At 37.9% G+C, this 71,345-nt stretch overlaps 2 protein-coding genes across 2 annotated transcripts; one reads left to right on the top strand and one right to left on the bottom strand.

The window, feature by feature from the left end:
* The first annotated feature begins 26,221 nt into the window (after nt 1-26,221).
* On the top strand, nt 26,222-44,762 carry LOC108668327 (serine-rich adhesin for platelets). Its single transcript, XM_018155517.2, has 4 exons — nt 26,222-26,262; nt 39,488-41,821; nt 42,178-42,354; nt 42,666-44,762. Exons 1-4 carry the CDS (start codon nt 26,251-26,253, stop codon nt 44,367-44,369), a joined length of 4,227 nt encoding a protein of 1,408 aa, XP_018011006.1. The 5' UTR covers nt 26,222-26,250; the 3' UTR covers nt 44,370-44,762.
* On the bottom strand, nt 44,696-62,681 carry LOC108668326 (platelet binding protein GspB). Its single transcript, XM_018155516.2, has 4 exons — nt 62,619-62,681; nt 49,516-50,787; nt 49,006-49,179; nt 44,696-48,832 (listed from the first exon to the last, which is right to left on the bottom strand). The coding sequence occupies exons 1-4, from the start codon at nt 62,628-62,630 to the stop codon at nt 45,617-45,619; spliced, it is 4,674 nt and encodes a 1,557-aa protein (XP_018011005.1). The 5' UTR covers nt 62,631-62,681; the 3' UTR covers nt 44,696-45,616.
* Nucleotides 62,682-71,345: the final 8,664 nt, after the last annotated feature.

The raw sequence follows: 71,345 nt of genomic DNA, 5'->3' as shown, positions 1-71,345 counted from the left end.
TAATTATAATTGGAGCTTTTCATGTCAAAACAATAGGTATCGTCGGTTAGAGGTGAGCGCGAATAACGAATGACAACCGAACCTGGCTTTGACTCCTTCACTCATGCATTCTTAATAATAGTAATCGCGGCTTCAGCGTTTATTAGGTCTGTAGCCGATTCATAACATTGCAGAATATTCACAGCTTGTTGCGGTCTTAAACACGAAACTCACAGCTACAATTCTGCTGTGCTTAACCGCCCGGCCTCCTCGCCGATTCTGACCAGAAACTGGCGCACAGAGCTGGGATCGAACCCGCGCCTCTCTGCGCCAATCTGAACTGTAACCACGTACTGTTCTCGTTCGAGAAGATAAAGAGGGAAAGTGAATTCTGGAGCAGAAAGTTGATCGGTTTTGAGCTTACTTGCTTGAAAGTTCAAGGTCAACAAAAAGTTTCGTGTCCCTATTTTTGGATTATCTCTCGTTTCTTTAAAACTAATTTGTGGTTTAATTAATAATTTAATTAAACTTTCTTCTTTAAACTTTAAACAAATTAAGTTTAATTTCTTTAAAACTTAATTTGTGGTTTGGATATTTAGTTTGAAGAATAAATGTGTGTTTCAAATAGCTGTTGATTTTGTGATTGTGAAGTGATATACACAGCTTTAGAGTATGAGTAACTTTTTTTTCTAAACCGTATTATTTCATCAAATTTCCTGGGAGAGTTCAGCTGCTCTAATCAATTGTTTGCTGGTAAAGTGAGACGCAATTAATCATTGCCCAGTAACGCTATGCTCAATTTATAATTGCCGGTAACATAATACTTATTATTTAGGTTACTAGAGAGACGTACGACGGCACTAAGTAGGTTCATGCTTAGCCTGCTGCCTATTGTAGAATTAACAACATTTAAGAACAAGCTGTGTCTTGAAACCGCTACTTACTGCACAGATCTTGCTGTTCTTAGCCACTAGGCCATCACAACCACTATAAATCATCAATGATCAGTTCCACTGTTACAGCTCATGTATCTCAAAAATTACTGTCGACGCATTGATAATAAAAAAAACTATTTTCTGTTTCAAGATATTATATTCATTTTACAATTTCTGTTCAATAACAGTAATCCACGAAAGTGGTTTGAAAAATGTAAAATTAGAAAATGTCTTTAAATTAAGATTAACATACGACATTTTCTTGGTAAACATTTACAACTTTTTTAATAATATTGATGCATTTATATAAGTAATAAACAGTTTTAAAAGTTTTTATAAGTTTAAGTAATATGCATTTAAAAATTTCTTTTTAAAAACAACACATCAAAAGCGACGCGAGTTTCTCTTATAATACACTTGTACCCTGCATTTCTTATTTTATTTGTAAATAATTGAAATAATTATTTTTAATTTTTTTAATATTACAATTTTTTTTCGTATTTTAAATTATTAATTCTGTCAATTGATTCATGCATTGTCTCCGACTTTACGCAAGTGTACAAAATTCAGATCAATTGGACAGCTAGAAGTGTGGTAAGTATCGATTATTAGATTTGTAGCAGACGACAAACAACAAGAAGTGTTGTAAAAATGGGACAACTACACAAATGAAAGAAGTGTGTGCGAACAACGACTCGAAATACGGCGAAATTGGCAAATGAATTTGAAACAAATTTTGTTGTCACTAGTTCGGTAAATTCTAAAAGATATTTCCGTCGAATGATGAATTGCATGCTTTGAAAAATTAAACTTAATTTAACCAGTAATATTTTGAATTAATATGGAAGGAATAAAAAATTGAAGAGTTTCCAGAAAATATGCAACGAACGTTTTTACGTTTTCACAATTCAGCCCAGCCAGTCGAATTCCTCACTAAATTAGGACGAGCAGTTGCCGCTCCTTTATTCATTCAATCACAAATAAAAACAAACATGTTCCATTTGAAGTTGAATATTCAATTCTTGCCCGTGAACCGACGTTCAATTCTTGCCCGTGAACCGTCGTTCAATTCTTGCCCGTGAACCGACGTTCAATTCTTGCCCGTGAACCGTCGTTCAATTCTTGCCCGTGAACCGACGTTTAATTTTTGCCCGTGAACCGACGTTCAATTCTTGCCCGTGAACCGACGTTTAATTCTTGCCCGTGAACCGACGTTTAATTCTTGCCCGTGAACCGACGTTCAAGTCTTGCCCGTGAACCGACGTGCCCGCAACATTCTTACCTGTTTTTCTAGGCGCACGATATCGCATCGCCTCGAAATGAAAATCTTGGCATGAAAAATTGTCAAATCCTTACGGATTCGCAGACAAGAATCCAATGTGTCTTTGACATAGTTTTGATTCAGCGAAGATAATATTTTTTCGCCAAGTTCAGCGAAGGAAAATGTTTGCATAAAATTGTAGTTGGAAATGAAACTCGAGTTTTACTCCCAGACGAGCTATAACGTAGGCGAAGACTCGAACGTTTGTCTTAGATTCTGCAGCCAAAATAGAACACTCGTCTACTTAGCAAAGGTAATTCGGATGAACAGTGAATTTTCTTTACACCTACATATTTGTGCTTGTAATTTAGAGCTGAAACTTCTTACATAATTGAAGAGATTTTTGCAAGATTTTAGATATGTTGGAAAAACTTTTCTTGTGTTGGACTTTTCATTTACTTCTTACATAATTGAAGGGATTTTTGCAAGATTTTAGATATGTTGGAAAAACTTTTCTTGTGTTGGACTTTTCATTTATAAAAATGAAAAAATGCGGAAATTTTTCATTGCAATAGCATTTACCTTGAATTTATTTGCGCTTAAATAATGTTGAAATTTCACGAAGGTTTTACCCACCTGTCGACGACATTTTATAAACTTGCTAGATCGACTACAGAAAAATCTATTTCCTGCAGTAACTGCTGAATTTTAACAGACGAGTCAATGAGGAGGCTAGTGTGATAAATAAAAAAAAAACAGGAACAAGGACAATAGTTTGTCCCATGCATGTCTTCTCGAAATTCTGCTATGTTTAGTGAAAATGCCAAATTACCGTAAGCCGTTAATTGCAAGTCTTCCTGTAGGATAAGATGTTGACATCTGGCTGCTTAACCGCTCCAGGGCCTATACTTTCATAAAAAGTTAAGAGATCGTAAGTTCATCCGCCAATCATTGACGGCCTTTTAAGCCAAATCCACCAATCATAGGCAAGAAAAATAGAGCGTAACTTTTCGTTCACTTAGCGAGTTTTGAAAGTATGCATGGCCCCAAGAATCCGCCAAAGATTTCATCTGATCAGAAAATTTTCTATTGATGAACGAAATATGTCATAGAAACTCTTTCATGAAATATTTTGGGATCTGAAAACTGCAGATTAAAAGCTGGCATTGATAATCAAACGTAAATGTTCGGGGAAATATATTGAATTCATATTTACGTTCAAATATTTTAATCTCTGCTCCAGTGAAATATGAATTTTAGATTTGATTAATTTTAGTGCTGCTTCGGCAAATTATATTATCGATGATCTCTAATAAAAATCTTTGTCTTCTCAATGCACATTTATTTAGTCGCCGAGTATTAAACATTATATATGTATTTCTCAAATCGCAATTCTTAGTTTTTCATAAGCTGAAGGATTTATTATATCTATTTTCTCAAACCTAGAAATGAATTTGATGAGAAAATGGTCGAAAAGTAATAATATTGAATTTTTGAGCTAATAAAATCAGAAAAGTACTGCACTAATAAACGTGGAGATGGCCACAGGCTGGCCAAAACTATTGGCAAATTTTCATCATCATCTTCAATAATAATAACGTTTCTTGCATTTAGCGGCCATGATGACATATATAAGAACATGAATAGTTAGCTGCCAACCATAATTGTGGATAAACTCTACTGACATTAGCGAACATAGGCCGTAATATGTAGCATGATAGAAAGCCTAATAGAATACGTTTTTCTACTCGAATATCAAAAAAATTAGATCAGTATGCAGTGAGTGACAGAGAGTGCATTTTCTCGTGCGTGAAGTCACGGACGGACGGACGGACATATGACGAGCAAAATAGCGCCTTTTTCCATAAATAAGAAAATGCGCTAAAAAGAAAAAATATATATTTCGAAATTCAATTAAAATAATTTTTTACCTAAAATTTTAACTGCGAAAGAAAAAAATAAAATTTAACTTAGAAAATGTATCTATTTTGTATTTTTCAACAAGATTACAAATACCTTAAAAGTAGCGGAGCGGAAACACGACGAAACTGGACCACTATAAACACTCATTAACTGAGAATAAACGGATCAAATTGTTCCAATAATTCACGTTTTTTTCCCACTGAATGAGCGGGAAGCTGACGTAGTACTGATAGTAACTTATGCCGAGCCAAACTAGGTCAGGATGACAAAAAGAAATGCATTACTTTTTAAAAAATTCACTCAATTCTCTTACTCAATTTTCAACCTGGCGAAGGAAGATACTCTGGCGCATGGAAATATTTTTGGCAGCTGGAGATGATTGCTGAGATTGCATGCTTGGCTCTGTGGGTAAACAACGATTGAGACTGAGTAGCCTTACTGGTCCTGAGCCGTAGAGTCTTTGAGCTTTATATTCCATAAGCCGTATATCAGTGAGCCGTGAAGTCCACGAGCCGTTTGATGCAGGAGCCGTATAGCCCATGATCGAACCTTATGGCCCATGAGCCGTATAGCATATGAGCCGTATAGCCCATGAGCCGTATATCCCATGAGCCGTAAACCACATGAGCCATATATCCCATGAGCCGTATAGCCCATGAGCCGTATAGCCCATGAGCCGTAAACCCCATGAGCCATATATCCCATGAGCCGTATAGCCCATGAGCCGTATAGCCTATGAGCCGTATAGCCCATGAGCCGTATAGCCTATGAGCCGTATAGCCCATGAGCCGTATAGCCTATGAGCCGCATAGCCCATGAGCCGTATATCCCATGAGCCGTAAACCCCATGAGCCGTATAGCCCATGAGCCGTATAGCCCATGAGCCGTATAGCCCATGAGCCGTATAGCCCATGAACCGTAAAAGAAACAAAGGGACAAATAAGATTACAAAGATACAAAAACATCATAGATGGAGGGTGAAAATGGAATGAATGAATTATTGAGAGATCTCCCGTGACGATGACTTCTATGTATGAATAATAGAGTATAATATGATTAATATCTGATCAATTAATAAATGTTGACTGCTTCATCCATGTGTTAGTATGAAAACACACTCACGACCTTTTCATACATAGAAAAGAGATAACATAAACATAACATTTCATACACGAGATAACATAAATCTTTAAAAACGTAGCGTTAGCATTAATCCAGTAAAGTCATCTGCATTAATCTACTAAAGTCCTTAACATTACTCCAGTAAACTCCTCAAAATTAATCCACCGAAGTTTTCGGTGTTAATTAAGTAAAAAGCCCGTCCTCTCCGATTCAAACTCTTAACATTAATCGTATGAGAAGCGATCAAACGGCTTTGTATGATTCAATTCTTTTTTTCGTAGAGTGAAAAAGTGGTCATGTCTATTTAATTGCAAAATTTATAACTCATCTCTTTAATTCAAGCTCTCAGCATTAATCGAGAGAAAAAGCGGCCCTGTCTCAGAATAAAATACGGGTAATCATCTCTCCAATTCAAGCCCTCGGAACTAATCGAGTGAAAATGCATTAATTTTCATATATAAAAAATCTCTAAATCATTTCGTTAATTCTAGTTCTCAGCATCAATCAAGAAAAAAGGTCACCTAGGGCCCTGACTGAAAGCTCAAGGAATTTAAAATGAATGAGTGACCCTGATGACTGGACGCGCGTGTTCAGGGGAACCCCACACATGAACGTTGATTGTCCTCCCACTGCCCCACCGTTCAAAACGCATGCATTTCCGGTTGACCTGCGAATGAATAGAATTGTTAAGGAGGCAGTCGATTCAAACGGTAGATTCATTCTATCATTTCTTAGAAATTGTTAATTAGGAATAGTGTAGTAGTCGTAAGCTTTTTGGACATTCGAATTCATCGAATGGATGGACCAAGGTTGTTTCCTGAATGTTTATCTCCGCAACGTATCCAGCGTTCCACAGTTTGACGGCAGTAGAGATTCGATCCTCGATAATATATTCCTGGGAGCTTTCATACTATATTTCATTGAAATTAATAACAATAAGGTTACAGTTAAATATTCACTGGAATCAAACGTCAACCATTGAATAAATATATTTTAGAGGAATTTTAATTTTTATCGGACTTCACTTACTTGATAGTTCCAATTGAATATCGTTGCAAGCAGTTTTTTCGTATATTATTAAGAACTAAAAAAATAACTAAACTCTAAGTTCATCTTGGTCATCTAAAAAAACTCAATAGTACGAAAATTATTTTTAATAAATTTTTACTGCTACCGAGTTTTTCTGAAAATTTCACCGCGACAAATCCCTACGGGGCGCTAATGCAACACTCAATATTTTTAATTAACACATACGTGCCTCAACCTCGACACTTTTTTAGTTTGAAGACGAGGTTTGTACCTTGGTACCTAAAAATAAAAACATGGAAAACTGAACGCGTACCGTATTGGATTGATTGTTCGTTTCAAAAGTGTGGTCTTGTCTTGGACTGATTGCTCGTTCAGAGAGTGTGGTCCCGTCTTGGACTGATTGCTTTTTTAGAAAGCGTGGTGCTGTCTTGGACTGATTGCTTTTTTAGAAAGTGTGGTGCTGTCTTGGACTGATTGCTTTTTTAGAAAGTGTGGTGCTGTCTTGAACAGATTGCTCTTTTAGAAAGTGTGGTGCTGTCTTATACAGATTGCTGTTTTAGAAAGTGAGGCCCTGTTTTGGAATGATTGCTCATTTCGAAAGTGTGGTGCTGTCTTAGACTGATCGCTCTTTTAGAAAATGTGGTGCTGTCTTGGACTGATTGCTCGTTTCGATAGTGTGGTCCTGCCTTGGATTGTCAGCATGTTTCGAAAGTGTGGTCCTGATAATTTACCACATTACGCGACACCTTGGAGGTCAGTTCGCATCCATGCAGTTCTGTGGTCAGGACAAGAGCTACACTGGATCTCTTTCACCTTGACCTAATCTCGTCTTGCTACTGATCAATAGTTTCGATTTTTACCACGTACACCAGTGTACGGCAGAGACCTGACTGCTCTACACGTGTAAACGCTAGCCTTGCTGTCATTAATGTGCAATTACTTGAACTGGCTGCACTAGATTTAAGTAGTTGCCATGGTCAGACTTACACAAAATTTCTGCTATGGTCGTAAATCAAGGGTTCTACGGCAAGGGTGGGCAATGTATGGCCCGCGGGCAATACATTTTTTGTAGAGGATTTTTTTGAACGGCCAGTATAAAGGTACTCGTTGCAGTTTTATTTTGATTGGATTTAATATATAAATGTTCTCTATTAAGAGTTTTGAACTGGCTCCATTGCTCTTTAGAACATTATTAAATATTGTGAACAGTTACAGTTTGCACGGAAATTAAGTTTATTGTTTAAATGTACCTAATTTTTTCAGAATTATCATGACAAGTGACAATGATCGGTTGAAGAAATTTGTAGACTGGTATATGTCGCACAATAAAATACAAATCAGCATGGAGCATTTAACTTTTTGAACTAATTTGAAGGCATGCAACACCTAACAATTAATATTGAAGAGACCAATGTAGGCAAGTTCGTCGCGTCTGAGTCGCACCAACAAAACATGTTTTCAGCCGAGCGCTGCGCCTCAGACAACTTTACTTCATTTAATTAATAGCATTATATCGTTTATGCATTGAGCCAAAGAATATTAAAAATACCCTGTTTTGAATTACATTCTTCTTTAAATACATTCTTTGATTTACTAACAAGAATTTAATCTTGTTAGTAAATCAAAGAATGCATTTAATTTTTGTAATCTTTAATTGAATTGTCTTGTTTCAATAACTAAGTTATTGAAACAAAACATTTATGCCAAGCGTGAAAAATGTTGAGCAAACATTTGTATGGTTTTGGCCAAGATTCGATTAAAAGGTAATAAGTTATTAAATGGTTGAGACCTATCATATGAATATTATCTATTGTTGTAAAAACTCGTCATTGTAGTTCAAGGCATCCCAGGAAGGATCAGGCATTTGATGCATATGCTTTCAATTTAATTTCTTTTCTGGTTTTGCTAGCTACAAATCGTTCATCAAATCATAAGGAACTGTTCTCCGGCCATGTATTTTACGCTATAATTAACATATACTCAACTTCTTTTTTTTCTTCTTTAATTTTACTTTACCACAAATAAAAAATCAACTATACAAATAATTATTTATAACATATAAACCCAAACAAAACGCGGACACGGATGACCTAACACTGCTCTGTGTAGCTCGTCGTGCAAGGCCACTCGCTCGTTANATAATAATAATAATAATAATAATAATAATAATAATAATAATAATAATAATAATAATAATAATAATGATAATAATAATAATAATAAAAATAGAAATAATAAAATTATTAATCATAATAATACAATTATTAATATAATAAATTATAATTACACTCATAGAGTTGCGCCGTCGTACACCAAGATCATTCAGACTGGAAATTTGTAAATCATAACATCACAAATTAGCGACGAGCCTCGGAAGTAGCCGTGTCGAGGATGTAAATCAAATCAATCCATTCCAACCAATAATGTTCGCTTTGTTAATTAATGTTAAATTTTCTTGAAATAAATAAAAAGATCTTTGAACTGTAGTCTAAGTTATAGATAATTCAGAATGCATAAATTGGGAGGTGTTATGTATAATAGATTTACTAAATTATTTGCTATCCTGCCGCGCATTGTGTGCATTATTGTTGCGGTGTTGCAAAGACCTGCTATTTGTTAATTCAAGACATTTCTTTGCTTGACAATTCTGAATTTTAGTTAATTGTTTATTGTTTTGCAACACGAAATATGTCCGTGCCGCAAATTTTTCAAGTTTGTTTTTCTCTCACTCGAATATTTGTGCGAGGTAAAAAATAAATAAGAACAATCATAAACCGTACGAATATCACATAACATAACGATAAAACATTCCAGTTATTTTAATTCACCATCGGCCTCCCGCCAAAGTCTATTGACGTTTTATTAAATTCCTGTCGTTTCTTGTGGGCGTTCTAACCCCGCCAGTCAATAGCCCTGCGGTCGCAATATTCTGGCCAAATTAATCCATTACATTTGCGGTGGCCGTGAAATTGTTCAAATTACACGCCATTAATTGAAGCTATTATGGGCAGTCATGGTCATTGTGCCCGACTCACGTGTAATCAACGTGTAGGTTCATTTTTTGTACACTTCAATGACACTGCTGATCATGAGGAGAGGAGTAAAATAACGTATGTGTATATAAGGTAATTGTTAGTGTGATGCTCAAGTTTTATTATTGCTTTTCAATTTCGATAATTGATTCTTGATTATAATAATACATTCGATTATGAATATGAAAAAAAATATATTTCTTAATTGATAGGAATTTTTTAAATCGAGATGGTGAAAACGTTATACATAAATTACTTGAAATTATAATGTTATACATTTTAGAAGCTCATTATGCTTTAGAGTAATTGTAATAGTGTATAAAATCCATGACGCCAAATATGTATCTTAAAATATTTAATGCATTGTTTACCCATTTTTGTTATACCCACGCCTTCGTATATACGCGTAAGGACATACGTAAACACATGAAAAACACACATGATACTTTTCACGTAAGTTAAACTTCCCTCACTGTAGAATAAAGCTTTTTCAACACAACTTATAACAAAAATAATAATAATTATGTACGCTTTACTTGCAACTAACCTTAGATTGACATTTATGGCTTCATTTGTATACAAAGGCAGAAAGCATCATCCCCCCGCAATATCAGACTCACTCAGAGAAATCAGAACCATCTCATTAAGTCAGAACCATCTTATTAAGTATGTTCAAGAGAAGCCAAACTCATTGATGAATAGAAATAGAAACTCAACTAATTATAATGCTAAGCTTTTGAATAGTTGGATCAACAGGAGCTAGGTATGCTGTGATATTGTTTCAAGATATTTTATTTTCAAAAGAAATAATAACTAATTGGCTCTGCGGCCTGCACACACATTGTTAGTGATAATATTTTTTAATTATAGTTCCATATTTATAGGTGCTTTCAAGTTCGCATGAGGCTATTTTCTTAGAAAAATCGATTAAGAACAAGGTTTACGTTATTTGATTTCTCATGAGCGATAAACTCGTTTTTAATTTAAAAATAAACGTGCAAACGGCGTCGATCGGATTGTGTTCGAAAGACCATATTTATCAAGATATATTTGATATATATTTGGCTCCTAAGTAGAATTTCATCTTCATAGAACTTCAGATAAAGAACAAATTTAGGAGATCCTAGAAATGTAGCATTATATTTTTTCTGTTATGCATTTCAGTGTTATATGGGCACTCTCTACTTTAGATAACTTAAAGAAAAATATCTGGCTATTACCGTATTTATTATTGCAAGCTAGCTTGGCGTGGCGTCTTGCTCTATCGTTACTGCAACAATAGAAAATGTATTAAATGTCTTTTTATTTATTCTCAGAGTCTGATGGCCAGTAATAAAAAAATTAATCGACTCCACAAAAATAACAATACACTCCACAATTTGCCTGAGATCTTGAACCTTCTTATAAAAGTTTCCCTTACACTCACCGATACCCTGTTCTTAATATTATACACGTCGAATGTTAAACAGTTTCAAAGGTCAACTCGCAGCAGCGCCACCTACCCTGGCTGTTAGTGTCGCAATATGTGCATGCAAATCGCTTCATTGCGGGCAATCTCCGTGTTCCCGACTCTGCATGCGGAGCAATCTGTAGGGGCAATACCCTATTTTTTTACTGCATCTTTTTATTTAGTTCAGAGTTAAGGTGGCTCGTGGCCAAGCTTTCTGATGAATCTTTGAAGGATTTTATGGATCTATCAAGATTATGCGCATGCTTGGTTTAAATGATAGACGATAGCTAAAACTAAACTCCTCGGGTCCGAGATGGCTTTTTAAACGCGGAAATTCTCAAAAATGTAATGAGGATTGCTTTTAACTCACCAATTACAATTCATCTTTAATTAGATAGAAACAAAAATATCGCTCCAGAATCGCTCCAGATATTTTTAATCGCTCCTAATCGCTCCAGATTCAGACCAAATCGTTTATTCATCTGTTTCCACTTTATCCTTTGAAATCCGTCGTAATTTTTGTGTGCAACACTTTTTATAATTGAAATAAGTATTTTTTACAAACTTTCCGTTAAAAAAAAAAAACAAAGTACACACGCACTTCACAACAGGAGACTCAATTCTGCACACATAATGCGCATTTTGGTCGCTTTTCAGGCAATTTAATAACCTCGAGGGTAACATTTATCAGGTGCATTAATGTTTCTTGCTAGCTATTAAAAATGATCAGCGCCAAGGGTAATTGATTAGAAGGGAATAACTTAAAATACGTAATGGGTTATTGTTTTAACATATGATTGATTTGAAGTCTTATTCGTAATCCAGCAGGATCTGCTACAAGTGTTTGCATTCGTTGAAGTTTCGTATTCAGTATCCCGAGCATGAAAACAATGAAGCCAAACAAATGTTCTAATGAACTGTGGATGTAAATCTACTCTCAAATCAATAATCATAAATATTCATAGGATATTGGATGCCCATTCTCGGGTATCATATTTGTATTTGTATGTTTGTTCGGTCTTCTTAGATTGAAAAAAGCGGCAGATATCCAATCTTCGTCAGGTAAAATTCCAGTCTAAGCGCACGCCGAATAAAAACTGGGAGCTCACATGCATGGATGAGTGATGCAGTGAATTAAATAGTCTAGACGTTCAGCATTTAAGATGGAAAATTTCCACGATCAAGAACACGTTTGCTGTAGATAAGAAAGGCTACACAGGCGTTCATATTAATTGGAGTCTCACTCAGCTGCGTACGTTGCGGCATTTTTGTACAGGATTCACTTGAATTCTTTTAACCCGTTGATTGTTACCGGTTTACGCGGCGCTGAAAATGTCTTAAAGGCAATCTAGAATGCATTAACATCACATAAGTTGTTGAGGAATTTATGAACCCTACAGCGAAAGATTGCCAGTCGCGTCGTCCAGATCAGGGTCAGTAAGCTCATAAGTTCTTGGCTTTATTATAGCGCTTCTCAGAACTCGGTCTGACTAAGAAGGAAGGACTTGGAACGGCCGCTGTTCCTTCAGTAATCTTAGACTAAGCAGACTATTTTTACAGGATGTTGCAATCTCATCTCAGTCATTATGCGGATGCAAGTTTAATTGCAAAATTCATCAACAGGCCAATAAAATTAAAAAATTTTAATTCAATTATATTATTGATAGGCACAAATTTTGAGATGAAGGGACTGAGATCAGTGGTAATTTGATAATTTCGATCTTTCAAATCAAGCATGAAATGAGGCAAATGATTAATCTTGAAATAAAAAGGGAAGAAAGCAATGAGTATTTATGCAGTTTTTGGAAATCCAAAATTTGTAATTCATAACAAAAATTGTATTCATCGGTGGTTTTTGATGTCTGGATAATGTTCGAAACTTTTCAGCTAAAATTGAAACGTGAAAAGCTCTTAGCCAAACTTAGGAACATAGGTAGAATAAAACAATTGACAAAATTAACATTTATTTTATGTCGTGAAATAAAACTTTCGTATGTCCCTCATAAATAGAAGGTCACCAAGGCCGAGAAAATCTTCTTAGAATCAGAGTCTCCATCTTGTATTTGATAATATGAAGCAAATCTGGAGGCATTGCACATTATCATTGGAGCGGATACACTCTACACATATACACCCTTATTATCAACCTCATTCAGGACACTGTGAAGTGTAATGAGCTCTGCAATAGTTTAATGAGAAATATGAAGGAGTTCGGAAATTCAAACTGGAATAGTGAATTTGAAGGCAGAGGCTTTAAATGCAATAGTGAAAAACAGACTAATGTCACATGCTATAGAAGTTAACAAAGGACGTGATATAATATGATGTAATGAAAGGTGTTAACAAAGGATAGGTTTTAAAAAGGGTAGGTATTAACAAAGGCCGTGATATAATATGATATAATTAAAGGTGTTAAACAAAGGATAGATGTTAACAAAGGGCGTGATATAATATGATGTAAATAAACTCGGAATTTATGATGGCAGTCGAATTGCAAAATATGAAAGCGAGGTTCCAATATTTATGACAAAATTGTCATTGTCGAAAATTTTGTGGAATGCGGTGATAACATGGATTGATATGATAACGTGAAAGGATATGATAAAATGGATTTGAAATATCAGGCTTAAGAAGAGGAGCTCCATAATATGATAGAGAGGATGAAACTATGAAAATTTGAATGATTCTTCAATAGAACATTGTAATGGCATATCGAATTCTGTAATGTAAACAGAGAAAATGTTCACATATATTGGATTTATGATTATATCAGAGATAATCGTACGGGGATGACGGGATGTATCATTTTATCAGTGATGATGTTACCGAAATGACGGGATTTATGATGCAATCAGGATCCTGCTACGGGAAAGACGAGATCAATGATGACGTTTGGTTATGTAACGGTAATATAATGAAGATTATTTAGAATAATTATAGAAATGATAAAAATGAAACGATTATTCAAGGGATGCTCGAGATTGAATGAGGTGTTGAATATATATTTCAGTGATGACAGAAACAGGTGATTAGATTAATGGACTTTCGAAAATTACCTTGACGAAGTACTGCATCCGCGCTGCATTCGGCAGAAAAATTCCTTTTGCTTGTGCAAAGCCGGTCTTAATTTCCTTAAGACTAAAATTTTGTGTTAATCCTGATTATTTATTCTGTTCCCTGAGTGGAAAAATGAGTGTGTCATATTGTCCAAATGGTGACCCACTTTCTTTCACACAGATCGAGAGCAGAAAGCATATGCAGCTCTGATACCCTCCCCTTTTGCCCGGTAAAACTGAGTCAGGATGACCCATGCAAGGGTAAATGGTGCATCACTGTTCAATTTTACCCTCATTTTTCTGAGCTTTACTCATTGCCACACGAAACTCACTACAAGCTTAATTCTTCCGCAGTAATTCATCAGTCATTATGGGAATTTCTCTTCATCACAATTCTCGCCTGTGTGGAAATTTGTTTCCATCACGACTCTCGCCTGTGTGGAAATATGTCTGCCACCCAATTTTCGCCTGTGTAAATTCAACTCACATCAATTCTCGCCTGTATGTAAATTTCTCATCATCACAATTCTCGTCTGATTTTTCTCCATCCCAATTTTCGCCTGTGGTTAATTATACCTCAATTCACATCAGTTCTCGCCTGCGTTTCAAAGTGAACATTTCCTCGCCATGAATTGGACGCGATTTCCTCTCATTAGCGAGGCCGTCTGAACTTTTGGCTGCCATCGATGCTTGGGATATGAACTTGCCACTTTGACCTTCACGAATGTAAGTTTGACCTTCACAAGTGCTTGTTGTCAGCTAAACACTTAATATGTTTGCCGTGTAGTTGTTTCCGTAATTAGGGCAAACGCTTCATAAACATCAAACGGGGCGGTAACTTTTCGGGCAAATTACTTTTTAAAGTTCTTATTGGCTGCCTTGCTGTCTGCTGTTGAAGTAAATCAGGGCGGATACTGAGAGAAGCATTTTCATGGTCAACAGATAAAAAATGTATTTACCAATACTCCTACTAAGCAAGGCAAGAGCTGCGTAAATTGTCATAATTTGCAATAATTTTATCATAATTGAAGTCTTAACATTTCTTGCCGCCTCCGTGTATTGCATTCACTTTCACTCTTCCTAGCTTTTTGTCTCGACGTACTCGTACAATTTTTCTGATCTTCATCAATCTATTGGAAGGTTAAATGTCCCTTTTAATCAGTTAGAATAAAAAGCTAGCATATCCCGTCAAATCGTGTGCATTTTCATTATTGTATTTAATTTGCAATATAAAGGCAACGTAGGCTGCATTCCCAAGAGTGAAAAAAATTTCGTAATCTGTAAAAACAACCTTACCAAAAACAGTCCTTTTTCTGGCAGATGGGCAGATGAAACGCTCCACTAATCCACTGCTGCTGCGTCCTCTTCAGATCTAATAAAAAAGGGACATTTTTATTAGGCTTTGTTTATCCTCACTTTATTTTCCCGGCATCGTTGATCTGAAAGATGACAGCGCCAAAAATAGACGCCAGACATCGCACCAAACACAGCGTAGAACCGCGTCGCGGTTGCTCAAGCGATAGTGTATGAATTTACCGATGTAAACACCTCTCATGGTGAGAAGTGTATCACTATACCGATGTAATTACCTCTCATGGCGAGGTGAGTTTCTCTTTAATGACACTTTTTGTGAAAAAGGCATCGTTGAATTTACCCATATACTTCCCTTCCGAGGTTAGGTTAGTATCTTCACAGCAAAGTTTTGTGTGAGTAAAGCGGGGTTGGAGTAACCTTCAGGACCACACCAAAGTACCACCTCAGGACCACACCAAAGTACCACCTCAGGACCACACCAAAGTACCACATAAGAGTATCTTGGTTGCATTAGGTTGCATGAGCACCAGCAGGTTACTGAGGTACGCGCGTCGGGTGTGTCTCTTTCAGCCCCAAGTTCGACGCCACTTTCACTTTCGCTTCTCGTCTTCTGTCCCAAAAGTCAACGTGATTATACGATTATTGAACTTATTTGAAAGTTATTTAAAATTACAGAATTAAGAAAGAATATCGCAACATAAAATCAACTCTCCGTCATATTTTTTTTCCGTCTTTCTTGCAAAACATGAATGCATGAACACAATTTCAAAACAAGAATGTGTTCAAACACATTCATAACAATAAATCCCTAGCATGTTGATTTCGAAATTTGTCCAGTCAAATTTTTACACAAATCATTGTAAGCAACAGTCGCTTATGAATGTTTTGAACATTTACAGCAATCAAAGAACGCTGCTTGCAGACGTCAGTCTGTCTTAAATAAGTTGTCGAGGTCATGTCTGCGTGTCTTCTGACGAAAAAACAACCCCTTGAATGAAATTTGAATTGAGGAATACACGCAATGGATTATAAACGTTTCAGAACTAGAAAATTATAGCAAATCTATAACGATCGCATAATTTCTGAGACATTTACATAAAATGGTTATTCGGTCGAGCAAAGCTAGAGCAAGCAATAGCTGTTACAGTTACCTAAAAAAATAGTTACTCACATTAGGAAAATCTTCGACTTCGTATTACTGGTCTTCAACAACTTCAAACAATGTTGAAGATTAATATAATATTTTCACAAGAGAGGTACTGAATTCAACGCATTTTGTTTCCGTCCACCGCATATGACGTAATTTTTTACTCTCAAAAAATAAGCGAACTTTTATCGTTGCATGCATCGATCAATAACAATAATTCTCGAATCTCTTCCCGTTCTCAATTTCCATAAAATAATTGACAATTAAGGGCTTGAATTGTTAATAAATGTATGATGCCACCATCGATAGTGTAAAGAAGTGACGGCAAATAATATTTTAGTAACATGTAATACCGTGGCAGCGAACTATCAAAATCAGAGGTGTATGGTTTAATTTTAAGTGAAGGTCTCGGTGAGAGTAATTCTAGACAGTTATTCAGATTAAGATTCCTCCAAAAGATCTTTCAAAATGCTGGGAATTTTCGAAGTTCGTCTTATAAAAGATATTTTTAAAGTATTGTTCTGCTCCGTCACATTTTTCCCGGTTAGAATTTTTAGATTATTTGTCGTTGTGACGTTAACGAAAAAAAATAAACATTTCTTTATCGCTATCAAAAATTTCTGATGAACGAATTTATTAATTTAATTGACGGCCTTGCTATTGTAAATGTTTTTTCAACTAATAACTGTTGCTTGTAAAATCAAACTGAACGTATAAGATAACATCAGGATAGTCAAATTTCAGTCGAATATCTTATTGGATAAAATGATCCATAATGCACTTAAGTATTCCAATGAGTAAAAAATTGTTGAATGCTGACGTTTTTGTGTGGCTCTGCATGGTATGGTATACTCGATGTTTTACATTAATTTCAAAATTGATCGTACGATGAACTAAAATCTGCATAAAATAGGCCCGTCGTATGCAGTGTTTGCTTGCCATTCTATTATTGGAATCTATACTCGAAACATACAACATACAGCGTGTGTCGTCACGTGTAGTGCAAGCCTAACCGCATACAACGATCTAATTGTAAAAATTGTCAACTATGCAAGCAAAGAATACTCCTTTAAGTGGATCATTGACCAAACATCAGAGTATATTTAAAAGTAACTAATCATATTGACATACTTAATTGCTGCATCGTATGCATATTAATCTCTCAAATGTCATTCAGGTATATGTAATTAATTTCAAAAGAAAAATTTAGACATATGATAAGATTAAAACATTTAGTTTTGGATAGCGAAAAAGTGTAACCAATTGAAAAGTCAACAATATCCAGCTCCACTATGTTCAAGTCAAACATGCGTGCAACAAAAAGGGAAGATACTTGGTAAATCGATTTGGTCCAAAAATTATCGAAATATTAAATGTTCGGGAGCTACAGCAGAGATTTTAAACAAAGATTGAGTGCTGGAGTTACTTTGCTATTATATTAATTGAGCTGGTGGCCTCAGTTTAATATTTTATGATCTGTTTGATAATGGCTCGTTCAAAGAGAGGATCATGCTCAAAATTGACATCGAGGCCAACTGAAATTTTTTCGGCTCGGAGCTACGATATTAAGAATATTCAACTAAATCTTTCATTTGTAATTATTCATTTAAGAGAAAATTTATAATTTTCACTGCATTCAGTTCTTTTATTTATTAAAATTATGAGAAAAAGTGATACATATGATATCCAGAACGCTCCTCATAATTAGCCTCAATTCTTTCGACACAAACAATTCTTTCTTTAAGCAGAGAAATCTTAATTTAAATTCTTAGAATTTAAAACAGAAATTTAACTAATCAGATTATACACTCAGCCAATTTCTGATGCTGTTTTAAAGCGAATATTTTAAACATGTCCCATAAATTATCCGCTAGAATGCGTTGCTGATAACACGATAAAAAATTTGAAATTCAAAATCCATCTCAGCGTTTCGGACCCTTGGGTCTCGTTCAACATAACGACCTTATTTCTCTGGCACTTGAAAACTTACTTGGTGTGCAGCACTATAACTTTTATTTAGCTGTGATTTAAATTTTATTTAGATTGATTTGTGTGACTTTATTTAGATGAGATTTGTGGTTCAGATGCTTGAAGAAAGGAAAATTTCAAAAGCACGGAATTCGACGTAAAGGAACGAACTTGCCAGGGCATGTTTGAGCGCTGAGAAACCTCCATCTAATTGCTTGCCTTAAAGTGCACGCCTGAATTAATTAACAATTATTACAGACGCCTGTTGTGTAGCTGTTTTCGGAGCAAGAATAATTACAAAATTTATAATTGCAGAGTTAATAATGTTGGATTTTTTTTCTTGAATTAATTCAAAGGAAATTGAAACTGAACAGAGGGCAACAGAATGTTGTTTGAAAAATTAGGATTAATAGAAGAGAAGGCCTATTTTGTCTTGCCACAATTTACGACATGGCGTCGTATATAACAATTAAACGCTATATCCTTTTAAATAACAACAATATTACATGACGTTTCTAATAAAAATTAAGCAACGTGGTGTTGTAAATTACAATTTATATAACTTTGTGCTTTTAATAACCATTATTGGACTTGGTATTGTAAATAACAATTACATAACATGACGTTTTTAAAAAAAATATGGGAAATGCCCTTAAAATAACAATTGCACGACATAGCATTGTCAATAATCTCTAATGGGCAGCGTTCGACTGCGAACATATTTGAGGTTTCGAAGGCACAATTTCCGACACATGTGTAACTGCAGTGAACTTCATGAATGGAAGCTTCGTTATCTTGTAAATTAGACGTGCTCCTGAATTGCCTCTCTTTGAGGCTGAACGCGATAGTACATATTCACTTTTTCATCTCGGAAAGCAACAAAAATAACAAAGTAAAGATTGTTATGAGCGAACTAACCTAAGACTGTTCGAGTTTTTTCTTGAAGTAACTTTGAAATATCTTCAGAGGCAGAATTGAGGTCTAATATCATTCCCATGGCGGTGGATAGCCTGTTCAACACTAACGTTATTCCCATGGCGAATAAAGCAGAGAGGTCAACTGGTACAAGACGACCTCCTGCATGGTCACCCAAGTCAGGCCGAGATGCTCGGTCGCCGTCATGTGCGACTTTCCATGTGGGTCATTATCATGTGGGTCATTATCATGTGGGTCATTGTCATGTGGGTCATTGTCATGTGGGTCATTGTCATGTGGGTCATTGTCATGTGGGTCATTGTCATGTGGGTCACTGTCATGAGCAAGACATGGCCTGATATGTTAAATGAACGTCACAGTTGACGCTGTAACATATCCTAGTCGTCACTACCGACGTCACATTACGGCGTATACTTCATTGTAGATTTTGAAACATGAGGATAAACGTTAGGTAAATATGTTCTATACTGTCGCAGCTTGAGAAAATTTCCCTTTTTACAATTTTCTTCATTGATAAAAATAATGGCGTCATTAATAAACTTTAAATTATAGAACTTAGTATAATAATGAAAATAATTGTCTTATAACACCAAAGAAAGCTTTAATAATATGAATGCAATCAATAAATAAAAAATGAACATCCTCAAAATAATTAAACTGTGAATACAATTTATCTGCCTTAAAGTATGCAACAGAATATTAATTTATTTACAGACTATATAATTCATATAATTTGAGTCGTCATGAAAATCGGCTACGTTTGGAGTTTTCGACTGCCTCAAAATGCTCCCGTATTCTTCCTTACGAGTTAAATGAAGTATTAAAACTGTTGAGGTATTCGCGAGGAGCAGAAAAATTTCAAAATATGGGTACTTTAGCACATATTATTTGATTAGATTCAAATTAATTAAACTTAATTTTCTGACTCACGACATTCAAAGCATTATTGAAGGTTTCCCTTACCTAGTTACCTTTACCACTCTAATATTGAATTATATGCAGCGCCACAAGTCATTATGTTGAAAGAACGGGAAGATCAGTTAAAATTCTTATTTTCCATTTCGGGTGTTTAAAAATTTTTCTGTCAATTTCCTGACGTAAAAAGCACAGAGAAATTTGATAAGAAAGTTCGGAGGGCTGACTGAATTAAAAATTATTACAAAATGGTTCTCATCAAACAGTGAGTTGAATGGGAATATCATAAATAATATACGTTTAAAAATTACTTTTTAAAGACAACACTTCCAAAGAATCCAGTAGGCAGTATCTCCAATCTTACAGATGTACAATGATATTCTCATTTAATTTTCGAATATTAAAAAAATTAATTTTTAAATTTTTTTAGTATCTAAATTTTTTTAATATATAATTTTTTTTTCCAAATTATTTATTCTATCAATTGATTCATGCATTGCCTCTGATTTCACACAAGTGTGCAAAATTTCAGATCAATCAGACACGTAAAAGTGTGTCAAATATCAGTTATAAGATTTGTAGCTGACAAATTTATTTTTTCATTTTTTTAATATTGAAAAAAAAAATTTTTACTTTTTAAAATAATTTATTTTGACATTTGATTCATGCATTGTCTCCAACTTTACACAAGTGTGCAAAATTTCAGATCGATAGGATAAGTAGAAGTGTATTAAATTTCGATTACAAGATTTGTAGCAGACAGACAGACAGACAAACAGACAAGAAGTGAAGTTTAAGAGAAGTGTTGTAATAATAAAGAGAGATGAAAATTTCGCCTTATGCTGAAAGAAGCCTCATAGCATGCAAGTATTATACAGTTGTAATCGCTTCGCTAGGTTCCATGGGTTAAATTACGGATCGTGGATGTTAATTTGGTGATGGCATGCACGTGGTACGTTTAAGTGATGTTGTTACTTGCTCGAGTGACATGCTAAATCAAGCAGCATGCTATGCTAGCCCAGCAGCATGCCAGCTCAAACAACATGCTAACTCAGGCAAAATGCTAGTTCATGGAACATGCTAGTTCAAGCAACATGCTAGTTCATGCTACGTGTTAGTTCAAGAAACATGCTAGTTAAAGCAACATGCTAGTTCATGGAACATGCTAGTTCAGCAACATGCCAATTAACTCAAGAAACATGTCAGTTCAAGCATAATGCTGGCTTTGGCAACATGTTAAATCTAGCAACATGCTCTGCTTAAGCAACATGTACTTCACCAATATACATCTTCTTACAGTGAAAACTCTCATAGAACGGGAATTAATAATGTTCAGGAGCAGCGTGAATACTAAAAGTCAATTTGCAGAGGTCGACCCTGAACGGCCATGATAATCTTAGCACTGTCGTTCATTCTTAACTGCTCTGAAATACTCGAAATTACTCCGCTCTTTAACGCTAAGATTAAGGCCGAGGTCGAATTGACTGCTTAAACTCGAAAAATTCGGATGAATCCTAACCGAGTGACCATAGATAGAGAAATATATAAAGATTTTTTTGCCAAGGTAACATGTGTTTCAGGCCTTTAGATCATGAGCAACCTTTTTTGCATGAGCAATGTCTTTACAAGGATTGAGTATTTTTGCTTAAAAATTTTAGTGATGCTCGGGAACAATTCATTGGTACGGTCTCTTGATTCAGGGTAACATTAGTTTGTTTAAATAATTTTTTTTATTATGAATGTGTATCTCGTTCTCTGAATAACGTGGCGCATACATTTGGTGACTTGATAGACCTATCGAGGATAAAAAGACTTACGGAAATTGTTTAACTTGGTTCGTAGCAATACTTATTTTTATATATATTTGAAACCATTTCCCTGGCGGAAATGAATTTCCCTGACGGCGGAAAATATTACAGAACTAATGTTTATTGTTTGAATCGCCTCCAGACGACTCATATATTATTTCGCATTATTTTGCATTAAACAATAATTGTTATGGCCCGCGTCTGAGTAGCTCCACGTACGAGATAAGCTAACGCGTCGTCGGAAGGTCGCCCTGTCGGAATCAGATGTCGGAAGTTACTAAGTCGTCTTTAATGAGGTAACGTCGTCTCTAATGAGGTGATTCCTCCTCCTAATGAGATGACTTCTCTGTTGTGAGGAAGAAGACAACGCGGACACGTTCGTATGAGACGTGAACGTATGTTCGCTTACATTGTTTTGTGAGGAAGCAGATAACAAGGGCACTTACTTGTGAGGCGTGAACGTATTAGACTCAACTTTATAAATTATTTAGATGAAGCATATAATAAGGTTTAAGGGGAACAGATAACCAGGGTCTATAGGAAGCAGATAACGAAGACGCATGAACACTACCACTGAGATAAGAACGTGCATTGCGGGCGTGTAAACATAAATGGACACCACTTTGCTTGAAGCCTCTTTAAGCTAAATTCGATTGGGATATTATGATATTTTTTTAGCAGTAGCTACTTTTCTTGATTCGTGCACAATGAGGTCATGCAATGTTAACGCTACAAAATGCTTGATTTCCGTCCACGCCGACTAAAAAAATAAACTCATAATTATCTTTCAGTTATCACAAGAGAATTAGGTAACTAATGAAGTTTAAGGAATTATTTTTGCTGCCATCACATGCGACAAAATAATCTCTTGAATTCCAAGTTTTTGAGTCACGAAAAACTGTAAATTACTGTTAATAAATTGCTTTTAGAATAAAAAATTGAATTTTTGAAAGAGGTGTGTAATTTTACCATCAAGTATAGCAAGGTGACAGTTCAATCTCCGCTCCCAGCAGTACTTGAAAGCATTTCAGATAAGTACGCACTAACGAGCGATGTTTGTTTCATTGACTCAAAAACTATACCTGTAAAAATTAAATGGACAGTGAGTAATTTCCCCTGTAAATACTTGATTTTGTAACACTTTTCTGTCGATTTATTTACTATAATTAATATCATTCGTCAATTTATTTTCAGCCTTCAGCACCATGAATTCACCAATAAGTCCAGTTGAAGCGGGAGAAATTTACACTACATTTCAAAGCACAAAGTTTGCAGTATTCTAAGCAAATATTTAGAGTTATGACAGACTCAATTTATTTTAGGAGAGTTTTTAAAGTCATTGTCCGGTTAGATTTGATTTGATGTGACCTCGGCTAGTTGGCACTAATGTTAATCATTGTACTAACTTCTAAATGACCCGGCTAGTAGCACTAATGTTAATCATTGCACTAACTTCTAAATGACTCGGCTAGTAGGCAATCATGTTAATCATTCTACTAACTTCCAAATAACCCGGCTAGTAGGCACTCTTGTTAATCGTTGTACTAACTTCTAAATAACCCGGCTAGTAAGCAATCACGATAATCATTGTACTAACTCCTGAATGACCCGGCTTATAGTAGCACTAATTTTAATCATTGTACTACTTCTAAATGACCCGGCTAGTAGCACTAATGTTAATCATTGTACTAACTTCTAAATGAATGCACTCGAGGAGATCTCAACAATGTTAAGAATGACTCGCGGTCTAAAGATGGACAAAGACCAGCTGCTGTTGTAATGCCTCCAATTATTTATTGCGAAGGTTGCCGAAGTCTGCATTTCTGCAGACCGTTGAGGCAATCGCGTTTCCTTTTCTGCTAACCAATGTTGGCCTCACCAGCTGCTACCTATACAGACCATCATAGTCAATTCTCACCAATGAATTCATTGGAATTCATTGGTGTTTACAGACCCTCATGGTGAGCCCTCGCCAACTACCACGTTTACAGACCATCACGGTGCTAGCCTCACCTACCACGTTTACAGACCATCACGGTGCTAGCTTCACCTACCACGTTTACAGACCATCACGGTGCTAGCCTCAACTACCACGTTTACAGACATCATTCTTCATCCCTCTACGCCATCTATGTCAGCTGCCTTGCAAAATTCAAGGTAAGCTTTCTCAACATGATGAATGTGCTTCCTAATATAACTTAAATAAGTAGAACTGCAATTCCTGCATTGTTATGGCAATTATGTGTATATGAGACAGAAGCATAATTTATTTCAAGGAAATTGGAATCAGGCTTGTGTATCTATGCCTACTGTACGCTATTATATTGATTAATGTCCACCTCTTGGTCAATGGTATTGAAAGGCTGACGTTTATGTTGATAATTTGACACGTTTAAGACTAAATTATTCGTGAAGATTACTTTGGTCGTATCAAAGGTTGCGTGGATCTTTAATGAAGATCAATATTCATAAGAGATCAAAGTGCGCCAAAACTAATGGAGTCTGACTCTGACTAATGTAGTCTTCATATTATGTTTGTATACTAAAATTCTATTTATATTGAGTGATGAATGTCTAAATGGTTTCACTATGTTTAATATTTCATATGGTGTAAAATAGTTTTAAAAATACCATAACGAAAACTGCGCTGAAAAGCATGTCATTGTTATTTCATGCCAATTTTCTTTTCCAATTAAATTTTAAAATCATAATATTATCAAATCTATAATTTATAGTATGTTTATATCTTGTTCCAGTAATTTCTACACTTTATAAGAAAATCGACGTCTAGCACGGTGCGCTCAAATAATTTTAAAAATATAATATTATGACATGACATTGTGTATGCATAAACTTTTACTGCCGTACTTATCCCATAAAAATGTTAAAAACTCTTTAATGTTGTAGCCTTTCAAAGCAAGAAAACTGTTTACTCTCACTGTAAAACAAATTGACGGTAGTTTGATATTCCGGTCACTTCGATAGCTTGCAGGCTCATGTGAACCTTTAAGATTCTCCTTTGACGTAACTTTTTCGTCTTTAGTTTATGTTTCATCAAAGGCAGCTGGATAGAACGAGAGCGTGAGTGGCCAAGAATAAAATGTCTGCATTCAAATTTAGATGTGACAGAATATATCATGTGTAAGGTTTGAGCAAATATTGATGAGGATGAGATATAAATGAAAATGAGTAGCAGAACTTTATGTGAGACGGTGGTCAGAAGTGTTTTTACAATATCATATATATTCACATATTGTAATATGCCAATGTTCGATGGGTTGCAAATTTCGAGACGGTGTCTTCTGTCGCCGAGCGAATCACTGCGGCCACTGATAGTCTATGCAATGACATGGAATATTGTCAGAAATAATGGCTTCCCGATTGCTGCAGAAAGACTTTTCGCCAGGCCATGAGCAAATATAACCTGATAACGGATAAATGCATCATAATTTTAATTCACTTTGATATTATTGAACTCTGTTCCTCCATCACTTCGCTCATGGCATGCTCGTACTTTCACTGCATCGCATCCGCATGCTTTCTCTGTAGCCCTGCCACGAGGGGGCGTGCGATCACGTGTGTCGTGCGCACACATAAAATCTTATGGTAATGGTAAGTGCGAGGTGAACTAAAATAAAGTTAGTAGGTAGTTTAGTACTAAATACAACGCTGGCACCAGTGTTGAAAAGCGAATAATAATTGTTTTATTGACATGCATTTACGATCTTGTATAAGGTGTTTAAACGAGGGCCTCGCACCAGGTTAGGGGTGATTTTTAAAGGCATTTGACGGGGCATGGGTTACGGACGGTAGGCTTGAAGGATGATGCGCGTATAAAACATGAATCATATGAGTATAAAACATATGTAAAACATGAACATATGAGTATGAACATAGGAAACATATATTGTCCATTTCATAGATGAAACATCATCATCAGAAAACAGTTGTATTGAATTTATTATCTCAAATGTCACTACTTATCATCACAGATCATTGACATTGTATAAAACCTAAATCGTGAATAACAAGAGCATCAACGCTCCTTTGCATCTATTTAAGACTAAATTTTCTCTCTCTTGTTTCCAGTCGCGATGAGAATTCCTAAAACAACCCACGATTAATATTACAAATAATTTCAAAACAAATTTACACGATTTCCTTTAATGGCTAACATAGTTGAAGGATTTATTGAGCAGCATTCCCAGCGTACCGTACTCGAGGCTTCCGTCCGGCCGGGCGCGTCAGGATGATGCAGCTGAGGTCGACAAGTGAGTCAAGAAGCAGGGCCGCGGCGGGTACCCGCGAATGTCATGCTATATAAGCGTGCCATGCTAGGTCAGGGCTCCAGTTCACTCCAGAGCTGCGTTGGACTATGAAGCTACAGGTACGGTGCCGGCAGCTCATTGCCCAAACGTGCTTCTGTAGATTTAATTTGTTCTAAGCGATGTGCTTGTGAAGTCGTTCGAGCTTTAATGAATCAATTGGGGTCAGGGTCATCTTAAATGATATGAGTGGCGACGAGAAAAGATTTAGTTTTTAATTCAATTACAGTCATAATTTACGTATTTAATTTAATCAAATTCGTAATGTTCCTCCTTGACTTGATGAAATTATAGCCGAAACAAAGGCACATTTTGACAAATTTTCCGCGTAAATTATTGGATCAACATTAAATCAAGATATGAGTAGCAGAAAGATTCAGTTTATTAAAGCTGTTTGCTTTTGATGTTGTGATGAACAAACATGAATCAAATTGGTTAATTCTTTCCAATTGTGAGCGGTGAGCTCGGGCATGCGCAGTGCAGGCAGAGTTCCTCCACGAAGTGAGGTGACGTTCAGAAAACGTAGACTTGACTACAACGCTCGACGTCTTGTGTGAATTTTGTGAGGTTTCAATGTGACGATTAAGTTTGTGACGTCTTAATTTGACGACTAAGTTTGTGACGTCTCAATGTGACGACTAAGTTTTTGACGTCTTAAATGTGACGACTAAGTTTGTGACGTCTCAATGTGACGACTAATTCTTAATGTGACGACTAAGTTTGTGACGTCTTAATGTGACGACTAAGTTTGTGACGTCTCAATGTGACGACTAAGTTGTGACGTCTCAATGTGACGACTAAGTTTGTGACGTCTCAATGTGACATCTGAATATGACGATAAAGTTTGTGACGTCTCAATGTGACGACTAAGTATATGACGTCTCAATGTGACGTCTTAAATGTGACGACTAAGTTTGTGACGTCTTAAATGTGGCGACTAAGTTTGCGACGTCTTAATGACGATCAGCAAAATGACTGCTTTAATATTCAAATCGTTTAAAGTAATCTCATTTTATTTGAAGCCTTGCAAATGATAGAATATTTATAATATGCTAGACACAGAAGTAATATTGTTTAAGCACCAAGTTAAATTAAAAGGGAGCGCTAATTGCGCAGTTTTTTAGCGGACCTCTTGATTCTTCCGACGACTTTTATTTTAGACCTGAATGGCTTTCGATGTTTGTGAATTTTGCTGAACAAATTGATTATTTCGGTTTTTCGATCAGAGGTCAAATATTGTATGTGCCTCGCTATATATGTTCGGCAGTTAAGTACTGTATAAGTCGCTTGATAATTATGTATGAGCGATCACACGACATTCCGGCTCTGTTTAATGGATGTAATCCTAATTCATGCAGTAATGTGTAAGAATATTAATGGGTTTGTTCATCTATGATTTCTCGCTGGCATCGATGAAGAAGAAGTAATCCAAACTCTTCAGGAAAACCTAATTCAATGCTGCTTAACTTCAATCTTAATTAACGCTTAGTGGCTGCTCTTAACACTAGGAAAAATGAATGTTTTATTGCCCAAATAATAACACACTTCTGTCACGTAGCGCTGACACATACTCTTGCCTGGTCAAACTAGGTCAGGATGACCTACTCAGGGGGTAAAATGGATCGCTATTTTAGTTTGGACAAAATCTCACTTGTTTCTCTGAGAGGTGCGTGGAGCAACACCAAGGAGATTTGAAAAGCTCTTGTCTACGCTTTCCACAAATACGGACGGATCTCATGTGGCACATCAGACAACAATTTCAAGTCTGGCTTATGTAAAATATAAATAATTACCGTAGCTAAAACATAGCTCGTTGCAAAAATTGGCTTTTACGCTTCGCGAAAGAAAGCGGGCGCTTGTCGTGGTGCCCTTAAATTCTGGCAATTCATTCTTACCCCAAAGGCACCTGATTCTTGCCCTAAAGATGTCCGATTCTTGCCACAAAGGTTTCTGATTTATATTCCAAATTTTCATGATTGTTACGCAAAGGCTGATCATTCTAACCTCATAGGCTCCTGATTCTTGCCCCGAAGGTTTTTCATTCTTACCACAAAGGTTTTAGATTATTACCCCAAATGCTTCTCATTCTAACATCAAAGGTTCCTGATTCTTTCCGCAAAGGTCTCTCATTTTTACCCCGAAGCTTTTTTATTCTTACCCTAAAGGTTTTTCATTCTGACCTCAAAGGTTTCCGATTGTCAAAGAAATGAGGCTTCTTTTCATTAAAAACTGGACTCGATGTTTTAAAGTTCACCGGCTTAGCGTAAAATGACCGCGCAGAAAATCGCAACAAGACACGAATATAAAAGTCTCTGAAAGCCGTCAAATCCTTTACGACCGACAAACAACTCTTAATGAGCGTTGGTATAAAAAAATTGAGAACATTTTCGCTCGTTTTACAAGTTTCCTTGGCTTAATTCGAAGAAAATGCGAGGTTTACCTCATATTGATTTCAATGTGTTATTTCAAAATATTTTGATCTAAATATTGTTGAACATTTATTTTTATTTCATTGCTGAGCAACAGAGAGTGTCTAAGAAAGGAAGTCTAAGCTTTAAGCTTTAGATTCAAGAAGCTTTATATTTTTTATTATCATAATTTTTTTTAACAAATTGTCCAATTTTGATTGCGAGAAGAAAAACTGCCTTCCGTTTCATTCTCGAAAAAATGGATAAAAATCAACGAAGCGAGTCAAGTTAATTGTTCAACATATTCTGCTTTGTTTTCTTTGAAGAGTATTCTCGATAAATCGTAATTTTAATTCTTATGCTTATTGAAGGCTTAATTCAATTCTTACAGTCAGGTATTGAACTAGTTTGACGTGAGAGTTATTTTCTTAACGATTGATCTCTAATTTTGTTCAATTTGAATTAAAATCTTGAAGATATTTTTTAGTGGGATGTCGAATTTTTGTTTTATCGCGATGAATTGATCGACTTGAAAATCACAGACTTCCAAGCAATTTGATATTAAAAAGACCCTCCAACTATCTTAAAAATATTTGGATGCATTCTTTATAACATCGATAATGCATATGATGCCGCTTCGTGCTCACTTGCAATATTGGTTTATATTTATTTCACCAGAAATAGTTTTGCATTTTAAATGAGGAGCAGCCGCATCCGTTTAAATCGATTAGAATTGGTCAACTGGACTGGCCGGTCGAGAGGGAAAGTGTACAGACAACCTTCAGACGTTGCGATGCTTCTGTAGCCCAGCATATGTTTTGGGTGCCGCGGATGTAGGAGTGGAATATCACTCAAACATAAATCGGGGTAAAGGTCATTCCCATTGAGCGTCATTTAGAAATGGAGCATAAAAATCAAGTTTTAGTGTGAACACCGCGGCGTCCAGAGCTGTGTTGGAGTGGCAGTAGAAGGTGATAAAAGATACAACGTTCGAGTTGAACACCTTCAGTGTAAAGGCCACAGCGATAATTCTGTGAACATTTGAAAGCGAAAGTTGGTACTGGTTAGCGATGAGCTTGATGTTATATACGTACGACATCTAACTCATGTGAGAAAGATGTGTCATGCACAGAGTTGGAGCAAGTGGCTTAAAAGAAGAATTCAAAAGCAAATAATCTGTCAATTAAATTCAATGAATTTCATTATTCAATGAAATTCTAACAAATTTACTTGGCATGTTCTAAAATTATAAGCTTAATCGCGACTTAAACAAATCGAATAATAATAATAATTTCTGGTCAAAAGCACAATTTTAACTGACTTTTAATAATTTTCGTCGTTTTAATAATTTTATTATCAAAAGAATTTTAAAATCATTCATAAAATTTCATAAGCGTAACATTAAGTTGATTCATAGGCAAGGTAAATAACATTCAAGTGTAAGTAGTGAGAGAATTTCTTTTTTTTGGGGGGGTCCTTTTTACATAAATAATGTGCGAGCGAGCTCGATTGCTCGATTATTAATGACAATTTGACGCATTACTCATCAAACATCAATTGAGCAGTTGTAATTTTTTCAACAAATTTGCTGTGCATGAAAATTCTCCTAAATTATTAGATGTGCTAACATTTTAACTCCTGATGCATGTGGACCCTAGTGTCAATTTAACTCCATTCTCGACGATCCCTACAAGCAAAATATTGCTTAATTTCTACTTAAATGTTATCCACATGAGCACACCAACTTGTCCTTATCAAACTCACCTCCAATTAAGAAGTTTAAGCGCCATTCATTTTCTGGAATGCTGGAAGCATCGAGAAAAACGCGCACGCTTATGCAATGAAGAAGATTGGCCTAACCATTCACAAGCCTGCTGACCTTGATTTGATTTAGCTGTTGTAACTGGTAGCAAAAAATGGGTGCAGAAACACAGACATTAATTTCATTGAGACGTGCTGGCACGGTTCTGCCCATACGTTGTCGCATAACTTGTAAACCAGCCGTTAAATTCACAGACCTGCCGGTTAAACTTTCGTGATTGTGAGAAAAAAATTACGGAAATATGAAGATTGATTAAATCGTTCATGTCGATTCAGAGTGAGATTCCATGCACGAGTTCTGCATGCGGTTAAGAATTTTTTTCGAATCTTTTTCTAATTAAACATGACGAATTGGGCATGTACATCTCAAATATTTTTTCAACATTGATATATATTTGTTAACTAAAAACTGTCACTTATTTATTGTCTCCGACAAATTAAGAAATAGCCCCCAGTTTTGGTACCCCTGCTTAAGACGACATGATTTACAAAGAAGAGCAAGTCAGGCGTTATCAGAACAGGTCAAGCGACTAGTCAAGGCTTGGGTGTATACGATTACCCAACTCCACCAAACATCGTCGGTTAGTCAACAAAATCTTACTTAATTACCTCATAGGTAGAAATATGTGGGTCAAACACAGCAAAAAAAGAGAGTTATGTTAGCATTTTAGGGTAGATTAGTTGATATAGAAAAATTGCCTAGAAATTTATTTAAAAGATTTCTTCGGCAGTGCAACCAATTTATAATGTTAATTCTCATAATTGCAGTTTTCTATTAATTAACGTTTTGTTTTGGAGATCCTTATATTATAAGTAAATGCTATATTTTGTTTTATGGATCTCTTACCACTATTTTTAAGCTATCAATGAATTAACATTTTCTAATATTGGGAAATATATCACATATGATTATAATATAATGTTGTTTTTCCCATCATATATACGCAAAAATTAGCGTATATATGATGACACAATCACCCGCATATTTAAATAATTTTTGTCTAATTCGGTCAAAGCGATAAATTTAAGAGAAATATAGCAACGCTCAAGGTTGAGGAGCAGCAGATGGAGCTTTCCTTATGCAGCTGGACATTGCGAATTTTTTTGTTCATTCCTAGGATTATGTTTGGAGTATCGAAACTTGAACATTCTACGCGCCCGACGACGATTGTTTTTGCATCATAAATATTGCTAGCGTTTTAATTAGTTCCGTGGATTGTGGTTATTGCGTCACATTAGCAGCAGCGCGCTTCTCGTCTTCACCACGAAGTCTTTTTTTTCCGCATCTGTTTTATGGTCATGAGATTCGAGAAAGGTAATAAGATATGAGGATATGAACAAAGCTCGCTATTTACGCGCCTCACTTTGCCGTGTTAAAACTTCCTAATTGGCTGTGTATGATAATGCAAAACTCCAGCGTATTTCGAACATGCATAATGGGAACTTGATCTGTTCAATCACATGAGTGTACAGCATTTATCAAAATTAATGCATTCCTTTATTTTTATAATCAGGAATATGTTGATTAGATGCAGTTTTTGGAATAATTTCATCAATAAATGTTTTTTACATTTAATTTAGCCAAAAATATTTGCATGCGATATTTTCGAGTAAAATTCTGATATTTTTTTATCGGCATATCAGACAAGCGAGATTAAACGAGCTAGTTTTGGCAAAGCGATCGGGATTTTTTAGTTCGAGACCGCAAAATGCTGTGAATGTTCTGCGATGTTAAGAATCGGCGACAGGCCTACGGCCTAATTAACGCTGAAACCGCTATTATATTATATTATACAACAGCGACGATGCAAACAAACATGACAAAGCGCGCATCAGGGCGATGCAAAGCATCATATTTACTTTTGATGCATGCCGGCAAGAAGAGACGGGCATATAGTTACCATTGAACGCTTTTACTGAGAACGAACTGAGTTTAATGGCCTGGCGAAATATTATTTAATTTATAGATAGTTTTTGAACAGGTAATTAAAGACTATAAATATAATACAAGGAGTAGAAATGTTGATACTTATAATGGTCATTAGGTAATAGTATATGAATAACGGTTTAATATTCAAACTTGTGTAAAATGCAGAACTTCTAATGACAGTGTGAATGCTGATGTGCCAGCTCAACAATGCTACAGTTTCTGTCGTTTTTTATTTATATATTTCCTATGCCATGAATAATAATGCGGCAAATAAACCCACGTGCTGAATAACCTGAAGTTACACATCTCGTACTCCCGTTGGGAAACGATTCCTGAGAAAGCATCAAGGATTCTGATATGCAAATATCAAATCATAACATCAACGTCAACTTAATAAATGATATATGTAAGTTACCCGCAGTATGGTTCGATCAACCATTCACATATATTTTTAAAATAAATTTTGCGACTGCAGAAAATTGGAAACGACCTTGTGATTTTACGAGAAAAGATTTGCACGCCGTTTCTTTTATTTTTAGCTTGATTGTTTTGCGACGGTTCTAAAAAAATACGTCGTAAAAATTGATTGAATCTCGACTCTTTTGTATTGATTTATTCAATTACTTGGTAAAATAACTAAAAAATGATGGGGCATTTGCGACGTATACTGAAGGCTGCTTTTCAAGTGACGGAATAAAATTAATAATAGTGGAACATACGCGAAAATTTTCGAAATAAGTGATTACTTTTATCATCTTTCTTCCTGCACAACAAACGTTAGGGATCAAAGCATTCATTGATAAGCCCAACCCTAATTATGATACATCCCGTAAATGACTTTCTTAAGCTAGATACTTACTTATAATACTGCATTATACAATAATGATATTAAATACGCATGACTAATACGACATAATACGTATTAAAAATACTTAGGTACTTAATTCGGATAAGAATTTCCTCGAGGTGCGTGCGATGACGACACTCCGGTCTCCAAAACACGGCGGTTCTGAAGCCATCCTTGGTTGCACGTTCACTTTCTGCGCGCCCAACGCCTGCCTGCCGCGGAGGAGGGTGTCGCTCCAACCTTGCACTGCCATACTGCCCCATTCCGTGCCTAACTTGGCCATTGGCATTACTAGTTGTGTCTTTCTCCACGCCGCTTTCAATGCCATGTAGCTCTGCGACAATGGAACATATATAAATCATTGCATGCCTAAAATGTGGCTAACCTTTTATGGTCATTGAGTAAATCACGTGTTGACGACTGTAGCATTGACTTGTGAAACTTGAGCTTGTTCGTGGCATTGGACATTTGGATGTGGACGAAAAAAAACGAATCCTTCAAAGTTCTCATAATAGACGTGTAACCGGATCATTAAAATTTACACTATATACGTAAAATTAATTTAGAGTCGCCGGTTCTACGTTCAGTTAACTTATGTCATATATTGTTGTCGCTGCACACTGCAGAGATAGCAGTTCTGCCGCACCATACCTGACGAGTCTCTGCGAGTAGAGCTCAATAGCTCTTGCCACATTCACGTAAACATGCCATTACTGTAACCAATTATTGCAAAATTATATGCTTCATCGAAGACAAAGTTCATCATAACAAGTAATGATGAACCATGTTACGTATTGTATGACAGTTTCGTTAGGCATCAAATTATCCATTATGCTGCGTATGAGCTGCTGAAATACGATTCTCGTTTATAGTTGCATTATTAAAATTATTATCAAATTTAAATGAACACATTTAAACTCTTTGAGCAAGAGACACGCAAATAGGGAGAATAAACTCGGGCCTTCCTGGCAAACTACAGGAAAGCCCGAGCAAAAAACACGACGCTTGTATGCACATTTCGTGTCGCAGCCGCGGCTCATAATCTCGTCTGAACGTGCTCGCTTGCTCAAGCATTTCCGAGCAATAAAATCGCTAGCTTAAGGACCTGACTCCTCAGAATGCAGTGATATGGCAAGCATTGCTTAAGGCGTTTTTCATGTGATTTCACGCCTGTATAGATGACCTGACCCGCACACTACACAGGTTGTACATGAAACAAAGTTGTGTTGTTCACAAAAGGTCGCTCGTACTCGCTTTTAACACAGAATGTGCGATTTGAAAAGGTTGTGACTTGAATGAAAACTGTTCCCATATTATTCAATTCATTACGTCTTCTTTAATGTATCAGATGATTTAAAAATAAGAAATAGCAATTGAAGAAGTAGTAATTCAAATCGAATTCAGCCTACCCTAATTAAATTCTGCCTAATTATATATAGAGTTAAGCCTCAAGACAAACAATATTGCATTGAAAATTTTGCTCCTAAGGCAGGGTGGCCTGAAAAATCCTTGTTCAGCCCACTTAAGAAACCTTTGTATAAATTCTCATGATACTTAGAAAATAATGATTTCCAGTACATGTGCTACTTACCTGTCGCAGGTCTGCAAATTTTGCGTCTGAAAGCATCACATTCAAATGCATTATTATCACATTGCGCTCTTAAATAACAACTCTGAATTCTTCAAGTATTTCCTCTTTATCAAAGCCAATAAATAAATTCTGAAGGAGATACTTGAGCAGACAAAGAAGTAATCTGAGTTTACTATTTGAACTGTGCTCCTTGAAATAAAATTGATCTTCAAGCAGCTAAGGTGCCGTGCGACCGGTAATACAAATAGAATTGATCTTTAAGTAGCCAGGCGTAATTAAGGCGACCGGTAATATATCGGTCGATTTGGAGTAATTTATGCCCAACAGAACTCAAAATCCTTCCCTTAAGGTATTCCTCAAGGTATTGCACCGGTCGTTCCTAAATAGTATAAAACAAAAGCTTACCCGGGTTGTAAATGAATAATCCAGTCAAAACTTTTTCTTCATCTTTTTTGGTTTTTTAAGAGAAGAAAAGGTGTTAAGATGAAAAAAATGTTTTAGTTTCTAATTTTTAATCATAATTATCCCCGATGAAATTCCCTAATAATTGCAAAGAGGTCTTCTGCATGCAAGCGCCCTCTCAGCACTTTCTTTGTTGTAATGCCAGGCGTTTTTCCAACTCTGGTTCCGGCGTTCGTTTCTAAACCTTTTTTTTGTTTTGTTTTAGTTTAAGAACGAAATTATTCTAAATGATCAGAAGTAGTTTTTCCGATCATTCACTATTGTGATCCTTACAGGTAAGTCCCGCAGATTCATAAGTTAAGTAATATGCATTTTTTATCGATAGCCAGCATTACTATTAGCCAGCTTCCTAAGTAGTTATGCTCAGTTTGGTCATGAGTAAATTGGAGAATTTCTTTCATCGTGAAGTTGCAGCTAAAAATGTCATAGAAAAACGAAAGACTCAAACAAGCCTCAATTAGAGATGTACTTTTTTCATGATACCTCTTCTCTCACCCCCAAAACTCGTAGCAATATCGAAGCATTTTTAAGGAAACATTTTGGATAAATAATTTCGTGGGCGATGTTTTTTCTCCTCGATTATGTGCACGAATACTCAAATATTCGACTGAAGTGTCGTAAAAATATATTTTCCTTTACACGATTTCAGATTTTATTTACGAATCTTCCGAATGAAGGTTCAAAATTGAATGAAACAATGACAACGAAAAATTTTCTTCGATTATCACCAGGAACGATCATTCGCGAATGAGGCACTTGAATCGCATATGTGTTGTGGCATTCACTCCAGCAGGCCAAAGAACTTAACGCCAGAAACGCCCAACCCTGCCAGGTAGAACTGCCTTCTAAGTCCCAGGCTTCCAAACAATTTCCAATATAATAATACTTCTATGGAATTATGGTCATTATTTGTTGATAGCATTGATTTTTTTTCATTTCATTCCATCACTGACCCGGAAGTAAGACGGACTTCGGCCCTGCATGCTGCGCAGCCATCATTACGAACGAGTCAGAAATATGAGATATCTCCGCATAACCAAATTTGGGTTCAAAGTCAAGACTTCCGCGGAAGTTTTCTAATCTCCTTGTTATCGACAGTTTCCTGATGAAAAAATGCTAGTTGAGGCGCGATAATGATATGGATGGTACATTGGATGGTACGCAAGACGTGCACAGAATTATGGTCGTTTTAGTGCGGCATCAAGCACATACTTCAGTTTCTGAATGCCTGCTGACCTCGCTCCAGCAATGCTTATAGAGATCTCGGTAAATGTTTTTTCTCGCTGTACAGACAGCAAGTTTGTGACATTCTCACTACCATGAGTGCGAAGGTAAAAAAAACGATCATCAATCTTAGGCTGGCCTCAAGCGACGGCTCTTGAAACAAAGGGCGCTCGATTAGTTATCCACGTGAACACTTTCTCCTTCCATAAAATAAAGTCAAGAACAAGTTATTATTCTGGTATATCTGTACCAGAACAATAATATCAGGAAAATATAAATTTATTACCTATTTTATATAAATGTAGCCAAAATAATTTGAATTTTTCTGAATAAATATTTTGTTTTAAATTTTTTTAGACTCTTTAATGCTAAATAAATATGCGGTTATGCATGCATTACGTTTGTTATGAAGACTAATTTTAATAGTAAACTTGATTGTACGACAAAAAAGATAGCAAACAATCGTATTCTAAAAGATTGTATCGAAATAATCTCTCCTGAAACGATGTTTATATGTAAATTTTATAATATAATAAATTCGAATAAAAAATTCCGATGCTAAAAAAGACGAGGTCCTTGCCAGCAGCTGGCACCTCACAAGTAGCTTTCTCGAAGTAAATCCTTCGCGTACTTCGGCTTTTGTCCAAGCCTTCGAGTTGAGAGATAAGACTCGAGTTTATGATCAACTTGAAACTTATGGTCTCTGTAGAATTTCAAAGAATTCAGATGCGGAAAGTTTGTGCAGGTTCGGAAAGCTGAAACAGGTGCGGAAAGTTGATATAGGCGCGGAAAGTTAATATAGGTGCGGAAAGTTTATATAGGTGCGGAAAGTTGATATAGGTGCGGAAAGTTGATATAGGTGCGGAAAGTTGATATCGGTGCGGAAAGCTCGGACAGGTGCGGAAAGCTCGTACAGGTGCGTAAAGTTGATACAGGTGCATAAAGTTGATACAGGTGTGGAAAGTTGATACAGGTGTGGAGAGCTCATACAGGTGCGGAAAGTGGTGCTCCCGCATGAATTTGCCCCCCTGTGGAACTTTCTAGCTGGACACACGAGGGGCAGAGCGGTCCAGTTTAAGGCATTGAAGGCCAAGAGGATCCCAGCCTCGATGGAACAATTTAGCTGCCGTGCTGGACGCGGCACTTCGCACGTGCTCTGTGTGTGATCACATTTACCTTAATACCTTAACCTACTGACATGTACTGGTTAATTTTGGGGCTTAACATCGTTATTTTAAGCCCCTTTACTCAGCACATTGCGCTGAATACTCGACGTCTGATATACGATGACCGTAGCTTTCAATGCCTACATTGTCTTAGGACAGCCCTGTGCAAGTCTAAATTTGTATGACAAATTTTCGCTTTACATTGTCTTTAGTATTGGTGTTTCTTTTTATATTTTCAAGGGAATTTCTACAATGTTTCAGTGCGATAGCTAATAAAGTAATACATTTACTTGCATAATATTGAAATGAGACATTTGAAATTTCTGGCAGAGCAGTGTAAAATATGAAGCGACAGAAATAACAGTCTTACGTCGGGATTTCGACAGCAAATAGCGAAATAGCCCACCCTTTAATGTGAATGAATATAAAATTGCATGGTAGCCTATAAATAATCAATTTCGACGATGAAGTGAAAACGAACTCAAAACGGACGTCAGTTCGACTCAATGTCACTGCTCTCTCCGACATGAGCAGAGAGCACGCGCATTGCATTAGTGAGCAGAAGTCTCTCAACAATACGAGTCAGTGAGCGCTCTTCGAGTTTATAATGAGCAGAATGATCAATGCTGGGGGCGTGCTGAGCAGTTCAGCCTTCTGTAAGACATGGAAGGGTAACAGCATTCTAGCAGGAGCCTCAACCTTGATCTCTGGAGCAACTTTCTATGAAGCTTGTAAGATTCGTGGCTGCGTGCAGATGCAAGTGTCTCCTAATGGGACGAGTCAGAGCGACAAATATGCGGTCCATTTTCTGAGCGAGATGCGAGGGCGTTGTAGGTTATCCTAAACGTCGAAATTGTTGAAAGTGACCGCACATGTTAATTAATCTGCATTTTCCAGCCTCGTTAAACAATGCGAAGTTCTTATGTCAGAGACTACGACGTTTCTGTGGATAACATTAGCTCGATGGTTGGCACGCGAATGCTATTCTCTATTATTGTTATTCTCTCGAAAATATTATTGATGAACTTCTAGCAGACGATCGAGGATGTGTATGCTTGCTACTCAAATATCATAAGAATTAATTTGAATGCGGTTTTAATATCCATAAATAATTTTCCCATTCGATTAAGTACTTTCTTTCTGTGATTGACAAGTTTGATCTTAGTATCACATAGTTTACTTACATAGTTTACCGTCATTGACGGGATTATATCCCGCTGCAATATAAGATTTGAAGTGAATAAAAGCTTCAGTAAAATCGAATAAGGGGATATTGTGAGGGTCATTGCCAGCTCCACGCCCAGGGAAGGTCAGGGTGCTTGTCTCGTGTCGCTTGCTAACACAATTTCGTTGTTTGCTGCTGCATGAGTCGCACGCATGGACTCGTCGAGGAAAGGTCACGTCAGGTATAACGAGTGCCGTGATGGTCGAGCACGGACAGACGAGCGGTCGGGGAGCTCAATTGTCTAGCGTGGAAGTAAAAGTGTTTGGGCCGAATAGAATTATGTCACCTAGGACGATATGAATGACAAATAACATTCACGAAATAACATTATAAATAACCTTCACAAGCGTTTGCCTACAAGTTTAGGATTTTGGTCGTTAAAATTAGGAGGACCAACGAAAGCACGAATATTTGTTGTTATTTCTTTTATACTGTGCCAGAAATAAGTAAATAAAATATTTCTATATAACTAATTTACTTAATGCTTTAGAAATGAGCGACATTATTTTATAGATGATTTGTTGTGGATGTTTTATACACAAATATCCTCAGTAGGAACTAGTAGTAGAAACTTTGTCCGAAACTTTTACAATAAATTTCGCTTTGTCCACAGGCGTTGTTCGCAGCACTCCTGCTGGTGGCGTCGGCCACCGCAGACAAGAGGCCGGCAACCCGCGTGGTGTCCGTCAAAACTCCCGAACGAAATACGAACATCATTTCCCACTTCCTTCCCGCCGACCACGTCTATGAAGCCACAGGTCGAGTCGAGTTCAACGCACCCCAAGCCCCCGAAGCCCCGAAAGCGGCCGCTCCTGCGCCTGCCAGACAGTCTCTAAATCTCGAAAGGACTGTTTCCGTGAGCACTCCTAAACGCAATCTTGGAGTAATCTCCTTCTTTACGCCGGCTGATCATGTGTACGACGCCACTGGTACTGTCGTGATCAACAGAGGAAACACCGAGTCTTCGAGCTCTATCACAAACACACGCAGTGTTTCTTCGGGAGGCTACAACTACGAAGCTCCCAGCACGCAATTCGTTACTGCAAGAGCACCCGAGAGGACTTACTCAGTCCCCTCTTCCTCATCATCTGGACTTACTCTGAAGCGCACGGTTAGCGTTCAGAACCGCGCGAGACCAAGTGGTACTATCAATCACTTCTCTCCGGCTCAGCACAACTATGAAGCCACTGGAACGGTTGTAATCAATCGTGGTGCTCAGCAAACTGGTAGCGGGGCTGCCCTGAGCTCAGGTTCTTCAACTTCAGGTTCCAACTCAGCCACTTTTTCTGGAGGCTCTTCCTCTAGAAATACTGTGACACGCACGCAGACATCTTACTCGTCTACGCAAGCCGCTGCTGCCCAGGCTGCCGCTGCAGCCCAGGCTGAAGCTGCTGCTCGTGCTGCCGCTGCTGCAGCTCAAGCTGCTGCAGCCGCCCAAGCTGCCGCTGCTGCTTCTTCGAGACGCACAACTACCTACCAAACTTCGCAGTCGGGACAAGGCGATGGACTCAGTCTAAATCGTAGAATCAAGGTCGTTAACCGAGCACGACCATCAGGCACCATCAGTCACTTCACTCCTGCTCAGCACAATTATGAAGCTGAAGGACTAGTTGTCATCAACAGAGGACGACAATATGCAGCTGGATCAGCAGCTGCAGCCGGCTCTGGATCAGGTGCATCCAGGACCGTGACTACATCCTCCAGGACATACAGCTTATCCGATGACTCGAGTGAATCCGACTCTGAAGCTGAAGCTAACGCTGCGGCCGAGGCACGCAGAGCAGCCGAAGCTAGAGCTGCAGCTGAAGCCCGCAGAGCTGCTGAAGCCCGAGCAGCTGCGGCAGCCAGAGCTGAACAAGAACGCGCTGCTGAAGAAGCAAGAAGAGCAGCCGTAGCCCAAGCCTCCAGTTCCAGAACGTACGCTCAGTCGAGCAGCTCTGGCTCATCGGGCTCTGGATCAGGACTTTCCCTCAACCGTCGGGTGACAGTTTCAAACAAGGCTCGACCCTCAGGCACCATCAACCACTTCACGCCAGCACAGCATAACTACGAAGCGGAAGGTCTGGTCATCATCAACAGACAGACCTCAGGGTCTTCTTCAGCTGTACGCGGCCAGTCCGGAGCTTCCAGCACAGCCTCAAGGACCACGAGTTACGCATCTTCATTCGATGCTGAAGCCAGAGCCGCTGCTGAAGCTAGAGCTGCAGCTGAAGCCAGGGCTGCAGCTGAAGCTAGAGCTGCAGCTGAAGCCAGGGCTGCAGCTGAAGCCAGAGCTGCAGCTGAAGCTAGAGCCTCCGCTGAAGCTCGACGAGCTGCCGAGGCTAGAGCTGCCGCTGAAGCTAGAGCTGCTGCCGAATCCAGGTCATCTTATGAAGCTAGAGCTGCCGCCGAAGCCCGAGCAGCTGCTGAAGCTAGGGCTGCTGCCGAGGCCAGAGCTGCTGCCGAAGCCAGGCGAACAGCTGAAGCTAGAGCTGCTGCTGAAGCTAGAGCTGCTGCTGAAGCCAGAGCTGCTGCTGAAGCTAGAGCTGCTGCTGAAGCTCGTAGAACTGCTGAAGCCCAAGCAGCTGCATCAAGACAATCATCAGCGCAATCTTCACGAACTTACAGCTCTTCTAGCTCATCCAATTCCGCTCAATTATCTGGATCATCATCGGCATCCAGATCAAGCTCCACATCATCTGCTTCACAAGCATCATCTTCCAGCAGCGCCTCAGATTCTGATTTGGAGCAGCAGCTGATCTTCTTCGCACAGTCGGCGCAGCAAGCCGCTGCTCTGGCCAGAGAATCAGAAGCTTCGCAGAGAAGCAGTGGAGTTATCACGGAGTACGGATCCAGGAGCCGCAGCCACGCGTCGTCGGCTGATCTTCTTGCAGAGCTTGCCAAGTTCAGGGCAAACGCCAAGGAGCAAGTCACTGTGCGCCAGGAATCAGGCGAAGATGATGGATCTGTGAGTAATTATTTAACGGAGACCGGAGTGGGAAAAATTAATATCTATGCACAAAAATTCTTTTTTTATTTGATACAAACTCGAATGATGACCCCGAAAAAAAATGCAGTTTACCGTTTGTGATGAAGTTGTAGACGAAAAATCTATTATAATTTGAATTAATTTTTCGACTGGTGTTGATCAATTTTTTTACATTTCCTGTGTAAATCTGCAGATAAATTTACTATTCGATAGAGTCGGTGCAGGCAAAAGGAGTCAACCCATGACAGAGGTCAGACTGGTAGGTGCTGCTGACTCCATAAGTCTTAGACCAATTATAAAAAACGTAGTCAATGGTAATGAAAATTTATTTTCAGCCTGTGGACCCATATCAGTTTGGGCTCAACGTGGCCGACGCCGATAGCGGCAACTACCAAGGCCGGTACGAGTGGGTGGACGAAGACGGAGTCACGCACGGATGGTACACGGTAGCGCTGAGTGATGGTTTCCTGTACAACTACACATACTCTTCGAGCCCCGGAATGGGATACATGGTAATTAATAATTCATCGAAAAGTTCTAATTTAAATGTGTGAATAGTATATCTACATGATTTGAAATTACAAATGCCAATTATCGATGGCACAAAATTGTGGGAAGATTAGTTATTAGTCTGTTAATTTGATCCTGGTTTAATTTTATGGTTAAATTCACATTAGTACTATAAACGAATTTTAATTGAACATAATTATCTGTGGGGTAAAAAACCGAAAGAACGCCTATAAAATAGTTAGTCACGAGCAAATAAATTATAATATAAGTATTTGTTTTATGATTAATTTACACTGTGTACAATTATTTACAGGTGAGCGTGGACCGTGTTGAATCAGGACTCGATATCAAAGAAGTAGAAGCCGATATTTACGCACCTGCCATCAAGTTCAGCAACAACGGCATCCGATATTACCAGGACTATGCAGTTTCTGGAGCCAAGAACCGATATGTCGACAATTATGACCAAGATGGCAAAGCTGCTCTCAAATGGGCCAATTCTTATGCCAGAGCTCTGAACATTGCACGAACCAGAGGCTCGTCCTCTTCAAGCAAATCTTCCAACGTCTACCAGACCTCCGCCTCTCGAGGGGCGGCCGCAGCTGGAAGTGCAGCAGCCTCTAGACTTAGCGTATCTCAGACGTCGTCTTCTGCTCTTGCTTCGTCTGGCGCTGCCTCTCAATTGTCAGGCTCTTCAAGCTCCTCCTCTTCTTCTCAAGATTCCAGAAGATACAGTTCTGCATCTTCTAGTTCATCGTCTTCAGGTTCACGAGTGTCTGACTCTTCTTCCTCCTCTTCATCGGGATCAGGCGCGTCAGTCACATCGTCTTTAGGCTCCCAAACGACAAGCGCATCAGGTTCTGGGTCACGAGCATCGTCTGCATCAGGATCACAGTCAGCAGGCGGGTCTTACTCTGCCTCCCGAGTGTCCGGATCTTCAGTGTCGACGGGCACCTCAAGCAGCCAGTCATCTTCCGCACCAGTTGCCTCATCTTCCGATGGGTTCACAATTACGAGGAAAGTAACCGTATCCAATCCAGCTCGTCCATCGGGCACGATCAATCACTTTTCCCCCGCGCAGCACAACTACGAAGCATCGGGTGATGTTACCATTGTGAGAGGCAGTGGATCGGGCAGTAGGTCGTCTGGCTCTTACAGCCAGACCTCATCCTCTCAATCATCTTCTTCTTCATCATACGATGCAGAAAGAGCTGCTGCTGAAGCAGCTGCTGCTGCTGCTGCACGTGCTGCTGCCGCTCGCGCTGCTGCAGCCGCTGCAGCAAGAGCTGAAGCGGCTGCTCGTGCCGAAGCAGAAGCTCAGGCTTCTCGTTCTTATTCTTCAAGCTCTCAAAGTCGTCAGACCTTTGCATCAGCACAGTCTGCACCTCAGGTATCACAGGTTTCGTCAGGAAGTGGGTTTGAATTGACCCGCAAGGTATCGGTAAAGGCTCCAGTAGTTTCATCAGGAACTATTAGCCACTTTACACCTGCCCAGCACGTTTATGAAGCAACAGGTGAGGTGAAGATTTCACGCGGATCTCAAGGCAATCTTGGAGGCGGAAGCAGCTCATCTAGGAATACAGGCACTTCTGGCTACTCTCGTCAGTCTTCGAGCAGCTCTGGACCCCTTGAAGTTGTTGTTACCAAGTCTGAAGGGCCCGTGAGAACATCCGGTTCCACAACCACCTACAGTTCCTCTAGCAGCTCCACTACCGTGAACGGCCAAACTGTTCGCACTCAATCTCCTGTGGTAGTTGAACGGACCGGCTACTCATTCAATGCCCCACAAGTAACTTTCACAGAAGGACCAGACTCCGTGGAAGCCCCTAGCACTCTTTACTCAGCCGCTAACATTGGAAGAAGTTCACCAGCCGCTGGAAATAAGGCCCGAATTACTGACTTGCGACAAGTTAGTGTTAAATATCCAACCAGGGAGACTAATGTTATCCCATTTTTCGTACCCGCCGACCACAAATATGAAGCTACCAGCGTTGTGAAGATAGATCGTGAAGTTTAATTTAGAATGTGATAATTTTGAGTAGACAACCGAGAAGACTTATGATTAAGATATCAAAGAAAATAAATTATATAGATTCACTAGAAGATACCGTTAAATAGAAATAAGAATATTAATTTATTGTGTGTACCAGAGAATTAAATTTATGAACCTGTTAAGGCCTCCATTAGTCACAGCCAGCAGCACATAATGTATTTATTTATTTATTTCACACGCGAGGTGCTTCTTTTCCATAGCTTTATGCAAAATAGCATGGCCTTCTACCCCGTATACCGACCTAGTTGATGTGAAAATGAGTCCGTGTAGGGATGTCAAAAACGGCTTAATAACCAGCAAATAATTTAATTGCATCGACCGACCTTTGCAAACGAAAATAAACGACATAACATGACAGTGATTTCTTTAATTCTCCTAAGCATTGAAAAAATTACGCACAAATTTAGATGGACAGCAGTCTTCATTTCAAACTAATTTCTTGAAATGCTACAGCTACTTAGCTGTTCGTTTATCCTTGGTTTTGAGGAGAGGATAGCGCTGTATCTAGAGCATTCCCATCTATAATCGAAAGACACTATAAAGAATCTGAATGAAACGCAGTATTTTTCTCTCATTTATATTTGACAAGATAAATAAAATACTATGAAATTGACTTGTGAAAATCATCTTCTCAGACTCGAAATGTCATCAAATGTATCCAATGTATCCCCTGCCCATAATAAATGTTATCTAAGCCCTAGCAAATTATTTTTCGTTGAAAAGTTCGAAGTTCAACGAAATATTCTTGCAAAATAATTTTTATGATCAGTAAGTGGCTCTAGAGCGTCTTGCGTATAATATCTTGGAATCCATGATATTGAAGAACACTTGTATCTTGCCCAAACATCGTCTCGTAACTTAATTCATCGTAACCCAATCAATTGATTCGCTACACGTTTTGTAAGTGGGTTTTATCACAGCCTGATCGCAAATTTGGAAGTCTAGTTCAAGATATTTGCCACTGAAGCGTAAAGTGTTAATTAGATTTCCAATCTGAAATTGAGCGATAAAAGTGGCTACGAAAAACAGGAACAACAGCAAAAGAATAACGTATGGCAAATAAATTTTTTGACTGAGAGTGGCATCAGTTTAGATCGTTGCTACATTCGTTAGGCTCCAAAAATTTCAGTAATGTCTTTTCCTCAGCACCAAAGCAGACTCAAGATCAATGCTAGTAAAGAGAACTTGCATGGCACATCGTCATGGTCCCTTTAAACTTCAGTCTTTTGTGCAGAGGAGCCTCTTGCAAATCTTCCAGTTGAAGGGAAAGTTTTTCCGAAGGCTACACTTGCAGGGAAATTTGGTCTAAGGTTGCTGGAAAAAGAATGATCGCCTAGAAAAATAGATGGTCTGAAACCTGAATTGCTGACCGAAGAAGCAGCTGAAATGGATGCATCACCAAAGTGATTTCCACCGTGAGATGGGCTCAGAAACGGGTTAGGGTTGCCAGATGAGGCTAACCCAAAAGAATCTGGGCTCCCAATCAGCTGATCAAAGTTTTGATGGAAACCGAATCTAGTATCCTCGAAACCGGCTGGTCTCTCTACTGAAAGAATTCCTGGATTAGCTCTAAAAACAGAAAATCCATTTTGATTCGAAGCTCCAACGCTTGAAAATTGTTGAGCGTTTCCGTTAAACGCCGTTGTGTCAAATTCAGGCCTGTTCAGAACTTGAAACTGATTTCCGAAGAACGGAACTGCATGAGAAAACGAGTTAAAATTATTTCCAAATCCAAATCTTCCGCCAACTCCAGCAGAGAAATCAGATAGTTGCTGTGAACCTCCTGCATTTGAAGATGAGATAGTGTTTCCACCATCGAATGGAGACGGTTGAAGACCGAATACAGGTGCTTTTTGGAGCCCAGAATTTGGCTGAGACAAAAATTCAGCTAGAGTCGATGCATCCGATGACTTTTGCGAGGTGGATGCTTCAACAGGAGTACTGGATGCTTGTGATATTATGTTAACAGAACTCCCTGATGATAATGTTCCTGTGCCCTCAGAAACAGATTTAATGCTTTGAGCAGGGATTATTTGCACAGCTGAACCGTCCGACTCTTCATTAACCGTAGACGTTGCACTTATCGTACCAGAAATACTACTATCAAAAGATTGAATTGGACCAGCCGGTATATCTGCTGAAGATCCACCAATTCCTTTACCAATGCTACCTCCTATGGCTGGTAAAATAACGAATGGTTCAGCTGCCGGTGTGTCTTTCACTGGGAAGATAACAATTGGCTTCGAGGGGGGAGCGCCTCCAAGAAAAGTTGCTAGACTGGAGGAAACAGATTTTATCAAGGAGCTATTTTCAGACACTGATTTTTGTTCAGTGGTATCACTACCACTTATATCAGAGCTAGATCCTGAAGTAGTACTAGACGTGTCAGATCCAATCTTTTCACTTCCAGAAACAAAAGCTGTCGTACTTTTTGAATTCCCCGAAGATAGTTCCGTGCCTTTAGAGGTGGCAGCAGCAGAGATAGCTTCTGATAAAGTGGCAGCAGTGGAGCCGACATCAAGAGAGCTATCAGTTGATGCACTTGTGCTTACAGTTGATGTGGAACCATCCAACTGTATTGATGATTTGCCTATTTCTTCTGAAATGAAAGCAACAGGCTGCAAGGTTATGACGCCTGATGGTGCTACAGAGAACACATTGATGGAAGAAATGCCATTGGCTGCTGTTGATTTGGCAGAAGCAGGGCTAGATGATGAAGAACCCTTTTGAGCAGCGCTGGCTTTTAATACTGATGTGGAAGCACTATTTGCAGATTTGCTGGACCCGCTACTCTCAAGTTTTATAATTTTAGATTTTGTAGATGATGTAAAGCTTTTTCCAGAACTTTTTGGTTCTCCGGAGATGGATTTAATTTGCGAAGCAGTAGAGGGCACACGATCAAGACTAGTCAAAGAAGCAACATTACTAGCTAAGGAAGAGGCAAAGAAATGGGGCCCCGCTGACTCTGGTCCAGTAGTTGATGTTGTCTGAAAGATCGGTATCCTGAAGATTGAAGTATGAGGGAATGATGTGTCAGATGTTAGGGATTGGCCTCCAGTACTGGTGGCTACGGTTCTAGAACCAGTTGCTGCTACAGTGGCAGAGCTTGACGATGCTGTACCCGAGATAGTAGATTGAATTCCAGAGTTAGATGATGATGCCTTAGTTGTTTGGCTTGATGCAACAGAGCTAAGTCCTGCCTTTTCGTGACCAACTGCCAAAGTCGAACTAGAATGCGAAGCTTCAGTGGCAGCGCTGGAGGCACCGGAATCTGAGTTACTGATTTCCACATTAGAACTGCCTATAGCAATAGATGACCCTTGCTGCGAGGAGAGCGAACCTTCTAAACTTTGCTGCGATTGCTGAACAGATGCTTGATTGTTTCCGAAGACGACTGTGATAGGCGTGTTTGGATTTATCGCGTCTAAATTGTGCGTACTTGCTTGCGACTCTTTACCTGGACTCAAACTTTGACTCTTGCGGATTGCTTCGATCAGGCCTGAGCCTGACAGAGAATGAGAACCAAGAATAATGGTGACCGGGGACCCAGAATTATTATTGCTCTCTTTTGATTCGTCTTCGTTTTTATTTCTAGCTTGATTTTCTTCTGCCTTCTCAGATTTTTTAAGTTCAACTGAAAATTGTTCGCCATCGCTGGTTCTTTCGTCATTCTCACTGCTCAATTCTTTTTGCCTGATTTTGTCGATCACCGTAAAAGTTTCTTGTTTCTTACTTTTCGAAACGCCATCTTTTGCATGATCCGAGGTCAGTGAAATGTCACTGCTTGACTTTGTTATCAAGGAGCCACTGCTGCCACTCGAAGCAACAGTAACTTTACTCTCTTTGCTACCTGAAAAAACGTTTTTAGCTTGAACAGCGGATGCTAAGGCAGTCTCATCGGAAATTGATGAGCTAAAGCCAGTGGATGACGCAACTTTCTGAATTTGAGTTGCAGACGTAGTGCTTGTTTCCTCTTCTTCAGCTTCAGAAGTAGAAGCTTTTCCCTCTGCGGAAGTGAGTAATAATCCACTCGATGCCGACGATGAAATCGATTTGCTTCCAGCGTTGTTGACAACTGAAGTGCTACTACCACTGGAAAGCTTAGAAGCATCACTTGTCTTTTTCGAACTAAGATGTGTTGTTACAAGGGTCGGAATCGGGATAGTTGTTCCTGCACTTTTGGTGGTGGCTGAAGTCGCCCTGCCAGAGCTGCTGAGAGACACGGATTTGCTACCCCCAGTATAGCCTGGTGCTCGGTTTACCCCGCTACTGGTAACAGTGCCTGATGTCTGCTTCTCCCCTCCTGTTGTAGGGATTGTTTCCGCATTGTTTTCGCCCCGGTTTAGGTTATTTCCGTAGCGTCCTTTTATTTTGTAGTCGTGAGCACCAACAACGATGACGTCGGTAGGAATCTCCTGAGTTTGGATCTGCAATGAAAAAGATCTCGTAAATTACTTAGGCATTTATTTTTGAATAATTTAATTTTGAGTTTAATTTTCATGAAATATTTTAGAAAAATTTCATCCTTTCGATAAGAAGCCTGGATTAAATGTCATGCGCAAATCCCATTGTGTTTCTGCAACTATTTACTTAAGTGTACCTGGAAACCGGAGGTTCCATCATCGGTATACGTCACAGTCCTGATGACACCGTCCGCACCCAAGAAGCTGAAGGAACCTCTGAGCACCCCATCCTCGACCACCTCTACCCTGTTCTGGTAGTTGGTCGTCTCGTCATCCCTCACCTCGAAGGCGAAGTTGTATGGCATCAAGGGCTGTAAGGAAATGAAGGATCCTCAGATTGCTCTGATATTCTTGCTCAACTCTCCCATGGTATGAGAAACTTTTGCCAACTAGTTGCATTTAGACTTTATTACAGCTTTTGCTTAGTTAATTTTACGCATTGAGACTCACAAAAATAAAAAAATAAGGGTAACTAGATTCTTGATGTTCGGTGTTTAGTTCATCATTTCGAAGTTCAATATGTTTTTCCAGATCATGTTGACAACATATTCTAACAAATTTAATCCAATTCTTTTTGTTCGAGCCGCTGGAGTAACTACAATACCTCGATGAATAATTTATGATAGTGAAAGAGCAATTCAACTCACCGGCCACTGAGGTGGAGCAGCATATTTCCCCTCTTGCGTGTTGTGTCTCCTGGTTTTAACTGTTGGAGTATCTAATGCATAAAGCGAGTCATCAGCTGAAGATGAGAACGATTTAGACTGCACATTCTCTGGCTCCTTCGAATTATGCCGTTTTCCTTTTCTTGACCCTGATTCGATTGCAGCTGTTTTCCTGTCAGAACTAAATTCAAATTCTTCAATTTGTGGTTCAACTTTGGAGGTTCTGGATGAGAAAGAAGAAGGAGAAGCTGTAATTTCTGTAACTACTGTTCTCGTTTCAGAATGTTCATCGACGTGTGACTCAACTTTCGATGCCTGAGCGGTTTCATCGTTAATTCCCGGCAACTCTGCTTCTTCTTGATCCGTCATCTTTGCTTCTTTCTCAGATTTATTGGGTTCAGATTGTGCAGGTTTTGTCGTTCGTCTTGTAAGCACTGCTTCTTGATTGGCTTCTTCTTCACCTTCTGGTGTTTCGTCAGGTATGGTAGTCTGCTCGTTGAATTTTAATGAGTGCAAGCCATGCCTTTTACTTCTTTCTTCAGCCGTAAAATGATCAGAATTTTCTGTAGCTGGAGCTTTAACATCTACAATAGAGTTGGACTTCAGCGCGTTGACTAATGCAACCATCTGGCTGAGCACATTTTCATCGATAGCAAGTTGACCTTTGTCTGTAGTCTGAGTATCAAGTTCTAATGTACTAGCTGGAACCTCCGTTTTAGATATTGTCTCTGGGACTAATGTACTCGTTGGTGCCTCTGTGCTAGCGATCGTTTCAAGTACTAATGTGCTACCAATTGAAGCACCTACTTCGTCAGTCTTATCAGTGAACGCAGTGGATGAGTCTCCAACATTAAGAAAGATTGATGTACCAACTTCTGAATTTTCATTCGTAAATTCATCGTTCTCGAAGAAAGATTCCAGAGTTCTTTTAATCGAATCTGGAGTCTGAAGTTGCGGCTCATATCGCTGAATCGTCTCTGTGTTTGTTACATGTATTGGGTCAGAGGTTGAATTAATTTGATTTACTTCTTCGTCGATTTTGCTCGTCTGAAAAATGCTCGTTCCATTTACATGGGCAAGTGGCAAGTTTTTAATTTCATAATCAACAATATCGGTATTTTCGTCGTTGGTCGATGAGGCTGCTGGAGGCACCACGTTTGGTGTGTCAAGCTGGGGCGCGGTGACCAATTTGTTGACGTCGAAACGTTGAGGAGCGGCAACTGTGAGAGCCACCACAGCCAAGAGACATGTCACCTGCAACAGAAAATCAATGTTAATTTCCATTCGAGACGGCTAGATATGAACTGTTGATTACAGTAGTTGCAGACATGATTTAATAGTTCGACAATCCCTATATAGAACATGAGGAGTCTGAGTGGCATGCATTAAACACGTGTTTAAAAGTTCATTCTAATGTTAAATATTTAGTATAGAAGTATCGCGGAAAGATATTGTTTACGTGTTTCAACAATTACATTTTACGTTTAATGATCAGATTGTTAATAGACTTTAACTCGATTTAATAAAAAATTATAATTTTTCGTTCTTATATGTGAGTGATATCAAATTAAACGAATCATTTATAGTCAATGTTCGAATGATTTTCCGAATGAGGCTGTTGAGGAATTTTTCGTTTTCAAGTAATATTTTGAAAACCACTTTTTTATATAAGTGGCTCCTTGCATTTCTGTGCATCAATCATTCGGCTCTGGTGAAATGACCCGGATCGAAAATTTCAAGAATTATTCGCAGTTTATATCTTCAGAGAGAATTGTTTTCAAGTAACTGATGTCCGAAATGTGGATCAGAATTGCCATGCGGTGCTCGCGCAATCCCATTTGCTTTCCCGCCCCGACACGATTGACCTGACCGCGCCGCCGCTGCTTTGAATGTTGGCGCAACGGGGGTTGGGCGCACAACATTTCACTGCACTCACCAGGAAACGAAGAACAAACATGAGAAAAAATAGAATCGCCAACGATACTTGACTTGAACGTTTGAAAATTATCCAAAAAATGTGGTGTTATTTGTGTGTCGTGCAATATTTAGATCGAATTAGTTCGAATTTTAATATGAATAACGTTACTTTTACCGAAGTTGAAATTTCAGTAAAGGCATTTCATTTAATATCTATCGTGAGAAAAATAATTTTTATGAATTGTTCTACATTTGATATTGGATTTGCGCTGCCGGGGTCATATGTGCTTTAAATTCGTTCTCTTAGCCACTAAATATATATAAGTGGTCGAAATCAACGGTTCTGTTTGGTGCATGCGCCAGAGAATTTCTGTAAAAGTTCGACAGAACGAACTTTGACCAAACGAAAGTTTGACCAAACCTCCTGACACCTGGCAGGGCTCTCTTAAATGGACTTAGTCCTTACTGTTGCGTGAGCTAGTGCCGCACCAGCATTCACCACGCATGGGTATGTTGCGTCAATAAGTTTCGTGTATGAGTTGCTTCACCATACATTACACTTCACGATCAGGGGGCAGACAAGCGGGCGAGGCTTGTGAGTGCGGCAAAAAGAAGGGAATTGTTCTGACCAGATTACTATCGCTTTTGACTTTTTCATGTGAGCGAGTTATGAGCAATTTTGTATTATTGAACAATATTAATTCTCGTTTTTCTGATCTTTATCGCCTACAACTTTCTCCATGCGTGTGAGTTATCAAGGATTTTGTGATTTTTAACATTTATGCATATTATTCTCATCACATCACCATCGCCTTCAAATATCTACCATGGAAGAAAGTTATGACGGATTTTGATTATTGAAACAAGAAATACTTTTTTTTATGTTTTGTTATGTTCTAAATAGCCCCTCAAATTACAATTCGCAAAACCTGAGCGGAATATGTCATTGATATTAAATTTTTTCCATTACCGGTAGCTTTTCTTGAATATTTGCCGAAGAGTCGCGGGTTTAGACTAACGTTCGATTGGTATATTATCATTATTATTATGCATTATATATATGTTTAAATGAGGTTTGCATGGATCCTCGATGCTGTTTATGGTAGTTCGATCTTAAAATAAGTTTCGAAAATTCAAAATTATACATTTTTTTCTAATATACCTGGCAAAGTGACCCAAAAAAATTCGCTGGAGTGTCACTGCAAAGTAACGGTTTATTGTGAGCCGCAGTGAACATAAATATAAGTCTACTGTATAATCATAACCATCCTAACTAGATCATCGTCATCATAGACAAACATGAATGGTATTAGTGTTAGACGTGAGCATCCCACGCATTGGAAAAAATATGCCCTAATTATTTAAAACTGCGTGATAGAACTAATTTTTAATTTAGTGAGCATATTCAGGGTTAAACAGGCAAGGCTAAAAAATGAAGAATTTTCGTTATGTTAACGACCACGTGTCTGAGCGGGTGGAATGATGCTAAGAAATACATACTTCCTTAAAATTGCGGTTGATTTTTTAGGCAAAATCTACCCCTCACGTACGGTTGAGAAACAAATTTTGTTTCTAAGATTAACTAGGAGTTCACGCCTGTCATACAGTTTTACCAGGTGTCTCGGTAATCCTTAGATATCGCCTGATCCGGATCATGTGATCGCTACAAGCCCTGTTCTTTTTTGCCTAAATTTTTGCAACCCGAACTTCGAATATAAATTTAACCTTAGGCTTAGTTGTCATTTTTTGGTGTCACGTATCCAATTTAGCCTGAAACATGAATCCAAGCTCAAAAGTTGCACCCACAAGCAGTACGCACATGCCATTGATAGAGACAGCCTTCTTATAATTATATTAATTATACTTACTTCAATATAAAAAAGCATTGCAAATTTTAACTGGGGACGATAGCTGTCGTCAAGCACACAGCGATGCGAAAAATGTTAGCCAGAGCCTGATTGAACGATTGCAATATGAAAGGCTAATGCTAGAAATTTGTTCTTGCTTCCTCGTTGCCAAAGAGACGCGGAATTAAAAAGGCTAATTAAAAGATTAACTCCTTTCAATATCACATTGCAATGTGAAATTTTCTCCTTTCAATTTTACATTGCAAGAAAATTACGCAATCATATGAATTTATTGATGAACATAGGCTAAAGATATTTATAAAATATACTCGAGGTGAAATATTTCTGTATTACCGAGTTTTGATGCACCATGCATAACAGCTCAATAGGTAAGCTTAAAACGTTAATAGCGTTTGAAAGATACTTGGTATTTCCTACGTCCCAATAATGATTATACCATAGAACGAGTTGATACATGACCAAGCACCATCAAATGATACTTTAAAATTGGGGCAGCCCCGCGTTCATTGGGTACTAAAAACCCAAGACAACTCTTTAATTTGGGGAATTGAATTCAAAAACTCCTCGAAAGGTAGCAAGTCAAATTTCAACATGGAAATTGTAATGGGAAGCAAACGCAGCAAGAAAAATGTTATTTTTAAATTTTGGTGCTCCGATATTTGTGCGTTGATTAACTCGGTGTTGCTCGGGAAAGATAAATCCTGAGATGTGAGAATAAAGTTATCCCGAATTACAAATTTTAATCAAGAGTTACGTAAAGATAGTACTAAGATAGTACCTAAGGTAGTACCATATTTACTATTGAAATTTCAATCACTCCCGGTCTGGTCTGCATTTTCTAAAGAAGTAACAATTTTTCAGGATATCTAAATTAACAAAAATTGAATAAAAATGTTTTTGTTTTTTCTTAACCAAATAAGGACTCATGATTACGCCATTAAAATAAAACTTACATACACGATACACGATAATATATAGTAATAAGTTTCTTTGTATTGTATACTCACAGCGCTAAGCTTAAAAAAATCGACCGCACACGAAATGTTGTTTACTATAAAATAATCAATATGCACGTGTGAAACTGTCTCATTGCAGGGTTGGAAACGAATGCCTCAAATGCCTGCATTAGGCTTTGATAACTTCTACGTGGCCACTTCTCTACTTCCATTTGTTGCATCCTAATGTTCCTTTATTTCATCAAAAATAAATTGAAAAAAGTAATAAAAAGGATACAGAAAACAAATTGTAACGATTCAGCGAGATTTAGTTTGAAAAAAAAAAAACAATAGGTTATTGAAAGTTGACTCAACATTGAGATGTTTTATAGGAAAAAGGCTTACTTTCACCTTGATAATGTGACTGTAAAAACCCATACTGAGCTACTAGTTAGAAAAATAATTTAAGCAAATTAACTTCATGAACTACTAAATTTCTTGAAATTCAAATATTTTCTCCTATAAGTGCAGCTATAAAAGGAATTTCTAACGTTCTGTAGGATTCAAATGAATTGACAACTCTTCGAATTTTGAATTCCTCTAGCAATAAATAATATTATTGCTGTTCCCGATCATATTCTGACTTTTGAATGAAATTAACCTGACGCACTTACGAACATAAGCACTGATGAATAAATAGCGCCAAAATATCGCTTTCATTTTGAAACCTGCAGATGAAGAAATCACAGACAACTATAGAAAAAGTTCGGTTGACCAGCACAACGCTAGAATTATGACCTGGGCAGAGGGCTAAAGGGGAGGTTTTACTTTTAGTTTTCTTAATTCCGAACTTAATGCGACCGACGGCAAAATTATCGAGGAAGTGGTTCCTATGGCAGCTGTTCACCGATAACGCCGGCCGAAGCATTAGTGAAAAAAAACTGGGTCCTTGGCATTCATTTTTTACGCTCCCGCCAGAAGCCAATCCCGATGTAGCGGGCCATCATTTGGCCTCGCTTTGAGTTGTAAGCCGGCTCATTTCTCCGAGCAAAACTGAGAGATAAAAAGGGTTAAAATATTTATTTGAAAGTACCTGGTGACTAATCAGTATAGCAGAGCTCCTACAAAAAGAATTTTCATTAATAGGGTGTTAAAACTGAAAAAATGCACCATTCCTGTAAACTAAGAGATAGAAAGGGATAAAATATTTATTTGAAAGTACCTGGTGACTGATCAGTAGCAGAGCTTCTACAAAAAGAATTTTCATTAATCGGGGATTAAAACTAAAAAATTCACCCTTTCTGTAAATTGTAAACTGCTAGCACGTTTCGGCCTCTGTATAATCCCAGCAGATTCATTTGGTCCAGGGAGCGCTGGAAAGATTGACTTTACCATGATTTTTATCCTGCTTCGATTATTAAAATAGTATAATAAATTTAGGTTGTTTTCATAGGTTCTGTATGCACATTTCTAATAAAAATACACATTAAGAAATATATTGATGAGAAATGACTAGTTCATCCGTGACGCAAAAAATCATTTTATTAGAAAACACAATCCATAGGTAGCTCTAATGCACATTGCACCTTAGTTAATGAAAAATAAGACGTAATGTCTATTTATTTCCTTTTTCATGTCCCATCAAAGCCCCACGTCAAGACGGACAAGCAGACCGCATCAATTGCCAAGGATAATAAAAGGGAGCTTGTCACCCCATGTGATGCTGACAGTCACTAGAGCAAGCGGAAGCTATATACGAGTATAGTTGCCGCATAACTAATGTCACGAAGGGTAACTAAGGTAGCGCGTCAGAGGGGTTGCCTCTGAACTGGCGACTGTCGAGCAGCGCATATCACTATTTTGCTTGCCTTTCGATGAATACAATGCATAATCCAAGCCGCAACACAAGTGGGAGTTGATCTTGCCTCTTCTTTGATTAGTCCAGCGTACATTAATAATCCCACAAGGAGTCACTGCGCGGGCTGACAGCCGTCAGATCGTGGTGACAGTCGTCAGCTCGTGCTGACAGTTGTCAGCTCGTGCTGACAGTCGTCAGCTCGCACTGCCAGTCGTCAGCTCGCACTGCCAGTCGTCAGCTCGTGCTGACAGTCGTCAGCTCGTGCTGACAGTCGTCAGCTCGTCCTGACAGTCGTCAGCTCGTGCTGACAGTTGTCAGCTAGTGCTGACAGTCGTCAGCTCGTGCTGACAGTCGTCCGCTCGCACTGCCAGTCGTCAGCTCGCACTGCCAGTCGTCAGCTCGTGCTGACAGTCGTCAGCTCGTGCTGACAGTCGTCTGCTCGTGCTGACAGTCGTCAGTTCGTGCTGACAGTCGTCAGCTCGTGCTGACAGTCGTCAGCTCATGCAGGAGATCAGGAACACAAAAAAGCCGAAAGTAACGGCCGTATAATCACTTCTTTTGTTGAGAGCCACGCGATAATCAGATCACTTTTACCGCTCTGCTGGGCAAAACAAAGGTTAAAGTTGACCTCAGACGCCCTTTAATATTCTAAGCTAATTCTCTCATAAAACATATAATTTTTTTCGTGTAGAGAAAGTAAGTGATTAACGTTTAGTTCAGTGAAGTTACGAGCCTGCATATGAAGTAATTAATTTATGGATTGCAGTTGCATTACTTTCGAATAAGCCAAATTTTTTTACTATCCATAAATTAACCGACGTCGCTCTTCTTCAGAATGAAATAAGTAAATGTTCATATGAAGTGCAGCTTACATAACTAAAAACATTTTCTTTATTAAAAGAGCTTTACAAAGGCTGAAGCTAGCCTTACAAAAATTTGTTAGCATAGTTTCGAAGTTTTTAATGTTGTTTAACTAATGATTTATGAGTTTAATTAGATGCAATATTTCACTTGGCGCCTGACGCTGAAATAGACTGATTTGAGGTTGTTTCAGCAAAATTAACTGTTGATAAACGCTTCGTTGTTTCAATGTAATTGACACGAAAGGATGGCTACTGACATCCTTGACATGTTGGAAGTATCGGATCGTACTGCGCGCTGGGGTCTTCCAAGTCTTTGGAGTCTTAAAGTCTTTGTGCTGGAGTCTTAAAGTCTTTGTGGAGTCTTAAAGTCTTTGTGTTGCAGACGACATTGACGACGTCTTTGTTATATACGAGCCTTCTTGAGGTCATGCCGGTTTTTATCCTCCAGCCAATTACATTTTCTAGTTATTACTTTAACCGGATAAATTATTTACCAGTTACATTGCGGAAATATAAACGTAAAGATTAAAGGTAAATACTACATTTCTAAACTTTTGTGGAAAGTATGATTTAGAAAGCTAGTAAAAAATTTATATGAGTGTGGGAAAATTTAATAGTTACTGTAAATCAGAATTTGCAGCTCATGCAAAGCAAGATTCAGGCATATACGTGAATATGATTAAAATATTTCCTGCAGAATTAAAATCCTGCAAAATTAAAATATGACCTGTGGACATTGTGATCTAATGACAGCAAATCAGCCGATAGTCTGCTCAACCACGAACCATCGTACGTGCTCCCAAAACGTAAATAAGGGGAATTCAACCGTTGCACTTCCTTGACGTAAAGAAGGTTGTAACTTTTGCACTTCCTTAACGTAAAGAAGATTGTAACTTTTGCACTTCCTAAACGTAGAAACGGTTATAAACATTATTTCTCCTTGATGTAAGAAAAGCTATAACCACTACACCTCCACAAGATAAAGAAAGGTAAGACCAGCGCGCCTTCTGAGACTAAAGACGATTCCTATCACCATACCTAAATAGTAAATAAGGTTAGGGCTTTCTTTTGTAACTCACTCAAACCTTTTGTGACAACTTGTCAGCCCCCCCAAAAAATAAATTACATTAAAACAATATGCTCTCACTAGTTGTCCTTAATCCAAGAATAGTTCAACTGATGCAGAAAAATATGAACCTGGTATATTTTGCGCATAATCGTTCGAAACCTGCAAATGTAGCGTCAGAGAATGTCAAAAGTTGACTTATTATATGAAGAGTTTATGATCGTATCAAGTATTTAAATATATAATATAATGCAATATAATACAGTTACCCCAAATTTCGGGATGGTATAAATGCAGTAATGGCGCAGCACCATGACTCCGTTGCACCTGGCAGTGGAGCCTCAATAGAGCCTCAATAAAGTGCCCTCATTTCCAAATTGGCCTATGAGATTAATTTGTTTTAGGTCAAAGGCACGAACTTGTGATGGCACGTAAGTCGAAAAACAGACGCTTAGTTTCTCCTTTTTAGCGACTTTGCCGCGGGTTCTCAGATAACCTTGAACATGACAACAGCTCGGCATTCATCTGACAGTTGACCCTGAAAACGGAGCCTGCGTGTGAGAGCGAGAAGACCACAAGAAAAATTTTTTGATGAAACCATTTGCTGATTTCAAGAAAATTAGGAACGTTATTAATTTCCGGTATGAATTGAAACAATGATTTTAAACCACTTCTTCTGAGTAGTTCGTTTCTCTGCCATTTATCGTTGCATTTAATCGGGCATTTTAGGTTTTGTTGTCTTTGCAGTAAGCACAATTAATTGACTGACTTAATCTAAAAATTGGCTTAGAGAAGTAATATGTATTAGTTATATGCTAATAGGTCCGATCGAGTAATGGCTGATGGCTTTTTTCCGATGACTGTTATTTCCTGTTGTTCTGTGAACGTTGGGTTAAATGCTAGGACATAACGTCAACACGAACTTCATTTGAACTCCAGTCAACATGAACTCCATTTGAACTCCAGAAGAATATTTGCAGAGAATTTTATTTTTGAAAGCTCCAAGATGTATATTTTACCAAAGGGCTAATCATCTTTCATGCCAAACTGGGTGAGAACATTTGAGTTCATGTTGAGTAACCGCTCCTCGTTGCATGGTGAGCTTTCAAATTAACTTTCGTTTAGCATTCAGAAATGCACTTCTTTTTTATTATCAAGCACGTAGCCATTGAAGATTTAATGAACGCAAGTATAATAACTGATTGATTTGACCGTTTTTTAGTGAAATTATACGTCATATTTCGCAAAAAAACACAAAATAATGAACAAGAAAAAACGCGTTGGCTAACTGCATGAAACTCAAATTAATTTCTTTGAATTTGCTTAGTAAATGAATTTTAAAATTAGGACTCGTCGTCGCGACAGAAATGCACAACAGCCCATAACGTATCTGACGTATATTTTTCGATTGTGTTAAATTAAACATTTATACACATATTTTATATTATTAACACCATTCAAAATTATTCACACCAGGTAGAACCCATCAACGACTCAATAGAACGTATTACCGATCCAAAAGAACACATCAGCTATCCTGTAAAACTCAAAATAATTCAATAGAACCCATCAACGATCCAATAAAACTCATAAGCGATGCATTATCGCGGCACACTGCCGAGGCACGAGAGCTGATGATGTGAGCGTCGGTGATGAGCATGGTTTTTTTGAGCGCTTTGAGCAGACGGAGCCCACGCCCCGGCAACTGACATTTGAGGCTTTAAAATATAACGGGCGAAAAAATGGGCTGTGAATTGACCCTGTTCCCGATACGACAAGCTCTCACTGCGATCCTGCCTGTTTTGGTGAAGTAAGTGGTGAATCAGGTAGAGTGCAGGTTGTTCGACTGTAGAGACGACGCATGTTATGGTGACTCAGGTAGAGTGCAGGTTGTTCGACTGTAGAGACGAAGCATGTTATGGTGACTAGGTAGAGTGTATGGTGTTCGACTGTAGAGACGACGCATGTTATGGTGACTAGGTAGAGTGCAGGTTGTTCGACTGTAGAGACGACGCATGTTATGGTGACTAGGTAGAGTGCAGGTTGTTCGACTGTAGAGACGACGCATGTTATGGTGACTCAGGTAGAGTGCAGGTTGTTCGAATGTAGGGACGATGCATGTTATGGTGACTCAGGTAGAGTGCAGGTTGTTCGACTGTAGAGACGACGCATGTTATGGTGACTCAGGTAGAGTGCAGGTTGTTCGACTGTAGAGACGATGCATGTTATGGTGACTCGGGTAGAGTGCAGGTTGTTCGACTGTAGAGACGATGCATGTTATGGTGACTCAGGTAGAGTGCAGGTTGTTCGACTGTAGAGACGACGCATGTTATGGTGACTCAGGTAGAGTGCAGGTTGTTCGACTGTAGAGACGACGCATGTTATGGTGACTCAGGTAAAGTGCAGGTTGTTCGACTGTAGAGACGATGCATGATATGGTGACTCTGGTAGAATGATTGTTGTTCATGATTAACTAACTGTAAATACGAGGGTGGATTTATTGCCAAGTCTCAAACATGAGGAATGCTTGGAATGTGCCCGAAAGTTGATTCATTGCGAATAGTGAGTATAGCCATGATCATAGCCCTTTTTAGCGAATTTTCTCATTTATGGAAAAAAGGCACCAATGTGCTCTCCATGTCCGCCCGTCCGTCTGTCCGTCTGTCTGTCTGTCTGTCTGTCTGTCCGTGACTCCACGTTTTCGTAGACGAGAAAATGCGCTCTCTGTCACTCACTGCAGTGAGTACAAAGTTATATATTTTGTTTACGGGACCGAGTAAATTGGTGCATTAGAGATGTATTCGTGGTTTCTTAAATATAAAATTAAAACTAAAACCGATCAACAAACCTGAACAAATCCTAAATGGCTGTTATTTGTTTTTAACTTTTCAATCTCACAAAGATTGCTCTTTATGCTCAGTTCAACAAATTTTTCAAACAAGGATCATTAACGGAAATAATACCATAAAACTAAGTGTTTAGATCGAAATTAAAAACATTCTTCAACTTAGAATGATGTATTCTTAATCCTCCTTGACTTGTGAATGCGACGAACTTAAAAGTTATAAATTAGCCCGGTAAGTTCAAGAAATGAGAGCGTCCATTCAAAATCATTTGATGATACGCTGTGATAAGATTCCCCTAAAGATAATGATGAAAATAACTCCCTTTGACCCTCCGTAGAAGAGCGGTAATTGCCGCACTTAAATTTGTTTTTATTTTCTATCAACATATCAACAAAAATAATTTCCGTATTTCTTATCAGTATGCTGATTATGAATGTTTCAAGTGGTAACAAATTCCTACACTTTGTTATTTGATCTCCTGGAATATTTCCTTAGATGTCTTGCTAATTTAGGAAACACTTCTCTGGGTAAGAGATTCGATGTAGAAACACACGCGTTCATTTTTAAGGTTCTTGTTTGTTTTTTCTTTGTATCAGATTTCCCATCACCACTAATAAGGAAGATGCTCCAGCAACCTCTATAAATGGAATATTTCAATGGCAATTTTATGCACGCCTGAATATCTGCACTACTGCAAAATTCATTTGATCTAAGATTAATTCGGACTCGGCAGCTCCAGCTTAGTGCTATGATTCAGAATGTGGGTGCTATGGATACACAAATGTTTGTTTACATAATTACAAGCATTAATCCATTGAAATAGATTCATCGCTAACAATGGCTAACTCGACACCATGCGGATTCTAGATGAAATAATGGATGTAAAGTGACACCCGCGATGCCACAATGTTTCCGGAAAACTAGGTTCGCCGGGTGGGTGATGCAACACTGTTGTTTTTACAGTCTGTCTCGAGTCTGCTTCCTTTCTCCACCAAGATATTGAGAGAAAAAATTAGATAGGCACATAAGGAGCCCACGGTTGGTGTGCGGATTTTACTGTGTGGCTGTCGGGAGTGTGGTCACGTGAAATATATTTATTTATCTCAGTAATCCTATAGTAACTCATACGCGTATTTCGAAATTTCGAACAATTTCATTAAAGAGTGGCAATCCCGACACTCTAACAAGAATAGAAATCTTCCAGTGAAATTACTTATCTCAATACCTCAAATAAATGAGGAGTTTAATTTCCCATAATAAAAATTACACCAATTAATTCATGACCTTATTGCCCGCAATGCATTGCCATTAGCAACCGGTGCGGTTACCGAAAACTTCAAGACGCCAAACGAGTAAATAAATAGGCTGAATTTGTTAATAATAAATAATTAATTCTCATGTGCCAGAGTTGACATATTCTTAAAAAATTTGATGTCATGCAGATCTCGTTAAAATATATGGTAAGCATGTCACGCCGCCATACCTGCGTAAACATGTCACGTTGCCATACCTGCGTAAACTTGTCACGCTGCCATACCTGCGTAAACATGTCACGCCGCCATGCCTGCGTAATCGTAAACATGTCACGCTGCCATACCTGCGTAAACATGTCACGCCACCATACCTGCGTAAACATGTCACGCCACCATACCTGCGTATACATGTCACGCCGCCATACCTGCGTAAACATGTCACGCCGCCATACCTGCGTAAACATGTCACGCTGCCATACCTGCGTAAACATGTCGGGGCGCTGATGTCCGTGTTGTCACCGCTGCACCACTAGCACACAATTGACTTGGACGCGTGGTGCCCGCTGCCCTCTTATATTTATGCTTTCACCGAAGGCGTGGCGAAGCAAGCGCGGCTCGCACCCGCTACAGCGACCTCGCCGTGTGGTCGCCCAGTTTCGTTCGGTTGTGGTAAAATTTTTGAAGTTTCGGTATAATCGAATTTCCAAATTAGTGCTTGGGTAGAGTAATTACTCTAACCAAGTGAATAGAGCTCCCTGGTGAATATAGCTCTAATTAATCTGATGTTAAGCAAAAGGAACAAAGGTTTAACATTAAAGATAAATTCATTAATAATGATGAACTGCGTTTCGTATATGACGTATCAAAGTCACGTTACCTGTCGGTGTTTTGCTGTCCGGTAGCGTTTCGTTCCGGATTAATCGGCTCCCTCAAATGCACGTAATCATATCATAATTCAAGTATTTATCGATACAGCCAATTATAAATAAAATCAATACCTTCGTTTTACTACGTGTGTACGATGTGTGTCAAAGTTTTTGTCCGCAATCATGCAGTAACTTGAAATCTTGTCGTAGCTAAAAGCATAAAATAAAATCTTTTCCGATTGATCTTATAATATTTCGAAGAGGAAGATTGAGGAGGCTGGAAAGAGTAAGAACAAAGAGTTTATTTCCAATGAAATGTCGAAATGTCGATTACTCAGCTAGTCACAGGCCGGTAAGCAACATTAAACGTTAGATTGTTGTAACGATAATACATTCAGTTATCTATAGACTATTACGTGCCTGAAAAAGAAATCTGACAACGTAGGTTTTGATGTGCAATGTATGAGAGGAAAAGAATGTGTTATGTAAATTAAAATAGTGGATAATTAATTACACGAGTTATGCTCAACTATGGTAAACAGGGAGGAAATTATACCGGAGAATTACTGATTCAGAATTGCAAGTGGTTGTTTCGGCTTAAAGAATTAAATCGAATAAACGAGTTCAAAAATACAGATTATGAGAAATGACATCAATTAACATATGAAACCCTTTAATTGACGAATTTTCCAAGTTTGATTTGGCTTGGAGCACAATATAGAGATAAGATAAAGGTTAATAACGTATCACAAGTGCACTTACATGTTCAGTTGCATTCATTTTCCATGTCAAATAAACTTGGTTCAATGTAATGCATTTTATAACATTTCACTATATGCAATTTACGTCTGTTTTCTGTAGGTGTTAAATATAAGTGTCCGTGTTTTTAATTGAAAATTTCCGTCAATAATCTAGCAAATTCCTCATCTCTATAAACTGCAAAATTCTAAGTCCGTAGATCAAGTACATCAACGGACATCTTTTTAGGGCATTTTCTCATTTATGAAAAAATGCACTATTGTGCTCGCCATGTCCGTCTGTCCGTCCGTCTGTCCGTCCGTGACTTAATGTTTTCGTCGACGAGAAAATGCGCTCTTTGTCACTCACTGCAGTGAGTACTGAGTTATATTTTTTTAATAAATGTCCTCTCCAAGTCTCACTGCCAAGAAGCAGGCGAGATATTATTGGACATAATTCTCCGAAGCAGTCAGTCATCGAAATGAGATAAATTTATCGTTCTATTCTAGAAAAACTTAACACACATTTTTTATAAATTATATCTAAAAAATTTCTTTTAAACTCGATGAAATGTTTGCATTTAGAATCACTCGCGTCAGCTAAAATAATGTGCTGAATCTGAATCAAAGGCTCTTGCTGATTAGGTTTCAGTAAATGGGAGAGCCTTTGTTCTGAACAGCAGTTCACCAACAGAAACTTCAACGAACCTTGCTCCTATAATTGGATTTCTTTGATGCCTTTTGTTGAATGTCTACTTGAATATGTTACTACTGTCTTCAAAGCGAACTAATTTCATCGGGATAAACGAACTTGTAGGCATAATGAGAGCGACTGACAATGATTTTTGGATTATTTATTAGTAAATGCCGTTTAATGACATCAAATGCGTAGCCCCGATATAGAAACGAAGAGTTCAGACGTCTTCTTTCAAGTCATTTCAACTCAGGAAGATATTGAATGGCAACATTAAGCGGCTCTTCGGAGAGGAATAATTTTCTATCCCAAATAAGGACTACTCTGGAATTTATGTCCCACTCAACAAAGTGCACATTAATACTAAAAATAATCTCGTGTCCAGCGTCTGGTCCAAGATTTCGATGGCCGACCGCGTGCCATACGGTCGCCACTGAAATTCCTGCCAAGGAGTGTTTGCTATGACGACAATAAATTGATAAGAATAAATGCGTCGGCAACCCAACGAAAGCGAAAGTTGGGGCTCATAAAAAACTAGACTTTTCCTGTAAATCTGGCAAAGCCTCTCGGTGGACGGCATGGCATGCATGTATTTTTCTGCCATACATTTCATGTTTAAGTACAAATCTTACTTGTTAGGAAGAGCAATGTAAGAGTCTTTGTCACTCGCGGGAGTGTTCTTTTACACGTCACTTTGTTCTCTAACTCGTGAGAATGTTTGAGGAATGTTACTTATTTTAAGGTCTCTTACACGTTGTTGTCAATCGCGTATGTGAGGAACTTCCACCATTTTTTTACAGATTATTTGATTTTTATGCATAAAATAGTTTTTGAATGAAGGTAAAAGAATACATTTTGGAAATATATAAAAAATTTCGAGGTTTGTTCCCGTGCTAGATAAAATCCTGCACTCGTAACCTTTTACTCCATGTAACCTTTTGTTACATGTAACCTTTTGTTGCATGTAACCTCTTGTAACATGTAGCCTCTTGTTACACACAACCTTTTGTTACATGTAACCTTTTTTCGCCTTAGCGTGTAACCTTTTGTTGCATGTTGCCTCTTGTTGCATGCAACCTTTTGTTACATGTAACCTTTTTTTCGCTGTAGTATGTAACCTTTTGTTTACAAGGACCTTTTCACTTCTGCGCACTTGAGACCATCGTCATCCGATTATATGTTGTGCTGATTATTCCCATTCATCAAAGATTATAGAAGACGCTAGCAGCTGTCGATAAATTTGATAAGTGATGGACTGACTGAGAACACAAAGGAGCTGGATGACTGCAACATGAGTTCTGGTTCATGGTTAAGAATATACTAATGATCGCTCCATTAACTAAAGGAAATTTCGGTACTTGAAGGTATAATTTCAATGTCCCCAATCAAATATAATATTGCAAAACTTCTAAATTAAATAGTTTTTCTTCGGAACTGATAATGAGAAATTTCAAAGCCTTTTTGTCGCGTTAGCATTAGGTTCAAATCATTTATACGTTTACAGACGTATTTCATTGAATATTTTTAGTTTAACCACATAAAATACAGCGTCATGTCTCTTCTAAAATTTGTAAATACATATTTCGTCTCACATGGGGAAGAAATGAACAATGCAATGATGCGAGAAAATGTGCAAGGAAAATACCCTCGTTCAAAAGGATTAGTTACAATATCAGGCAGCCATACCTGGGCTCCGTGTTTGTGTGAAACTTTATGACGGAATTGTTATTGATTGACGGAATTTGAGGATTAATCTTATCTCCCATTGGTTAATTTAACATTCTGAAAAACACTGTTGTCTCGTAGTCACTTTAAATAACTTGAGTAGAAAAGGAAGAGAAAAATATAGGAGTATAAGAGCGCAGTTGAGCTAGAAACATTTGTGTTTTAAAACCCTGTTAATTCACGGAATGAAGAGTGCACTTTATACGAGATCATACACCTGAACTCATTGAAGCACTCGAACTCAATTCAGTGACAGGCCAAGGGCGGGACTTTCAAACTTGCTCATGAATACGCAGCGTCCTAAGCATACGTAGCAGCCTGAGTACACGTAGCGGCCAATTTCTCGTCTGTGATTGACGGTTTCAGTTTGGAAATCCGTCAGTGTACGGCTGCCGGAGAGAAGAACTGGCAACTATTTATGATATTGCGTACGTTCTCCCCATTCTTTGGCCTTTGCAAACAATTAAACAAGGAAGTGTTGGTTATTCACAGGCATGGGTGGGCTTGCGGCCCTTAATACGTATACGCAGGGCTTCCGCAAACCTCAATTATCATGTAAACAGAGCCGCGGTAAACCACCGGAGATTCGGCCTGGAAAAAAATAAAAGTTTCGGTTAAATATGGCCTTGAGATGTGAGTGTCTAAAATAAATATCAATATAAAAGCAACAAGGGAACATCAAAAGAGGGTTATATAAATATATTACCAAGCTGAAAAAAGCTTTTGATACGATTCGCCAGTGTGAATGAAGATCAGATAGAAAAGTATTAAAGAGAATTACTTCAAACTCTGTCAAGGAAGTTTTGATAACGGATTTTTTGTTGATCAGTCGAAGCCCATTTTATGTGTCTTTCATTTAACATCCAGTATTTCTATTCCAGACATTCCCTTTCAAATATATCCTCGCAGGCTGTTCCATCATGACGGGAGAAGACTCCAAACTTTTTCGTTAATAAGCTTTGAAAAATATTTTTTACTCTGGAACCTATAACCAAATCTTTTAATGAAGTATGAACGATTAAATAAGCTTCGAATCAAAAAATGTTCTCCCAGCTGTGTATGAAGAAAAAGCAGTAAACTGGATAACCAATGAGTATTTGAGCTTCGATGTTGCAATGGAGAGGCGAAAACGCGAAGCAACACGCAAACTTAATTCGATAACGCATGAAGTTTAACGTACGTAAGTGCTTAAAAGTGGACATTATTGTAAACTGAAATTGCCTAATATTTCAAATAATTGCCTAATTATTATAAATAAATAATTGCCTAATTATTTCAATAATGAACATGAACATGAATATTTCATTATTTCAAAGACTTGTCTAGGATTCATTCCTTCCAATTGACAAAACTATGCAAAATCCACTAAAGGATTCCATACGCCGGATTTTAGAGGAACGGCAAACATCTAAAATTGTAAAATTGTAACGCTGACTCACCAGAACATCGAAACAAAACAATAAGTGCCACTCTTCCAACACTGGATTATTCTATTATTTCCTTAACACAGCCATCCTATTTATAAGTCAAATAAACGTTAGAAATTTCTTTCATGGCGTTACGTTCTCTCATTAACATTATGGGCCACGAGCCGGTAAAAAGTTTAAAATTTGCTTTTCTTACGGCGGGGAAACTTCTTCAATCGTTCTCGCTAAAGTTGTTGGCAAGCTTTCAAGTGTAATTTAAGTATTCAGTCCAATTTCAACTTATTATTTTGATTTGCTTGAGTGTTAAAACGTTACTACTTTATACTCACACGCACACCGTATCATCATCCGACAAATGTTCGGTCACGAATCATCGTACGATAAGGGTCCTGTAGTAATATATCTCGGTAATTGTGTTCGCTATTGTCCTACATATGACAGTCTAATGCATTTTAGACGCATTTAAAACAAAAATAAAAAGAAGTAAATTAAAATTATTTTGTCTAGCTATTCATTAGGCAAAGAACACGTTGTGTTATTTCTTTAAAAAAGAAAAAATTTACTAAGGTCAAGGCTATTCAAATTTCTACTTTAGAAATTTTTGAGCCGCCGATATTTACGCATCTTTCTTCTACCACAACTTGTTTTGTACATATTTGTCAATAATCAAATTAAAAATGTAGATAAGAATACGAATGTCGAAAACCAAACTCTGAGCTCTAGATGGCACACAGCCTGACCATACTTAAGTTTCCTTCATCACAATTTTTGTACGGAAATTCTTGAGCATCATTTTCGGTTACAAGGGATGACTAATACTTTTGAATATCCTGGATCAAGCTGCATCGAAAGAGCGAGGGAATTGAAAGTCCAGAAATTTGTTAACAAGGCTACGATCAAGTGCTAGTTTTACCTCGTTTCTCGTAAACTCTTTGGGCTTGAAAAAGTAACATCAGGAATAGTGACATTTGCTGATGAAATCTGACATTTCACTGTGCAGTTTTTTAACTTAGATGCATAGGAAATAAAATGACAATGGTAATGCAGGAAACACTACAATGACCACGAACATTGAGAACATAACTCGACCATGAAATTTTTCACAGTGTCGATCAAAATTTTCACATTTTGTAACCGATTTAGTCGTTGACTGAGAAATTTTTCATGATCGCACAGCTAAATATTCCGGCCAGACATCGCCGCTCATTAGTGAGGCTATCGATACATTTAGATTTTAGATGAACATTGCCATCAGTGAAAGTGCGGACAAAAACTACAGAGAATTAATGACCGGCTTCAACGCCGCAGCCAAGATTTTTTGTAAAATATGAAAAGCCCGATAATCTCAGGACATTCACACTTTTCATAATGAGGGAATCCGTTAAAATCAGCAAATCCTAATATATTTGTCTAAAAATACTGATCAAATCTACTTAACAAAATCTGCGCCAATAAATCTACTCAGAATCTACTAATCTAAATTTATTACTCGATATTTCCTAATCGAAATCTAATCATCGTCAATCTACTAATCTAAAACTGATTTCAGAACAGAAACATCAAGTCCGTTGATGGTCGTTCTGTCCAAGGAAAATTCAACACCGTTTGATTTCGCATAATTACACGTACGGCTGCCATAGCAAAATTCGTTCCAGGCGCCCTTCGCTGAGTTACAAGACGTAATTTAATTTTTTTCCGCACTTACTATAACAAAAAATAACTTCAATTCTAAAAATACATACTGTGCCGTGAATACACCAAGCAATGGTAATTTTTTACGTTAAACGAACGAGATTAAAATATCACTTGGGCTATGATCGTCATTAGGATGGTTTTCAATTTTTATAATGCAGCATATTCCGAGCCCAAAATTTAATAATTCATCATATTTATCGCTTAAAATTCAATAATTCATCATAAAGCTCAATTATTATTGCTCAAAATTTAATAATTCATCAGATTCATTGCTAAACATTTAATAATTCATCATATTCTCCGACCTGCGAAAGTCCCGTAATGCGGGCAGTGGGCGTGAGGTTGCCTATGACATGTAAATGAAGTGTACGCAGCCTGACGTGTCATGCATGAGCTGTTCAGTGATCCGGTCGCCCACTTCTATTAGCTGACGTGATGGCTATGTCATGTGTTGGCCGCCATATTTACGCTTGGGTGCACCGTAATTGAAACGAGGTGACCGCGAAACAGCGATGTTGTTCATCCAGTGCGAGTTCATAAAATTAGATTAGTGAAGGTGGAGAAACATTTCCAAATCAACCATTGCATAATTTAAAGATAAGTGAAACGATGAACTATTTTATTCTCCAGGTTTGAAAGATGAAATCCCAAATAAATTATTAAGCTTTTTCGAAGTTAAGCAATTTCAAGTTAAATGTTTGATTGTAGAGACCTATATTTCAATTTATATTATTTCATTTGACTGTAAAGACTTTATTGATGAATCCCATGTTTTTTTTTAAACAGGACATTTGAGTTCTTTTAATTTTTCAAAACTATCAACTAGGAAGACTTGATTACTCACTGGAGTGATTTTTATCGAAAGAAGAAAATGAAAACAGCTTATAATCATTCTTGTGAAGACACTCAACTTTTAATAGGTTTAATAAACGAAGGATAGTTAGGAGTTTTGTCCATTAATATAAGGAGAGCCATTATATTTATGCATAAAACGGATTTATCTTAACCTGCATTTCGGAGAGAGTCTGTGTCAGCAACTGATAAATGCGATCACTCATTATGGTAGTGTGGCATTGACCTCTCATGGCCAAGACCAAGTAGAAGCAAGTTTTTCGAACGGGTAATGTGGTTTTTAGAGACCAACTGCGGGCATCGATCTCGTTTACCGAGAAACTTCAGCTGAAATACAACCCTATGAAAATTTAGAGCTGAATCATGGATGGCCGACCATGGAATGCTGAGAGGATTATCAAGATAACCTAGAAGATTTCTATTGAAGAATGCAAGCATCAAATAAACCGAGATTTTTTTTTTTGATAGACTAATCCAAGTTTGGCGGATTGTCGAATCAATCTCCAACTTGATTATTCACAAGTATTATTTTCTTATTTAATTAAAAGTATTATTATTTTCGGAAAAATTCAAAATTTTTATCTGCTTCATTTAAATTAGCGTAGCAAGAAAAATCCTCTCATTACTATCTTTGAAACGCTTCCTGCCGCAAATCATGCATTGCAGAAAATGATTACTATAACTTATATTTACATATGTATATGGATCTGCACGGTTTAAATTGTTAGCAGAACTTTCATTTGAACCGTCAGAGCAAATGTATTAAAATTGAGCATGGAAAACGCGAGTACTTGAATTTTTTAGATATTTGCTGTTCTTACTATTCACCGTTATAAATGGTTTTATTTGTTCAATGCGGCCTCAAGCTGCAGGACTTGTCGAGTAAATTTCTTAAGGAAATTTATCTCTAATAATATTTTAAACTATGCTTTTCCATGGAATTTAAAAACAAACTGAACAGTTCATTATAAGAAAATAATGTTAAATCCTTATAAAAACCCTCACATACCAGTTGTTTACACATGCGTCAGCCCGAATAAGTTTAAAAGAATTTTATTATACACATTTATCTCTAAATTTACTTAACACAACAACACAAAAGCTTCTTTTGAAATGTTCTTCCTGACAATTCCTAGCTATTGGCTGCAACTATTCAATATTATTCCTGGCAAATACTAGTTATTGGTCGCAAATCTTTAGCATTTTAATG

Source organism: Hyalella azteca, unplaced genomic scaffold (genome assembly GCF_000764305.2).
Source record: "Hyalella azteca isolate HAZT.00-mixed unplaced genomic scaffold, Hazt_2.0.2 contig7079, whole genome shotgun sequence".
NCBI classification, from domain to species: Eukaryota; Metazoa; Arthropoda; class Malacostraca; order Amphipoda; family Hyalellidae; genus Hyalella; species Hyalella azteca.
This window is presented reverse-complemented; position numbering and strand designations above follow the sequence as displayed.

Bases quoted from the DNA above. Each gene is read 5' to 3' on its own strand.
- LOC108668327 (XM_018155517.2), top strand. The intron at 41,822-42,177 runs GTGAGTAATTAT...ATTTATTTTCAG, and splicing joins CAGGCGAAGATGATGGATCT to CCTGTGGACCCATATCAGTT. The intron at 42,355-42,665 runs GTAATTAATAAT...AATTATTTACAG, and splicing joins GCCCCGGAATGGGATACATG to GTGAGCGTGGACCGTGTTGA.
- LOC108668326 (XM_018155516.2), bottom strand. The intron at 49,180-49,515 runs GTGAGTTGAATT...ATTTCCTTACAG, and splicing joins CTGCTCCACCTCAGTGGCCG to CCCTTGATGCCATACAACTT. The intron at 48,833-49,005 runs GTACACTTAAGT...TTTTCATTGCAG, and splicing joins ATGGAACCTCCGGTTTCCAG to ATCCAAACTCAGGAGATTCC.